The 65,394-nt window shown below is 42.7% G+C and overlaps 1 pseudogene; it reads right to left on the bottom strand.

The window, feature by feature from the left end:
* Positions 1–5,839: 5,839 nt before the first annotated feature.
* On the bottom strand, positions 5,840–23,601 carry LOC112630208 (annotated as a pseudogene).
* Positions 23,602–65,394: the final 41,793 nt, after the last annotated feature.

Here is a 65,394-nt window from a genome sequence, read left to right as displayed (position 1 = left end):
TCAGTTTTCTGCATATGACCAGCCAGTTTTCCCAGCACCATTTATTAAATAGGGAATTCTTTCCCTATTTCTTGTTTTTTTCAGGTTTGTCAAAGATCAGATGGTTGTAGATGTGTGGTGTTATTTCTGAGGCCTCTGTTCTGTTCCATTGGTCTATATCTCTGTTTTGGTACCAGTATCATACTGTTTTGGTTCCTGTAGCCTTGTACTATAGTTTGAAGTCAGGTAGCATGATGCCTCCAGCTTTGTTCTTTTTGCTTAGAATTGTCTTGGCAATGTGGGCTCTTTTTTGGTTCCATATGAACTTCAAAGTGGTTTTTTCCAATTCTGTGAAGAAAGTCATTGGTAGCTTGATGGAGATGGCATTGAATCTATAAATTACCTTGGGAAGTATGGCCATTTTCACGATATTGATTCTTCCTTTGCATGAGCATGGAATGTTCTTCCACTTGTTTGTGTCCTCTTTTATTTCGTTGAGCAGTGGTTTTTAGTTCTCCTTGAGAGGTCCTTCATATCCCTCATAAGTTGGATTCCTAGGTATTTTACTTTCTTTGTAGCAATTGTGAATGGGAGTTCACTCATGATTTGGCTCTCTGTTTGTTATTAGTGTATACGAATGCTTGTGATTTTTGCACATTGATTTTGTATCCTGAGACTTTGCTGAAGTTGCTTATCAGCTTAAGGAGATTTTGGGCTGAGATGATGGGGTTTTCTAAATATACAATCATGTCATCTGCAAACAGGGACAATTTGACTTCCTCTTTTCGTAACTGAATACCCTTGATTTCTTTCTCTTGCCTGATTGCCCTGGCCAGAACTTCCAACACTATGCTGAATAGGAGTGGTGAGAGAGGACATTCCTGTCTTGTGCCAGTTTTCAAAGGGAATGCTTCCAGTTTTTGCCCATTCAGTATGATATTGGCTGTGGGTTTGTCATAAACAGCTCTTACTATTTTGAGATATGTCCCATCAATACCTAGTTTATTGAGAGTTATTAGCATGAAGGGCTGTTGAATTTTGTCAAAGGCCTTTTCTGCATGTATTGAGATAATCATGTGGTTTTTGTCTTTGGTTCTATTTATGTGATGGATTATGTTTATTGATTTGCATGTGTTGAACCAGCCTTGCATCCCAGGGATGAAGCCAACTTGATTATGGTAGATAAGCTTTTTGATGTGCTGCTGGATTTGGTTTGCCAGTATTTTATTGAGGATTTTCGCATCGATGTTCGTCAGGGATATTGGTCTAAAATTCTCTTTTTTTGTTGTGACTCTGCCAGGCTTTGGTATCAGAATGATGCTGGCCTCATAAAATGAGTTAGGGAGGATTCCTTCTTTTCCTATTGATTGGAATAGTTTCAGAAGGAATGTACCAGCTCCTCTTTGTACCTCTGGTAGAATTTGGCTGTGAATCCACATGGTCCTGGACTTTTTTTGGTTGGTAGGCTATTAATTATTGCCTCAATTTCAGAGCCTGTTATTGGTATATTCAAAAATTCAGTTTCTTCCAGGTTTAGTCTTGGTAGGGTGTATGTGTCCAGGAATTTATCCATTTCTTCTAGATTTTCTAGTTTATTTGCGTAGAGGTGTTTATAGTATTCTCTGATGGTAGTTTGTATTTCTGTGGGATTGGTGGTGATAGCCCCTTTATCATTTTTTTATTGCGTCTGTTTGATTCTTCTCTCTTTTCTACTTTATTAGTCTTGCTAGCAGTCTACCAATTTTGTTGATCTTTTCAAAAAACCAGCTCCTGGATTCATTGATTTTTTTGAAGGGTTTTTTGTGTCTCTATCTCCTTCAGTTCCACTCTGGTTTTAGTTATTTCTTGCCTTCTGCTAGCCTTTGAATGTGTTTGCTCTTGCTTTCTCTAGTTCTTTTAATTGTGATGTTAGGGTGTCAATTTCAGATCTTGCCTTCTTTCCCTTGTGGGCATTTAGTGCTATAAATTTCCCTCTACACACTGCTTTAAATGTGTCCCAGAGATTCTGGTACGTTGTATTTTTGTTCTCATTGATATTAAAGAACATCTTTATTTCTGCCTTCATTTCGTTATTTACCCAGTAGTCATTCAGGAGCAGGTTGTTCAATTTCCATGTAGTTGTGCAGTTTTGAGTGTTTCTTAATCCTGAGTTCTAATTTGATTGCACTGTGGTCTGAGAGACAGTTTGTTGTGATTTCTGTTCTTTTACATTTGCTGAGGAGTGCTTTACTTCCAACTATGTGGTCAATTTTGGAATAAGTGCAATGTGGTGCTGAGAAGAATGTATATTCTGTTGATTTGGGGTGGAGAGTTCTGTAGATGTCTATTAGGTCCACTTGGTGCAGAGCTGAGTTCAAGTCCTGGATATTCTTGTTAACCTTCTGTCATTAATCTGTCTAATGTTGACAGTGGAGTGTTAAAGTCTCCCATTATTATTGTGTGGGAGTCTAAGTCTCTTTGTAGGTCTCTAAGGACTTGCTTTATGAATCTGGGTGCTCCTGTATTGGGTGTATATATATTTAGGATGGTTAGCTCTTCTTGTTGAATTGATCCCTTTACCATTATGTAATGGCCTTCTTTGTCTCTTTTGATCTTTGTTGGTTTAAAGTCTGTTTTATCAGAGACTAGGACTGCAACCCCTGCTTTTTTTTGCTTTCCATTTGCTTGGTAGATCTTCCTCCATCCCTCTATTTGAGCCTGTCTCTGCATGTGAGATGGGTCTCCTGAATACAGCAAACTGATGGGTCTTGACTCTTTATTCAATTTGCCAGTCTGTGTCTTTTAATTGGAGCATTTAGCCCATTTACATTTAAGTTACTATTGTTATGTGTGAATTAGATCGTGTCATATGATGTTAGCTGGTTATTTTTCCCGTTAGTTGATGTAGTTTCTTCCTAGCTTCAGTGGTCTTTACAATTTGGCATGTTTTTGCAGTGGCTGGTACCTGTTGTTCCTTTCCATATTTAGTGCTTCCTTCAGGAGCTCTTGTAAGGCAGGCCTGGTGGTGACAAATCTCTCAGCATTTGCTTGTCCATAAAGGATTTTATTTCTCCTTCACTTATGAAGCTTAGTTTGGCTGGATATGAAATTCTGGGTTGAAAATTCATCTCTTTAAGAATGTTGAATATTAGCCCCCACCCTCTTCTGGCTTGTAGAGTTGCTGCTGAGAGATCCACTGTAAGTCTGATGGGCTTCCCTTTGTGGGTAACCCGACCTTTCTCTCTGTCTGCCCTTAACATTTTTTCCTTCATTTCAATCTTGGTGAATCTGACGATTATGTGTCTTGGGGTTGCTGTTCTCGAGGAGTATCTTTGTAGTGTTCTCTGTATTTCCTGAATTTGAATGTTGGCCTGCCTTGCTAGGTTGGGGAAGTTCTCCTGGATATTATCCTGAAGAGTGTTTTCCAACTTGGTTCCATTCTCCTCGTCACTTTCAGGTACACCAATCAAACGTCTTTTCACTTAGTCCCATATTTCTTGGATGCTTTGTTTGTTCCTTTTTACTCTTTTTTCTCTAAACTCCTCTTCTCGCTTTATCTCATTAATTTGATCTTCAATCTCTGATACCGTTTCTTCCTCTTGATCAAATTGGGTATTGAAGCTTGTGCATGCATCATGTAGTTCTCGTGCCACAGTTTTCAGCTCCATCAGGTCATTTAAGGTCTTTCCTACACTCCTACACTGTTGATTCTAGTTAGCCATTCATCTAATCTTTTTTCAAGGTTTTTAGCTTCCTTACAATGGGTTCTAACATCCTCCTTTAGCTCAGAGGAGTTCGTTATTACTGACCTTCTGAAGTCTACTTCTGTCAGCTCATCGAAATCATTCTCCATCCAGCTTTGTTCTGTTGCTGGTGAGGAGCTGTGGTCCTTTGGAGGAGAGAAGACACTCTGGTTTTTAGAATTTTCCACTTTTCTGCTCTGGTTTCTCCCCATCTTTGTGGTTTTATCTACCTTTGGTCTTTGATGTTGGTGACCTACAGATGGGGTTTTGATGTGTATGTGCTTTTTGTTGATGTTGATGCTATTCCTTTCTGTTTGTTAGTTTTCCTTCTTGCAGTCATGTCCTTCAGCTGCAGGTCTGTTGGAGTTTGCTGGAGGTCCACTACAGACCCTGTTTGCCTGGTTATCACCACCAGAGGCTGCAGAACAGCAAATATTGCTGCCTGATCCTTCCTCTGGAAGCTTCATCCCAGGGGGGCATCCGTCTGTATGAGGTGTGTCAGTCGGCCCCTACTGTGAGGTATCTCCCAGTTAGGCTACACGGGGCTCAGGGACCCACTTGAGGAGGCAGTCTCTCCATTCTCAGAGCTCAAATACTGTGCTGGGAGAACCACTGCTCTGTTCAGAGCTGTCAGACAGGGACGTTTAAGTCTGCAGAAGTTTCTGCTGCCTTTTGTTCAGCTATGCCCTGCCCCCAGAGGTGGAATCTGCAAAGGCAACAGACTTTGCTGAGCTGTGGTGGGATCTGCCCAGTTCGAGCTTCCCCAGCCACTTTGTTTACCTACTCAAGCCTCAGCAATGGTGCACACCCCCCTCCCCTGCCAGGTTGCTGCCTCGCAGGTCAATCTCAGACTACTGTGCTAGCAGTGAGCAAGGCTTTGTTGGTGTGTCCTCCTTGATGTTAGTGGGCTTGATCCAGTCAGGTGAAGGCCTGAAGAGAAAAAAAGACTGTCCTCTTCCAAGAAAAAGACAATCCTCCAACAGATACCTTTGGACTGGACCTACACCATCAGCTTTCGTGGGTCTCAAGCCTCTTGGCTCACACTCCAGCTTTTGGACTTGTTAGACTTAATAATAATCACACAAGCCAATCCTTTTAAGGGAGTTTCTCTGGAGAACCTTGACAAACACAAACATCTACTGAGAGTTCCTGTCCAAGTTTTGCTCACACCCTAGCAGGAGGCTTCTGGCTTACCAGTCCCGAGGGTGTGAGGTTGTTTGCTTCCAAACCTGAGCCACCAGCTGCCCACCAGCTCTGGCCCAGGGCAAGGCAGGGAACTTCTCTATCACTGAGCAGTGAGTAGCCACACTCTTTCCATTAGGTCTGACTTCACCATGGGGAAGGGGAGCCCCTTCCAAGGATGTTCCTTCCTTGAGTACTCTCAGTCCTGTGACATTATAGCTCTCTTTTATCCCTCTTAATAGCTAATACCATGATCAGTTAAAAGTTTTTTATATTAAAATTATCCCTGTCCAAGTTAATGGTATGGTTTCTGTCTCCTGACTGGATATTAGGATATAATATTTACTGTCATATTTCTACTACTTTAGGTTTAAAGTTTTTCATAATAAAGATTTAAACTGAATTTTGGATCATTCATTAAATATTTACATAGAACAGGACAAAGGATGATTTTCCTTTGTCTACTTATTGTAAAGAAGCGTCCAAGACTTACCACTATATCATGATAACAGGCGGCCACCAGCTTATGATGGTTTTAGGTTTTTTTTGACTTTATGATGGGTTTATCAGGATGTAAACCCATTTCAAGCTGAGGAGCTCCTTAGGACTTACGAATCATACCTCTTTCACACCACGGTAAAGTTGGAAAATTGTTAAGTCAAGCTGTCATTAAGTAGGAGACTGCGGTGTTGCTAATGTTAAAGGTATTTTTTGACTTGTGATGGGTTTGTTGGGAATTAACCACAATGTAAATCAAGGACCATCTGTATATTGTATTGTTTTTACTAATGCATTGAAAGAGATCTGTGTAAATTATCTATGACTTCAGAATATGCATATTACCTCCAACTGTGTTAACTCATGTTTTTTAAGAGAATAATGGTATTTTTACACTACGTGGATGTGCTGCAGTAGAATTTTTCTAAGCTACAAAAGCGTATGAATAAAAAATCAACTTAAACTTTTTGGGAAATAATTTCTACTAAAGATTCATAATCAGCATATTCCTTTAATGACCAAACAAGTTCATCCAGTAGATAATCTCCTTGCATAAAAGTTTCAAGATCATGCAGTGACTTGCTTATTCTGTGATCTGAGACCTGGTTCTGTGGAAAATTATAGGTTCTTATTTTCTCTGATCTTCCTTTACTTCCAATCTGAATTTTTCTAGCACTGTGTTTTTTATTCATTTCTTCTTCTAGATACATGTTGTATAGTTTTACACGTAACTTTTTCATAGTCAGCTCTTCATTTTTCAGTTGAGATCTCTCTTGCTGACATTCAGAAACACCTGAATAGTGTTACAAGAATTAAAAAGTTTTAATAGAAAAATCTTCTTTACTTATTTTCAAGGAATACTCCTTTTCCTTCTCATCCCTTTTCTTCTTCCTGTTGGAAGATGAACTAGCCGGACAGCACTGTCCGTGGTATTTACATGCTGCCCCCCAAGCTCCACTGGCTTGCTTAGTGTCGATTCTCAAATCTTTCAGATTAATCACCCGATTAATCTCAGTAGGCGGGGGCAATACTGCTTACAGTCATGGTGCTAGTATGGATGAGGCCTTGCTTTTCTGTCTTTGGCACTCTTTGTACTCTGCGCACACGTCCTTCAAATTTCATGGCCTATAGGCTTCTGAACCCCCAATGCTGGCAGATGCATGTCTGATGCCACCTATTTCACTTGGAAAATATTCCAGGGTTTCAAATTGCCATCTTTTAAATGCAGCGTATGGCTGATACGTATCAAACATCTCTGAAGTAAACAACATTGCCTCCCGACCTTCAACTCCTGCAGTTACTTCCAGGATCAAATCATTTTCATCTGTTTCTTCTGAAGCTTCAACTGGTTATTTCTTTTTATAACACAGAGTTATTTCATTCTCTGCAAGTTTCCTTAAATATTCATCCTCATCATACAGCAAGTGCTCGGTCTCCTGCAGCTCCTGTTCCTTCTTGTTCAGCAGCTTGACCACCGCCAACAACTCATGCCTCCTGACCTTCAAATGGGCTTCAGACCCCACCTGGCGCTTGAGAAAGGTCTGCAAGGGCCCGCCCCAGGCGAACAGCCTCTCCAGCGGCAGGCTACCGCAGCTCAGGGGTCCAGGGGGCTGGGCCAACCAGGCAGCGCCCTCAGCAAGTTTTATATCACACTGTGCAGTTTGATCTACAAGCCAGTAGATGGTGCTTATAGGTAAGAGCTGGTGCAGCCAGTGTGGCTGGGTATATACTTGATCCTTGTTTACAGGCAGAAGCTCTGTTGCCCTAGAAAATGAACTGATTCGTGGAATGCATAGTGGTCTGAGCGCCCTGCTCAGCCCCTGGGGGGAGGTGGTGCTCATTGGGGGTACACCTACAGGTCCTGTGATGGCAGGCACAAGCACCTGTGCTGAGGGAGAATCCAGTGGGTGACCACCAAGCACCCAGAGATGTGCCTAGGTGTGGAGCTGGAAAACTTCCTCAGTCCCCTGTTCTCTGTATGGTGATGGGGGGCAGCCTGAACTCTAATCCGGGAGAGTGGATGTTCCAGATACCTGGAGATCCGCCTGGGTGTGTAGCGGAGAGGACTCCTCTGCACCAGGGTCTCTGCACAGAAACAGTAGGGCAGGTCAGGGTGCTTATCAAGTTGAGTGGGTGTTCCAAATGGCTGGAGATCTGCCTGAGTGTGGAGGAGAGAGGGCCCCCTGCACCAAGATCTCTGCACAAGAGGGGTGAGGAGACTCAGGCTGCTGATCTGGGCAAGCACGTGCTCTGAATGCCTGGAGATCTGCCTGGGCGTAGAGCAGTGAGGACCCTGTTGCACCATAGTCTATGTCTAGGAGGGATGGGGCAGCTTAGGCTGCTGGTCCAGGCTGAGTGTGCTCTGAATGCCTGGACTTCTGTCTGGGGTGGAGTGGAGAGGGCCCTGCTACACCACGATCTCAGAGGAGCAGTCTGGGCACCCAGCAATGGCACATGCAGGCGGGTCCAGGTTGCCAAGATGGCCCTGGCTGAAGCCTTGCTGCCCACATAAGACTGCAGCTGTAGCAGCTTTCCTCCTGCCCCAGACCTGTGATGGGGGAGAACACAATTCTAGTACCTACTGCTGAGGCACTTTCCACAGTTCTGACTGTGGAGGCTCCTACCCCACTCCAGAGCAGGTGCTCCAATCTCTTACCCAAGACTAAAATGCCTGTGCAGTCATGCTACTGGTCAGCAAAGGATGGGTGACTTTGCATGCACCTAGATTAAAAATGGCATCCTGATCTCAGTCCTGAGTCTGGGAATATGTCTGTGACTTTTCCCATTCACATTCCTTCACGGTGGCTTCAAACCTCTCCCCAAGTTAGTTCCACGGCTTGAGAGAAACAAAGTGCTCTCCCTCAGCCTGTCTTTCTCAGATCCCCACGGAAAGGTGACTTACAGAGCAGGGTTCTCTGCCTCTCTCACGTACTGAGGCTTCGCTCACTTTGATCAGCCGTACTCTGTCATGGGGGCTGTTGGCCGGTGTTCTCCTCCCCGGGATTTGGAATGTCCTTCGCAATTCTGGTGGATTCCCATTTTCCTTCTTGAATTGAGCTCACAGAGTTGATCCTTATGCACTGCCTTGCTGTTTCCAAGTGGCTGAGCACACACTAAAAGCCTTTAATCCACCATCTTGAGAAAAAGATTGTCTTTTCTTACAAGGACGTAAGTCATATGTCCTTATATGTCCATTGTAAGTCATGGATTTAGGGCTCACTCTAATCTAGTATGACCTCTTTTTAGCTAAATACATCTGCAAGGGCTGTATTTCCAAATAAGCTCACATTCTGAGGATCTGGATGAATGTAAACTTCCAAGTAAACTTTCTTGACTTCAGGGGCCACGTGAGTAAATAAGTATGGGAATAGGGGTGTGTGTGTGTGTGTGTGTGTGTGTATGTGTTTGTGTATTGGGTGTGGGTGGGAAGTTGTTGGAAGACTGATACATGGGGGTTTCCCACCACAGCCATTTAAAACACTATTCTGAATATATATATATAACAGCTGAGCTGCTGTAACTGGGCTTGCAGGCTACCAGTTTGGGATCCTTCCTGGGCCAGAGAAACACATTTGAATTTATTCCAAGTGAAATTAAGTCATGGAGACTCTGGCTGCTAGAGGTAGGGGGTAGATGGGGGGAGGGACTGGATTGGAAGGGAGCCTGCATGGAGGTAAGTACAACATCAAGGAAGTTTCTCTAATTGTCCAGGCATAGTATGGAATACTTTAAAAGACAGGAGCTTGGAAAGTAAGTGTATTTAATTCCAGTTTAAATAGATGCCAAGAACACCTTGGAGGTAATTTAAAAAAACTTTATTCGTATATCAGATCACATCTTTGTGGGTTATCTGTAAAATGACAGTGACTAGTAATATCTTCTAGTAAATTTCCAATATATGCCAGAAGGTGGCAGCATTGTCAAACAGCAGGATGCTTGGTGCTGCCTGCCACTCTCCTTTATATGCTTTGGGACCTACTGAATTCAAGGCCATCTCCTCTCTCTCAAACCTGCCCTTCTTCATCCCCTCTTCCATGTCTTTCTCCTTGCTGGGTTAACATGGCGTGGGCTGGGAGAAGTGGGGCATCAACAGGGGGCCTAACACTGGTCTCCTTTTATATTAATATCCTCAGAATAGAACCTCCTTAAAACACTACGTTGATTGTATTAAATGTCTCCCTTAAAAATCTCTGGGGGGTAAGACCAGAATGACGAGGAACTTAGAACAATTTCCCATATTTCAGAAAAACCATGCCTTGGTAAAATGTCAGCTGCTTATGCTAGGATCATTATGGATTCTGTGATAAATCTGATTGTCTCATGCTGAGCAAAGACCTGGGTTGGGAGTTTCAAATATTTTTCCAGAAGCAGAGAAATATTATCTCTAAATAAATTCAGCCAGGCAATTAAACTCTTTCAAAGCATTGGAATCTTGATTAACACATAAGAAAGCAGGGGTGGTGAGAATCTTGGGCTTCATTATCTTGGTGGATACAAAGGTCGCCTTCATTTAAAAGACTGTTTTGATTAGGGTGGCAGGGCTAACCAAAAAAACCTGGGTTTGGAGTTGGGCCGATCCCTAACTCTGCAACCTCCAGTAAATAATTCAAAATCTTTGAGCTTCATTTTTCTCATTGCATTGGATTGCTATTGACATAAATTAAATAGTGTATATGAAGAACCTAGTATAGCGCTAGCACATAGCTGATGCTCAACAAGCTTTTCTTTTTCTTTTTTTCTTTTTTTTGAGATGGAGTCTCGCTCTGTTGCCCAGGCTGGAGTGCAGTGGCCAGATCTCAGCTCACTGCAAGCTCCGCCTCCCGGGTTCACACCATTCTCCGGCCTCAGCCTCCCGAGTAGCTGGGACTACAGGCGCCCGCCACCTCGCCCGGCTAGTTTTTTGTATTTCTTAATAGAGACGGGGTTTCACCGTGTTAGCCAGGATAGTCTCGATCTCCTGACCTCGTGATCCGCCCGTCTCGGCCTCCCAAAGTGCTGGGATTACAGGCTTGAGCCACCGCGCCCGGCCAACAAGCTTTTCTTGAATGAATGGAACTAACAGCAAGAGCAATATTGAGTTTTAGAGGCCTGCTGTGTACCTGATATTGTGGTCGTGGCAAGACTCAAAAAGCAACAAATGGAAAGAAGAGAAGAAAATATGATTCTCTGATCTGGGACATTTAAATTACTATTTTTAATTTTTAGATCTTGGGCAATTGAACACATTTGAAACTGCCCCCTGGCTCTGGAGGGGGGTGATAAGTAACTGAGATGCCAGGCCACATGCCACTTTTCTTACATACCTCACAGCATGCAGCAGAGTACACAATATCAACTCTGGAAACTGAACCATTAGAAAGAAAGGAATGCATGAGTATGTCTTTGATTTGAATACAGGTAGTCATCTCATTACCTGAGGTTCGAGGGAGGGCAAATCTTCCCTTTAATCTCTACTGGCTTTATTATGAGGGAACAAGACAGGGACTTGCTGCCATTATTCACCATCTCTTATTTGAGGACACTTATTTAGCCTGTGCTCAAACAGATAGTCTAATAAGATGCTTGATGGAGAGAGGGTGTGTGTGAACGTGAACGTGGAAAATGGTGGCCCCAAGGTCTTCCTCTTGAGCTTTCTCAGGCTAGCCGAGGACAGGAGCAACCACAACAGCTCAAGTTAGAAAGGGGCTGAAGGGTTAACTTGTTCAACTGGCCTTGCATTCTCAAATTCCTTTTATGATATTGCTTCAGGAACACTTCAAGAAAAACTCCAAGTAGAGCTTGAGATCTTGGTACCCTGTGCCACCTTGCAATGCCTTTTTCTTCTCAGGAGAAGCTGGGCGTCTCAAACTATGCCCTTTGTTAATTGTTCTTTCTTTGAATACTTCGAGGCCCTGCATTCCTTCTACATGTGGCTCCCTCCCACCCCAGTAACGGAGGAGGATTATGTGAATTCTAATAACATTTTTTTCCATAATTTCCAATAGTTCCTTTTTGGATAATTATGCTGTCTGATGCTTTTTTGCTAAAAGTATCATTTTATTGAAGAATTCTACTTCTGTTTCTGTGTGTGAACATATATAGATTTCTATAAAAAATCAGGAACCGGCTGGGTGCAGTGGCTCACGCCTGTAATCCCAGCACTTTGGGAGGCTGAGGTGGGCGGATCACGAGGTCATGAGATCAAGACCATCCTGACTAACACGGTGAAATCCCGTCTCCACTAAAAATACAAAAAATTACCCGGGCCTGGTGGCGGGCGCCTGTAGTCCCAGCTACTTGGGAAGCTGAGGCAGGAGAATGGCGTGAACCCGGGGGGCGGAGCTTGCAGTGAGCCGAGATCACGCCACTGCACTCCAGCCTGGGCAACAGAGCGAGAGTCCGTCTCAATAAAAAAAAAAAAATCAGAAACCAGTTTGTCATTAAGTGAGTTGTTACTCATTGTTTGTTGGATGCATACAAGGTACCAGGAATACAGGAGTGAATAAGACAGAAAACTCGCCCTCCAGGAGTTTGTATTTTAAGAAGCTGTCATCTCACACAAGGTGAAAGAAGATTGTATTATCTATTGCATAACGAATTGTTATTGTATTATTTATTGTGTTATCAACACAATCTATTGATAAATAAATAGATTGTATTATCTATTGCATAACAAATCACCCCCAAAACATAATGGCTTAAAATAATACACATTTAACTTGTATTTTCCTCTTTCTGCTGGTTAAGAATTTGGGAATGGCCTACCTGGCTGGTTCTGACTTAGGGTCTTACTGCAGTTGGATGTTGGCAAAGGCTGGAGTCAGCTGAAAGCTTAAGTGAGGCTGGAGAACCTGTTTTGAAGATGGCTGTCTCACATGGCTGTAAGCAGGAGGCCTTAGTTCCTAACCATGTGGCCTCTCCATAGATGGCTTGAGTACCCTCATAACATGGAGGTTGGCTTTCTTCAGAGTGAGTGATTGCCTCAGGATACAGCAAGCCTACCTTTCCCCAGAGGCCATGATTGCCTCAGGATGCAAAAGCAAGCTTTTGTACCCACATATTCATTAATTAGTTAATTCAACAAGTAGTTATTGAACACCGACTATTTGCTAGAAGTTCCAACATTGAAACATCCCTCATTCTTTCCTCACTGAGAGTTTGGAAAAAGTAAAAATACTTTCAGCTTAGTTAAAAATTGGAAGGACTAGAGTAGTAGTATTTTCTAGAGTCATTCATAGAGAAATAAACCATCTAACCAAGGTAGGGGTGCAATCCAACCAGTTGCAGATAAACAGTGCAATTGTATTTGATTCAAGTGTGCTCTGGATCTCTTTTTATTTTGGAAATCATTGTGCTTTTGGAATGGCTGCCTAGCAACCAGGGCTTTGCTCAGTTCACACCAGGAGTGTTTGAGCAGAGTTGCTCAATAGCATTAAAATTCACTGGATTTCCCAAGCAGTAGAAAAACTGCTAGATGCAGCCGAGTGTGGTGGCTCATGCCTGTAATCCCAGCGTTTTGGGAGGCCCAGGCGGGTGGATCACGAGATCAGGAGTTCGAGACCAGCTTGACAGGATGGTGAAACCCTGTGTCTACTAAAAATACAGGGAAAAAAAAAAAAAATAGCCGGGCGTGGTGGTGCGTGCCTGTAATCCCAGCTACTCAGGACGCTGAGGCAGGACAATTACTTGAACCCAGGAAGCGGAGGTTGCAGTGAACCGAGATTGCGCCACTGCACTCCAGCTTGGGTGACAGAGAGAGACTCCATCTCAAAAAAAAAAAAAAGAAAAGAAAAGAAGAAAACTGCTAGATGCTGAGCCTGTATGGCCACCTAGCAGTGCATAGGATGAGTGTCAAGGTCGGAAGACCTTGGCGGGGGGGTGTAGAATTTTTCTAGGTTGAGAGGAAGGGTGTACATGCACGATGGTAGTTTTACGCATGGTTGGCTAACAGCAGCATGATTCACATCTAAGAATAGATAACATTTGTTTGAAAATGTTCTTGGTGTTTGCTTTCAGCGATGCTTACACTGAAATGGGAATGACACAGAAAAATAGAATGTGATGAGTATGTCCCTCTTGTTTGTGAACATTCTACAGTTTTGTGATTAGCAGCTTTCAATTTTAGAACTCTGGCACATAGATCATTCAAATCAACTTACTTCTCAAAATTTGCACTGGCCCCAAACAAAAACATATGACTAGAATCCTTTTTAAAAATGGGTTTTGAAAAAAGTTAAATCCATCTGTATGCAAGACTATGCTATATGTGGTCTTGGACCCTGGGTTAAGTGCTGTTGAAGTGAGAAAGATATTGTTTGGCATTTGCCATTCATTCATTCATTTATTCAACAAATATTAAAGGTACCATTTTCCAGGCGCTCTGTTAAGCATTGGAATATAGACATCAATAAAATAGACACATTCGCTGTCCTCATAGTGTTACATTCTAGTGGGGCTCATGACATATGAGAAAGAGAGAAAAACTCACATACCTCTCCTGGGGCAGTAGAAGGGCCAAAGGACTCCAGCAGGTGAAATAAGGATTTTGACAGCTACACAGGAAACTCGGAGCTGCCAAATTCTGCCTTTCTGGATGCTTTTCTGTGAATCCCATCCATGACAGGTGAATTCTTATGTAACAGACTTGTTTATAAGCTACACCAACCCAAGGTGTCCAACTGGGCTACCAGAAATAAAACTGTAACACCTTCACTCACCCACATTGATTATTCGTTAAAGCTTCACGTCTTTCAAAATCTCTCCCTCTCATTCAAGGAGAGCTCTGAAATTTTTTCACACATGCTTGCAAATTGCTATTCCCTAGAGCACTGTAGGGCTTCTAGTGAGGTGTCATTGAAGACTCATGAACAGTGGGAAGAAATAATCAAATGTATCTTTAAGATTAATTTGCAAACAGGGAATAGAGTGATGTAAAGTGGAATGAAATCGGAATTAATTTCGAATTAATCAAAATTAATTAAGAAGCATACTGGAAGGATATTTTATATGTTTTTATTTTTTTTTGGCCAACTAGCTCTCCTTTCTCAGTTTAGTTCTTCAATTGTGCTTTGGGGGACCATCTTTTCCACTCTTAGTCATTGTGATTTGGTTGGGGCTAACCTAACCCCCACTCTGGGGGTGGGGTTAGTGAACTAGCTCTGGCCGAGGAGAAAACATACAGCACATTGTTCCAAAACCACAACAATTGTTCCGAAACCACAACAATCATTCCTAGAATGTTTGCTGGAACCATGAGTGAGGCCTCCTTTTACCAATGGGGTTGCCAGTTGGTAGGATGCAAACCCAAAGCTCTGTTTGCTATTACATAAGAAAAACTGACTGAGATTGCTGTCAAGTCAGACAGAGCTAGAGCAGTGATATGGAGAGTGATATTTGGTAATAATGAGGACCTGGATCCAGTCCTGTCTGAAGTCTAATTTTCAGTTACATTTTCCCACAAATTATTATCTTTATTAGAGGTGATTTGAGTTGGAATTTCTACCATTTCCACAAGAAGATCCTTGGCTAATACACTAGAATATTGAGCAGTATCAAGGCTTTAACACTAACAGTTGTAAAGTAATTAAAATTGGGGATGCCTTTGGGAAGGATTACAAAAAGATGTGGTAGATGAAGGAGAGAAGAGTAAGGCAGTAGGATTTGCCAGCTTTAGCCAGATGATTAAGAAGATGGTACTGTCTGTTCTTAATAGAAACAAAGAAGTCAGGAAAATGATTTGGAGTAAGGCAAAGGGGTGGGAGTGAAATCTACTGTAGACATGTTCAGTTGCTACTGATAGCTGGCCATCTAACCTAGTAGTTGAAAATTTGGGACTGAGTCAATGCAGAGAGACCATTTCTACAGTGGGGGGCAATAATTAAAAATGATGTGCCAGTTAAATCATGAAGGGAGAACATGATGAATACGGAAGAAGAATGGGCCATTGGAAGACCCAGGTTTAGGATTCAAGAAGAAAATGTGAAACCAACAAAAATGGTTTCTTGTCCCATTGCCTCTGCCTGTGGGACCTTGATCCCCTGGGATCCACTACTCTTATGTCAGTCACTTCTTTAAGAGAGTTCAGATAGAACTTCTTCTAGCCTATCTTCTCTGCCTGTCCATCTTGTGCACCTGAGGTTGGGCTTCCCAGTGTCTATTTCAGTTTCCCACTGCACTTATCCCATTTTATTTTCACTGTATCTCTGAGTCTGCTTCTGCAACAGACTTGGCTAGAATTTGAAACCAAATCTTCCTGATTCTAGAAGGCATGCTTTTCCCACTATGCTTTGCTGTGATGATTTTTAGCTTACCTACAGTAGGACAATTGAAAACACCAATGAGATGATGTATATGAAATTGCTTTGGAAACTATAAATTAACATGTAAGCATAAGCTGACATTACTATTGCAAATCTGTTACTGACTATATATTTGTGTGCGTTTAAGGTGACATTATTGCAAATGTAGATAGTATATGTACACATGTGCATTAACATCTAATATGTAATAAAGCATGTGTATATATACAGATAGAATAACATTAATATTTTATGTCTGTGGAATTATTCTTACATGTTATATTTATGTGGGTGTGAATATGTGTATATTTATTACAGTACTTAGGAGACAATCAAGTCATTGGCTTTTAAAATGTACTTTATTAAATGAGAATTCAGACAAAAAAAGAATTTTTCTGATATGTCCTGATACCAGTATTGTAAATACTCAAATTCATAATCTTGAATGTTGATAATAATAGTAATTATTTGCTACACGTGAATTTGTGGTCTTTAGCCTACAAAGGATGATCACAAGCACTATTCTATCTGTTCTCACCAAAACACTATGAGGGTATCTGATTTGTATATTGGGAAGTATTGGCTTTGATATTTGGCAGACTAGGGCTTCCACTCTGGATCCTGTCTACTTTCTAGCTTGGTTCTTTTGAGCACATTATAATAGTTACATGACTGAGTGTCTTTTCTGTTCGTATTCTTTTACATATTATTTCTATTTTTTCATAGGGACTCCTAAAGGGTAGATATTGTTCCCATTTATGGATGAGAATACTTGTTATTGGAGTAGTTATGTGACTTGGATATTTATTTATTTATTTATATTTTTGAGATAGAGTCTCCCTCTGTCGCCCAGGCTGGACTGCAGTGGAGTGATCTCGGCTCACTGCAAGCTCCGCCTCCCGGGTTCACACCATTCTCCTGCCTCAGCCTCCCGAGTAGCTGGGACTACAGGCGCCAGTCACCACGCCCGGCTAATTTTTTGTATTTTTAGTAGAGATGGGGTTTCACTGTGTTAGCCAGGATGGTCTAGATCTCCTGACTTCATGATTTGCCCGCCTTGGCCTCCCAAAGTGCTGGGATTACAGGCGTGAGCCACCGCGCCTGGCTGGTATTTATTTATTTATTTATTTAGAGATGGAGTCTTGCTCTGTTGCCCAGGGTGGAGTGAAGTGAAGTGATATTGGCTCACTGCAACCTCTGCCTCCTGATTTCAAGCGATTCTTGTGCCTCAGCCTCCTGAGTAGATGGGATTACAGATGCACACCACCACATCCAGCTAATCTTTGTATTTTTAGTAGAGACAAGGTTTCACCATGTTGGCCAGGCTTGTCTCAAATTCCTGGCCTCAAGTGGTCTGCCTGCCTCAGCCTCCCAAAGTTTTGGGATTACAGGCGTGAGCCACCGTGCCTGGCCACTTGAATCTTTTAAAAATGTATTGAGTTATTTTATGGACCAAAATATAATCTACCTTAGTAAGTATTCCATGTACTCTTGGAAAAAAATGTGTATTATGCTTATACAGAGTGGTGGATTCTATAAATGTTAATTTCGTCAAGTTAGTTGACAGTATTGATCAAGTCTTCAGTTTCCTTACCAATCTTCTGTCAATTTGTTTGATTAATTACTGAGTTAGTGATATTGAAATCTTAGACCATAATTGTCAATTTTTCACATCTCTTTTTGGTTTTATCAGCTTTTACTTCATGTATTTTGAAAATCTATTATTAGGTGTATAAACATTCAAAATTGTTATGTTTTCTTGAATTTGTCTCTTGTTATGAAATGAACATTATTATCTGTGGTAATATTATGTCTTCTGAAGTCTATTTTGTTTGAATTTAATATAGCCAAATGCATCTTTCTTTTTTAAGTTTTTTTAAAAAAATTATACTTTAAGCTCTGGGATACACATGCAGAACATGCAGGTTTGTTACATAGGTATACATGTGCCACGGTGGTTTGCTGCACCCATCAACCTGTCATCTACATTAGGTATTTCTACTAATGCTATCCCTCCCCTCGCCCCCCACCTCCCGACAGGCCCTGGTGTGTGATGTTCCCGTCCCTGTGTCCATGAGTTCTCATTGTTCAACTCCCATTTATGAGTGAGAACAAGTGGTGTTTTGTTTTCTGTTCCTGTGTTAGTTTGCTGAGAGTGATGGTTTCTAGCTTCATTCATATCCCTGCAAAGGACATGAACTTATCCTTTTTTATGGCTGCATATTATTCCATGGTATATAAGTGCCATACTACCTTTATCCAGTCTATTGTTGATGGGCATTTGGGTTGGTTCCAAGTCTTTGCTATTGTGAATAGCACTGCAATAAACATAGGTGTGCATGTGTCTTTACAGTAGAATGATTTATAATCCTTTGGGCATATACCTAGTAATGGGATTGCTGGGTCAAATGGTATTTCTGGTTCTAGATCCTTGAGGAATCTCCACACTGTCTTCCACAATGGTTGAACTAATTTCACTCCCACCAACAGTGTAAAAGCATTACTATTTCTCCACATCCTGTCCGGCATCTGTTGTTTCCTCACTTTTTAATAATCACCATTCTACCTGGCCTGAGATGGTAGTATCTAATTGTGGTTTTGATTTGTATTTCTCTAATGACCAGTGATGAGATGATGAGCTTTTTTTCATATGTTTGTTGGCCACATAAATGTCTTATTTTGAGAAGTGTCTGTTCATATCCTTTGCCCACTTTTTGATGTGGTTATTTGATTTTTTTTTGGTAAATTTGTTTAAATTCCTTGTAGATTCTGTATATTAGCTCTTTGTCAGATGGATAGATTGCAAAATTTTTCTCCCATTTGGTAGGTTGCCTGTTTACTATACTGATAGTTTCTTTTGCTGTGCATAAACTCTTTAGTTTAATTAGATCCTATTTGTCAATTTTGGCTGCTTTTTGCCATTGCTTTTGGTGTTTTAGTCGTGAAGTCTTTGCCCACGCATATGTCCTGAATGGTATTGACTATGTTTTCTTCTAGGATTTTTATGGTTTTAGGTCTAACATTTAAGTCTTTAATCCATCTTGAGTGAATTTTTGTATAAGGTGTAAGGAAGGAGTCCAGTTTCAGTTTTCTGCATATGGTTAGCCAGTTTTCCCAACACCGTTTATTAAATAGGGAATTCTTTCCCTATTGCTTGTTTTTGTCAGGTGTGTCAATGATCAGATTGTTGCAGATGTGTGCTGTTATTTCTGAGGCTTCTCTTCTGTTCCACTGGTCTCTCTCTCTATATATTTTGGTACCAGTACTATACTGTTTGGGTTACTGTAGCCTTGTAGTATAGTTTGAAGTCAGGTAGCGTGATGCCTCCAGCTTTTTCTTTTTTTTTTTTCTTAGGATTGTCTTGTCTATATGGGCTCTTTTTTGGTTCCATAGGAAATTTAAAGTAGTTTTTTTCTAATTCTGTGAGGAAAGTCAATGGTAGCTTGATGGGGATAGCATTGAATCTCTAAATTACTTTGGGCAGTATGGCCATTTTCACAGTATTAATTCTTCCTATCATGAGCATGGAATGTTTTTCCATTTGTTTGTGTACTGTGTTATTTCCTTGAGCAGTGGTTTGTAGTTCTCCTGGAAGAGGTCCTTCATATCACCACTGATCCCACAGAAATACAAATGACCATTAGAAAATACTAGGAACACCTCTGCGCAAATAAACTAGAAAATCTAGAAGAAATGAATAAATTCCTGGACACATATACCCTCCCAAGACTAAACGAGGAAGAAGTCTGATCCCTGAATAGACCAATAACAAGTTCTGAAATTGAGGCAGTAATTAATAGCCTACCAACCAAAAAAAAAAAAAAAAAAAAAAAAAAAAAAAAAAAAAAAAAAAAAAAAGGCCCAGGACCAGAAGGATTCACAGCCAAATTCTACGAGATGTAAAAGATAAGCTGGTGCCATTCCTTCTGAAACTATTCCAAAGAATAGAAAAAGAGGGGTTCCTCCCTAACTCATTTTATGAGGCCTGCATTATTCTGATACCAAAACCTGTCAGAGACACAACAACAACAAAAGATTTCAGGCCAATATCCCTGATGAACATCAATGTAAAAATCCTTAATAAAATATTGGCAAACCACATCTAGCAGCACATCAAAGAGCTTATCCACCACGATCAAGTCGGCTTCATCCCTGGGATGCAAGGCTGGCTCAACATATGCAAATCAATAAATATAATCCATCGCATAAACAGAACCAATGACAAAAACCACATGATTATGTCAACAGATGCAGAAATGCCTTCAATAAAATTCAACACCTCTTTATGCTAAAAACTCAATAAATTTGGTATTGATGGAATGCATCTCAAAATAGTAAGAGCTGTTTATGACAAACCCACAGCCAATCTCAAACCGAATTGGCAAAAGCTGGAAGCATTCCCTTGAATACTGGCATAAGACAGGGATGCCCTCTCTCACCACTCCTATTCAGCATAGTGTTGGAAGTTCTGGCCAGGGCAATCAGGCAAGAGAAAGAAATAAAGGGTATTCGAATAGGAAGAGAGGAAGTCAAGTTGTCTCTGTTTGCAGATGACATGACTGTATATTTAGAAAACCCCATTATCTTGCCCAAAATCTCCTTAAGTTGATAAGCAACTTCAGCAAAGTGTCAGGATACAAAATCAATGTGCAAAAATCACAAGCATTCCTATACACCAATAACAAACAAACAGAGAGCCAAATCATGCGTGAACTCCCATTCACAATTGCTACAAAGAGAATGAAATACCAAATGCATCTGTCTTTTGATTGGTATTAATACATTATATCTTTTCTTACCTTTTTGTTTTTAATCTGTCTCTTCATATTTAAAGTACATTTCTTGTAGAAAGCATATACTTGTGTCTTGCTTTTTCCCACATTCTGAAAATCTCTGCCTTTTCATTGGGATATTTAGACCACTTACATTTAATGGGATTCTTGATATGGCATGTTTAAGTCTATCATCTTGCCACTTTTTAAAAAAGTTGCCCATATGTTGTTTCCCTTTTCTTGCCTACTTTTGGAATGCATATATATTTTTTTAAATTCCTTTTTATCTTTTTTGTTGGCTTATTTGCTGTAACTCTGTATTGTTATTTTATAAGTTGCTTTAGGTTCAAGTAATATTATACTACTTCATGTACAGTATAAAAAACTTACAATAGCATAATCTATTTTTCTCCTTACAACCTTATGATATTTTTGACATATATTCTACTTGTACCTGTGCTATAAAATCTGTACTACATTGTTATTATTTTTGCTTAAACAGATTAGTTTGCCTAAAGACATTTAAATAATAAAAAATCTTATATGTTTACTCATGCAGTTGCCACTTCCAGGGCTATTAATTCAATTGTGTAGAGCCACATTTCCATCTGATATCTTATTCCTTCTGCCTAAATGATGATGTCTTTTTGTATTTCTTGTAATGCAGCTTTGCTGGTGAATACATTTGTTTAGTTTTCATATATCTGTAAAAGTTTTTTGTTTTGACTTTATTTTAGTTTGATTTTGAAACTCATTTAAGCTGGGCGTAGAATTCTAGGTTGATAGTTTTTCTTTCAATACTTGTACTCAGGGTTTTGAGATTCTTATTCTGTGGGTTTACAGATTTCATCAAATTTGGACATTTTAGAGAAATATTTCCCCTAATTTTTTTTCTGTCTCCTATCACCTCCTTTAGGGACTCTAATTACCCTGTTTGATGCTGGATATTTTTGTGTTCCTATATTATAGAGTCTTGTTCTGGGACATAGTTAAGTTACTTGGAAACAGATTTTTTGAAGTATTGCTTTTATGTCTTTTTTATAGGCTGGGTCAGAACAGTGTTTAGTCTAGGACTGATTATTTTCCACTACTGAGTTAAGAAGACCCTCTGAGTATTCTATCTACTGCCCAGAAAATCATAAGGCTTTCACATCTAGTTTGGGGAAGAGACACTGTTTATGACCCTGTGTCATAATATTTATATTAATTTAGTGGTTTCTCTGTGAATTACAATATACATACCTAAATGTTCACATTCTATTTAGAGTTAGTATTTTAACACTTCAGGTAAAGCATAGATGCCTTACCATCATCCAGGTCATTTTATCCTTATCCTTGGTGTTATAATTGACATGTATATTATGTCTATTACATTGGAGACCTCCCAGACAATGTTAGAATTTTTGCTTTCAATAGTTGTACATATTTTTAAGAATTTAAGAGAAGAAAAATAATCTATTTATCGAGTTATTTACATTTATGCCACTCTTCTTTTAATTCTGAAGTTTTCTTCCTTTTGATATAATTCCTCTTCAGCCTGAAGAACTTCCTTTTTTTCAAGCAGATCTGCTGATGACAAATCCTCTCAGCCATCTTTCATCTGAGAATGTCTTTATTTCAGAAGATTTTGGTCATATAATTATAAAATCTGTGTGTTTATTTACTGAAGATTTTTAAATTTAAATTGACTTCTTATTTTGGAGGAAGAAATTTAGACAAAATGAAAATTGAAATCACTACCATAAATGGAAAATCAGTATCACTTGCTATAGATAGATGACAACAATAAGATACACCATGAAAATAAAACATTATTAAAGTCTCTTTTGCCTCCCAGGCACTGGTCATGAAGGAAGCTCTCTTTGTAACAAGTTCCCTTTAAGAAACACTGGTTGGATGAATGGATGGATGGAGGAATGAATGAATTAATAAATAAAAACAGACTATTTCTGTATTTTTATTCATTGAATAAAGATTTACTAAGCCCGCATTCTGTGGTGGGCACTGAACTATCTCTGGAGCTGCAATAATCATGGGATAGACGAGGTTTAGGCTCTCCCAGCCCTGGCAACTCAGTGTGAAGGAGTGGATGCAACCTTTACCTGAGAGTGGGCTTTGATGGGTGAAAGCTCGGGTAAGCGGCACACTTGAAAAGATGTAAAATGGAAAGGTTGTGAGAAATGAAGCTCTGTTGCCTATTGCTTCAGGCTGTCACTCCCTGTCTGCAGCATCCTGGGTTTTTCTCCCCTGCAGCTTGACCTCAGCTGAGATGGGTAGTGTTTGCTGCTTCCTGTGATGTTTGGAATCATCCCTTAGTATTATAACTGTCTGCTCCAAACATCTTTACTTAGCATTTAGTGAGAGCCCGACCTTTTTCCACCCAAGGCCATTAGTTATATCAGTGGGCTCTGTGTGTGCTCTTAGTCAGAATAAATCCCCCCTGAGTCAGGGGCAATAGATCATGGGCTCCATCATTTATGGCCTATAAATTAAAGGGTGGTTGGGAAATCTGGCTTCTGTGCCTGGCCGCTCACTCCTTAGATACACAGTGTCACTCTTTTATTGGTGGATGTTGGGGGGAGGCTGTTTGGTCTCCTTCTGAACCCCCTGAAAGACAGTATTTACTGGCTATGGAAATACCTTCACCGCATGTTTATTTCTTTGAGACACTCTACCTCAAGCTCATTGGATCCTTGTTCTTGTCTCTGTCCGGAGCTGTCTGGGCATTTAATGGCCTTGGGTGGTATGCTCTCCACATTTCCAAGGCTCCTCAGTGACAGCAGAATAGGCTTTTAAAAGTCTCACCACACCCAGAGTGTTTGGGGTTTCATAATGGCAAAGTGTGGCTGTCTTCTGCACTCTGGAGGTTGCATGCCTGAGACAGGGCGTTCCTCCCTTTCCACTGAGGCCACAAGGCTCCATTGATGACTGGGACTGTCCCCTCCTTGCTCCTTGAGAACCTCAGCAGCACTCTTGGGGCTCCTGCCTCCCCATGGCCTGTCGCATCACCTTTGGAAACAGACGCATGGCTGTGAAGTTGTAGGTTTCAGGATGGCTTTGCTGTTGTAGGGAGATTGTTCTCAGAGACATCTCTGTCAGGTTCAGCTCTTGGAGCATTGTGCTGTCTCCATATTTGGAACGAAATGCTGTCGTGTAAAGCAGTTCTAGCATGTTTCTGTTTAGTCCATAGTGAGCTCATGAGGATCCAGGGAGGAGTGAAGAGCAAAAGTGCGTGAGTCTGTTGCATTCAAGGGATTGCAGAGTTAAAGGAATAGCAAAGATCACTGGTCCCATCGTTTACCAGATGCCAGCATCCTCACCCCAACATCCCTGACAGGTGCACATGCAGCTTTAGTCTGAATGTGCTGTACCCTGCCTGGATCCCAGCCTTGGTGAGCTCTTCACTGCCAGCTGGAACCTCTCAGCCTCATCTTTGTCTCCCCTCATGCCAAGCTCTAAGCCTCCCTGCTGTCCCAAGGCAGGAAAGTTTTAAGAAACTCTAGATGGGTCAAATGAAACTTAATTTCAGGTCCCACTTGGGTTGCCTGTCTAATATTTATCATCTGTCCAGTTATCTGGTAATTGGGATAAACTTTATCTTGATCCCAGCCACCTATCTCTCCCTTAGTCTCTGTGCCCAAGCCCTTGTTTTCATAACATATCTACGTCTCAGCCCTGGATTGCCCTCATGGGATCTTCCTCCCCAGGATTTGTAGCTTTGTCCTGGAGTTGCAGCCCAATGATTCGGGTCTTGCTGGCTGATGATGGAACTCCTAGATACAGACTTGTATAGAGTACCACTTACCCCTGTTTTCTTGCTGCTTTGTATTCCTGTGACTGCTGGTAACCCTGAACTAGAACCCATCATTAGGAAATAGGCCTAGCACCAGAACTGGCCTGCTGAGTTAGATGCTTTTCTGGGAATTGTAGCTTGGCCCATGCACGAAATGTTTAATTTCAAGTCTTAGACCATCCTGGACCATCCATCAGTCTGTATCATCTAACTGCAGCTAATCATGATATTCCTGTATGCCTATTGAAAAATAAACCTCCTAAGGTAGAAATGGATTCAATGATAAAATATGCCATGTATTGAATAAGTACTACTACATGTTAGACACTTTACTATGCATTTTTGTGTGCATTACATCCCCAAAGCCTATGAACTAGGTGTTATTATTATTCTTTATTAATTAAGTTGTTTATTTTTTGAGATAGGATCTTGCTATGGTGCCCAGGCAGGCCTCAAACTCCTGGGCTCAAGTGATCCTTGTGCCTCAGCCTCCCAAGTAGCTGGTACTATGGATGTGTGCCATCATGCCAGGCCCTTTGCCCTTTTATTATTATTTCTAGTAGCATGCAGTGACTCTTCAGAGCACAGGCACTATAACTGGACTACCTGGATCAAAATTCCAATTGTGCCTGTTTTTAGTTGGGTACCTTGGATAAGCTGCTCGGTCTGTTTGTTTTTTAGTTATCTCATTCATAAAATGAGGTTAACTAATGATCACTTCAAATGGTAGTATGAGGACTGAATCAGTTGATGCATTTAAAATATTTAGAACAGTGCCTAGTGGCCCAGAGATGTCAAGTAACTTGCCCAGCACACACAGTAAGTGGCACAGCTGGGACTTGCAGGAAGGACCCTTTGGTCTCTCCCTTTATATCTCATTGTGCCCCCTCATCAGCCTTGAAACCCCTGGGTTTGGGCTGGGTCACCCCTTAGATGGTAATTCTTCGCAATGATCAGCTTTGCTTTCCTTGGTCTTCAACTTGTCACACTTCATGTGTAAAGACCATGTTATTAATCTGCTTGTCAAGAAAAAACAGTCTCTGTGTTGTCCTAGCTAAGAGAATGGACCTGACTTTTGGAATACCGGGATCTGGTAGGAGGATCTGCCACTTCCCAGATGAGTGATTTTTGATAAATCAACAAATCTCTTCCACCTTCAGTTTTCCCATCTGTAAAAGAAAGAGAATAAACTCTACCTTGCAAGCCTGCCGTGAATTCAATTAGATGACATGGATAAGAGAGTGGATGTGAAGTAATTTTGTTAATATCAGTTTTCTCATTTGTAAGGTGGCATGATTGTACATGCATGTAAAGATCAAGTGAAAAAGTTCATGTGAAGAGCTTAGCATACCACCTGTCACAGAGTAACTACTCAATAAATGCGACTGTCATCATCATCACCAACACCAGTAAGATGTCCTAATCAAATGTAAACAAATATTTGGTTGTTTTCCTTTGATGAAGGGTTTCAGCAAACGCATCCGTCCTACACCTTTCCCTCCTGGACAAGATGGTCCAGGAGGAATGCATGAATCTGCAAGACGGTTGCCCAGCATTAGGGCATGTAATATGGCTGTGAAGCAGATTTTCTCTCTGCCTGCAGATAACTAGTCTCTAGGGGACCTCAAACCTGTGACCCTGTCTTCATTAGCCATGTGAACTTGCTGGCCTCGTCTGCCCTTGGTAATAATTCCTGCCAGGTCACAAAGAATATCTTTCCCCCATGAGCCTTGGGTTAATAGCAACCTTTGACCCTATTCACTTAAAAGGTAATAAGCAACAGAAGCATTCATTCATCCAGCAAACATTTATCAAGGGACATTCTTGAGTTTCTTAGTTCATCATGACTCAGTGTGCCTGCTGCTGACTCTTTCAGGCTGTCACATTCTTCCCGAGATAAGAACAAAGTCAGGTATTTGAATTTTCCTTGTATTTGGGCCATTCATCACCTTTTCTCTTCTGTCCACACCCAATCGAATCAGGAACTCACATTAAAAGGGCTTTGAGCTGATGACTCTGAAAAAGCCCAGGACCCTGATTCCCCTTCCTTTATGATCCCATTAGCAGGCTGATGGTGACGACCATGTGAACACACCAAACACAAGAAAGCATCACTGACAAATGCAGAACACATGTTGGCCGGTGCAAGGATGTGGCACTTCCTTTATACCGGCAGGTCTACTTAATTCAGTTCAGTCCAGCAAGTTTTGGGTACGTGCCCATTTGCTCATTCATTCAATAATTCATTCATTCATCAAAATTTGAGTGTCGTATACAAGCCCTGTACTGTGCTGCATGCTAGATTGGAAACAAAAGAAATCTATAATGCTCACCCTGCTGGCATTCTAGTGGAAGATACTGTTTGCATTTGCAAAGCACCCAGAAAAAAATGCATGCATGAGGAGAAGAAAAAATAATATTTACTTCATTTATTATGTATGCTTGCCTTCATTCATTCATTCAATTTGTTAATTACCAACTGTGTGTCATGCACAATGCTAAATGCTGGTACCCAGAGATGAACAACAAAGACATAATTTCTGCCATCACAGAAACTTGGAAGACCACCTTAGATGAGATGATCAAAGAACACCACAATAAAGCTGAGACCTCTGTGGTGAGAAAGAACTAGCTTTGCCACCAGTGGCGAAAGGTCATTTCAGACAGAGGGAAGAACTTACATGAAGCCTTATTATAGGAAAGAGATTGACATTTTTGAGAAGACATTTTGAAAACAGGCTAGTGGGGTTGGAAAGTAATGATGAAGGGGAAGGATGACAAGAGATGAGGACAGAATGGGGAAGGGCTAGATAATGCAGAGGGCCTTGGCAGGCCATGATGGAAGTGTGGAGATACATAGCTATCTCCATATCTATCTATCATCTATCTATCTATCTATCTATCATCTATCTATCATCTACTATCTATCTATTATCTCTCTATCTATATCTATCTCTATCAACTATCTGTCTATCATCCATCTATATCTATCATCTGTCTATCATCTATTATCTATCTAGCATCTATCTATCTATATCTATCTATCTATCTATCTATCTATCTATCTATCTATCTATCTATCAATCATCTANTATCTATCTATCTATCTATCTATCTATCTATCTATCTATCTATCTATCAATCATCTACCTTTTGAGGCCAAAGGGAAACTTTTTAAAAGAGTTTGAAGCTGAACACTGTCATAATTCAATCTACTGTGTGCTTCTGGTGTGTCAGGAATTGTGCTAAGGACTCTGATGATAAACAAACAATACTGAGACTCACTGAGTTTAGAAATTCATCCAATGTCATTCATCGCTTTTTCACAGTAGCAGTCAGCCCGCTGAATGTAACCAATTAATGTGTGGGATAGATAAACATTAAAAAAAAGAAGGGAGTATTCAGTGACAGCTGGAAATAGAAGCACCATGGATGGGTTAAGATTTGTTCAGGACCTTCTTGGACACAGAGAGCAGGAATGCTTCTGAACAGGGAGGTAGAATATACAAAATGAAGGGGGATGTGTCAGGAAAAAAAAAGAGAATACTCCTTTCTTCATGTGTTACCTTGTTTAACCTATACAACATCTCTTTGAGGCAGGTATTATTTCCCCTATTTTCAGATGAGGAAACTGAGGCCCATAAAGGTACCTAGCCAAGGACACCTTGGCACGGTGGCATGGACCATTGTCCAGAGTTGGAAAGGTTTTCAACATCTGGCTGGTGAACCAGAGAGAAAACCGGAGAGTTCACCCACAGCTGAAGAAGACTTGGTGCTAGAAGAGGCATTTCAGCGGTTTCGTTTGCTGTTAGTTAAGGATGGCATTCCCAATTTCCATCTGGCAAGGCTTGAATAAAGGCCAGGAGTGGGTCCTGTCCTAGGTCCTGTCCTAGGAGAAAACTCACTTGGCTGCATGGCCAGTGCTGAATCCACTGCCCCTGACATCCGTTCCCATGACAACTCTCAGCAATGTGAAAGATGGCCCTTCTGTGGCTAGCAGTGAAATTGCTCAGGCCTCAGAGTCCTGGTGAATATGAGAGTGTTGTATTGGCTATTTTTCCCTTTCTGGGTTCTAGGAGGTTCCTTGAGGCTGAGTGTAAGAGGACTGTAACTTCTTTCTTTTGCTTCTCATCCCAAACTCCTCTCTGAGTCCTTCAGGGAGACAGACCCTCATTTGCCATTTTCTTTGCAGAGCCTGGGTGCTTTTCTCTTTGCTAAGGCAGCTCCCATAAGCAACCAGTCTCCCCTCTTTACCTGGCCTAACTAACCTGGGTCTTCAGGGCTCTGGACTCAGCATTTCAGTCAGCCTTCAGGAACTGTTCCCTTGGCTGTGAACTCTGGGGCCCCTCTAAGCAGAGATGGCTTTATGAGCTTGTCCATGACTCATTCTGAGCTTAATGCTCTGCTGCCACAGTCTTAAATTCTTAGTCTTTTTATCTTTGAACTTATGTTTTGTAAGTGGAGTCCAATGGGACAATGAAGCACACACTTGAACAGAGGAGAGATGCACAGTGTGAGTGTCCACAGTACTTCACCATGCCATTCACATTGGGGCATTCGTGATGCCCATGAGCGCAGGACTCTGGTGGACCCAGGATGTCTGGGAGATCAGCATGATTTAAAGTGTATACAAGACAGGCCATTTGAACTAGAGCTTACTTTGAGTGCAAAAGGAAGGCAATGGCATTCAAAAAAGCATGAGTTTTTATTTGTGCTACTTCCTTGTATTAGTCAACCACTTATGCCAAGAATGATAGTTGATGAAAAGCGAAGATAAGTTAAGCCATAGTTTTCTTTCCTTGAAGTCCTTCCTTACTCGTCAGTAAACCAAAGGTAGAAAGCATTGGTAGAATATATGTGTACCAAGAAATGTAATAAAAACATTTGTGCTGTTTCCATTGTTCTGGTAAGAATAGCTTTGTGCCGTTTCCATTGTTCTGGTAAGAATGAAATACAGACTACCAATTTTGAATTATATAATTTTGGTGATTCTGCATTTGAGTTAAGCGCTCTTATATTTGCATTTAAAATGTGGAATAATATAAAGATGAACAGTAAAATTAATGGTACTTAGATTTTTTCCTTAGAATGATACTGAGTAACAAATACAAAACCCTCACCATGCCTAACTGAAAAAGAAACCATGAAAGGAAGAAAAAAAAGCTTTATATTTTAGTTCCTGTAAAGGCATGTTTTCCCTGCATTTTGAACAAGAGGTTCTATATTTTCATTTCCTATTGGGCCCTGCAGATTGTGCAGCCATCCTTGCATTCAGGGCTTATCCAATCAAATATTTTTTAGCTGCCCGATCAGCACCAGCCACATTACTCATCTGGGCATTTTTTTTTTTTTCTATCCAGGCTGAGAATATGGCAGAGCTTGTCTTGGTTCTTTCTATCTGATCACTGCATCCTTCCAGGCACTGGGCATCCAGAGAGAAATAGATGCAACCCCTGCTCTGGAGGAGTTTATGGCACCTTGAGGGGACATGACAGGTAATGATGCCTGGGGAGCACAGAACGGGGGTACCACCATGTCTGGAGGAGAGAGAATACTTTATTATTAATATTCTCTATTTTCCAGAACCTAGCACAGTGCCTGGTACACAGTGAATGCTCCATAAACATTTAATAAATGAACAAATGATGTGATGAACACAAGTGCCCTATTAACAGCTGATTACTATGGAAATTGTAGGGTGTTCATTAATGGTGGGGGAAATACATGTGGTAGAGAGAAGATGGCTTTCCAAAGGTCAGCTGGAGCAGAGCAATGTAGCCTCTCTTCTGTCCTCACGATTTTTTTTTTCTTTTTTTTTTGGGACGGATTTTCACTCTGTGGCCGAGGCTGGAGTGCAGTGGCGGGATCTTGGCTCACTGCAAGCTCCGCCTCCCGGGCTCCCGCCATTCTCCTACCTAAGCCTCTTGAGTAGCTGGGATGACTACAGGCGCCCGCCACCACGCCCGGCTAATTTTTTGTGTTTTTAGTAGAGATGGGGTTTCACCATGTTAGCCAGGATGGTCTCGATCTCCTGACCTCGTGATCCTCCTGTCTTGACCTTCCAAAGTGCTGGGATTACAGGCATGAGCCACTGCGCCCAGCCTGTCCTCACGAGTTTTAACTGATCTTTTTCCTCCATGAACTTTTTGGGGAGTTGCTTCTGTACTTGTAGCATGGGGTTTGCATCTTGAGGATGAGGAATGTTGCCTGAAATCAAATGCCTGCAAGTGATTCCATCATTTCTTCCACAGATATGCACTGAGTGCATGCTACGTGCCTGGCTCCATTTTTGGACTGGGAAAGGCAAGTATCTGGGCCAGGGAAGGACTTTGAAGTCATTGAGTTCAGTAGTTCTCACATATGGCCCTCAAACTGGTGCTGCTCAGTCATGTTTTCACTGCTTTATAGAAGAGTGTGGAAAAGAGAGTGATGTTTAGAAAGCTAAGGTTATGACTTTAAAGCATTTCCTTTCTTCTGAGATCATGTTTTTCCTTTTCTTCCCTTCTGTTAAAACGTGCTTTTTTTTTGGTTTTTGTTTTTACAGAATGACTGCAATAGTGGATGATAATTGAATTAGTTGTAATATCCATTGTTGGCAAAAAGTTGGCAACCCTCTGTAATTCCTCTGATTTTTTTTTGGTGGAGAAAATTTGTATTGGTCTGAGAAACAGAAAATCTGGAAAGCATCCACATCATCCGGTTTCAATTCCTCTACACTGAGCCCCTCCTCCAGCAGCATCACCTTCCTGAACAGACGCTAGGAGTCATCCTTCCACGGGCAAGGGAATTCCCTTCCTATCTGTAAAAATTATTTTCAAAATTTATTCATGCTAATTACTATTATTTCCCTATAATTTCCAATATCAGGTCACTGTTCATCCATATGAATATATTGACTGATTGATTACCTGATTGACTTTTCAACCAAGTAGAACCAATAAAATTTATTAAGCATGACCTTAGTGCCGAGCATCCTACCAGGACCTGGGGACACAAAGATGAAGATGGAAAAATAGCCTTTCCTATATTTGAAGACACATTCTATGGCCCCTCTCTTCTATTCCTCCCCTTCTCTCCATATTTCTCTGCATCCAATTAACCATCTCTGATCTTCAGCCCTTGATATGGTTTAGCTGTGTCCCCACTCAAATCTCATCTTGAGTTGTAGTTCCCATAATCCTCAGGTGTCATGCGAGGGACCCAGTGGGAGGCAATTTAGTTATGGAGGTGGTTACCCTCATGCTGTTCTCGTGATAGTGAGTGAATTCTCTCGAGATCTGATGGTTTTATAAGGGGCTTTTCCCTCTTTTGCTTGGTACTTCTCCTTGCTCCTGCCATGTGAAGGACGTGTTTGCTTCCCCTTCAGCCATGATTGTAAGTTTCCCGAGGCCTCCCCAGCCATGCTGAACTGTGAGTCAATTAAACCTCTTTCCTTTATAAATTACCCAGTCTCAGGTATGTCTTTATTAGCAGCATGAGAACGAACTAATACAGCCCCCTTTCATATAAGAAGGTGTTACTCTTCTACACCATTTGGGTCCATCTACTTTGAATACCCTTCAGTTTATTTAAATTTCTCTTAAAATAGTTCCTCTGAAATTGAGATATACTGTGTGTGGTCTCATTAGTGGCGATTATACAAGGACTATCACCTCCACTATTATACTTATATATTTCCATTAATGCAGCCTAAAGAACGATTACTTTTTTTTGGCAGCTGCAACACATCATTAATTATAATAGTAATTGATTATATGGTGCTTTCTATATGGTAGCCAATGTTCTAAATAAATTACATGTACTAAGTTATTTAATCCTTTCAATAATCTTATGAGTGGGTATTTATTTTTATAGAAGAGGAAACTGAGGCACAGAGAGGCAAATGGTTTAGACCTGAGTCCTTAGAAGAAGCCATGTCTCACAAATGGACAAAATATCTATGGGAAGCAATGAAAGTGCTTGACTTAGACCCTAAAGCCAGGATGAGATTCCCCCAGGTTGGGGGAGTCAAGTAGAATCTGTAGGTTCCATAGCAGTGAAGATTCAGGGAGCTGAATACCAGGCAAGAGCCATAGGAAGGGGTGCTGGGTGGTCATCAATACAGATGGGATCTGAGGCAGCCTGGCAAAGGATTCCTGTGACCAAAACTTGGCCCCGAAGCAGCAGAAACTGTCTAACCTGGAGGGCCTGGGGACCAGGACATGGGCATCTTTGCAGTCCCCTGTGTGGCAGGAGATAACGGCCAAGCTTGCCTCCAAGTGCTTCCACACTGCATAAGACTCCAACCTCGAAGTGACCATGTTAGGGTGCTATTCCAAATGACCAAGGTTGTGGCATTGGGGTTTAGCATAGAAATTGCTTGTTTATAGTGTCATATTTGTGTGACACAGGAAAAAAGGAGGGAAGAAGGAAGGGACAGAAGGAAAAAGGGACAGAGGGAAGGGAGGAGGGAATAAGACAGGAAGGAGGAAAGGAAGGAAGGAAGGAACAGGAGGTGAGGGAGAGGGGAAAAGAATATAAATCTAGCTTCCTCCTTTCAATGCCCCCTTTCTCCTGGTTCCCTCAAGGTAAGCAGTGGCCTCAGCTGTCTTACTGCATGAGTGAGTGAGAACAGGCTGTCCACAGACAGTCACAAGGAGCAAGGAGATCATTAGCTGCAGTGATTTATTGCAGGTCAAAGTGCTGCACTTTTGTGCCAAACACAGAAGCCCTTGAAGCCTCGTGATGAATTAGAAGCCAGATACTGTTAAGGGAGATGCTCAGGGCTGGGGAGCAGCAGGGATCACTAGGCAGCTGTTCTCATCTTTGCTGTAGATGACTGGCCAGGCCAATGTTTTTGAGCAGGTTCCTTCTTTTTAGGCCTCAGTTTTCCAATCTGTAAAATGAGGGGCTAAGATGATTTTCTTTTGGGGGGTATCATTTTTTTCCTGCACTAATATTATTCTGTGCTAATTATCATTAGTGAATAACACAACACTTTGATGTGTTGTGTTATTAGCAGGACCAGCGATGGCAGATCGTGCTGTCCATATCACCCTGCTTCCTCTCATGTCCTTTTCTTTTGAAACCCACGTTCATCACCGAGCCTCTGAAACACTGGCTCGTTTCATGCACTGGGCTCTTGCCTCTCTATTCTTTACAACCAAATTCACCTTGCCTCCTTCTTCCTAGGCAGCTCTGAGAAATAGATTAGAGATCTTTTATTCCATCTCGGAGTATAAAAACCTAACCTCTAGAATTAAGCATATCATAGAGAAAGGCACAGGTTTTCTTCATTTTTCCCCTTTAACCATAACCTATTTAAGACATTCATTTCGCATTCAAGCTAACACAGCTCTAGCGTGGAGTAGTATGCATGATCCATAGAAAACTTTAAGCTAAGACTGGAAACTTAAAGGAGCATCCTTTTTCCAGAAGGCTAATTTCGGCTTCCATGTCGGATTTCCATCATCGTTGCCATTTGGCCTACTTCCTTTGTAAATTCTGAAAAGCACTTACTTGCTCAATTTCTCCTTCCTGCTAGACTGTATATGTGTGTGACACCTGAGAACTTCTGGAGACCTTAAGACTCTCTCCCCTGCCATGTAGTCTTAGGGGACAAGGAGTCAGCTCAGATGATGGAGTTCTTTGGGGCCAAGGGTGGAGTAGGAGGGTGTGGGGTGGGCTAGGGGAAAAGTACCGAGGGATGAGAGGAGAGCTGGGGTCCAGAAGGCCAAAAAGAAAAATTCACAGGGGCAAGACAAATTCATAAAGGGTCCTCCTGCAGGCAGATCTGTCAGTGTGTATGGCTCGGCTGATGGAATATAGTCAGGTGACCTGGGAGGTACAAAACCCAAATTTCTGTGCGTGGAGGCTGTACTGAGGGGCTATTGAAATGAAGATGCTGGAAGCTGGCCTGGATATCAGGGCAGAAGCAGGGAATTCTGAGAGCAGAGGGCAGTAGGGCCACATGCTAGCGTTGGTCCCAAAAAAGGGGCTTTAAGACAATCGCCTAGAAAAGAAGCAATGCTTTCAAAGTGTGCTCTGGGGACAACCTACCTAAACACATCACCTGGGGATACTTGTTAATCATGCCAATCATCAGCCCCCTGCCTAGACCTAGGAAGGCGGGATTCCTATGTGTACTAAAGATTCCTATGTGTACTAAAGATTTGTACTAAAGATTCCTATGTGTACTAAAGATCATCAGCCCCCTGCCTAGACCTAGGAAGGCGGGATTCCTATGTGTACAAAAGATCATAAAGATATGAACCTAGGAGGTTCAGGATAAAATAGGCCTCTTCTGGGTGGTGTAGTCCAGCTCGGTTTAAAGAAAAAATACAGGATAGAACTGAACTTTGGCTCAAGCACAGGCTGCTGTGGAGGGTGCTTCAGTCTTGGCGGTGGCTGGGAAAGAAGGGGCTTTTGACCCTGAAGAGCTCTGGGACTGTCTCAGACAGCATCTGTGAAAGCACATGGCTTAGCGCCTACAACACATCGTAGGTGCTCCAGGAACAGCCGTTCCTTTCTTTCCCTTCTGCCTCCATGTGTGTGCAGGGATGACCCTGGATGCTTGCAAATTGGCCTTGTTTCCAGCTGTCCACAGAGCTGCAGGGGCATTTCTGCAGTCCTTGCCGTTAAACATAGCTTCCCCTGAACAGCTGCCCAGCATCCTTGAGCCCCGCTTCCCCACACTTGTGCAGACCAGCGGCACCCTCTCTCAGCAGACACCCCTGGCCTACTTCCAAGACCCTGTGATGGATACGCCTCTTCCTGAAGCATGGTGCAGCGTGGAGAGGTGATTTTGAGCCTACTCCTCAGCTGGGCCCAGCTGTTTCCAGTTTGGGAAGGACCTTTTATTTCCAGCTCTTCATTTGTTCCAGGATAAAACTCAATGTTCACTTCAAGGTTTCTAGACCACCCAGGGTTTCTCAGGCCTTGTTGGAAGAGGCCCTGGAAATGCTTTTGACTCTGGAGGCCATGTTATTGGGTGGGGGAGGGATGGTGTGGGGAGGGCTGCAAGGTTCAGTGGCAGTGGTGGGGCCAGGCCTGAAAAGAGCATGAGCTTTGGAGCTGGGCTGACCTGGTGTGGATCCTGGCTCTGACTAGCTGGTTACCTTGGACGCACTGGTTCTTGGACATCAATCCTCATCTACATTATGAGAATGACATAACCCTCTCCACAGGTTCTTGTGAGGATTAAATGAAATGATGTGCATGCTGGCAGTGTCTTTGCTTTGTTGGTAACCTTTGCAAAGATGGAAAAGTGCACTTCATTACCAGGATGAAAACCATACTATTCATGACCATGCGTGGAGACAGAGTACAGAGGAAGGGTGAGAGGGAGCTCTCCTTCTCATGTGGGTATGGACATCCCTGGGGCCCTCTGCCATGAGCTCTTTCCTTTATTCTTTCTCCCCCAGCAGCCCCATGATGCACCTCTCTGCCTCTGCCCACTCTCCACTAAGAGTTCATCCTCTGAGTCCATTGGTTCCATCTTGTTCTTCCTTGACACTTAGGCTAGGATGAGAGCCTTAGATCATGTAAGGCCCTTTTGCAGCTAGATAAAGCTAATTAGGTATGTTAGAAAGATGATCAATCCAGGCCGGGCGCGGTGGCTCATGCCTGTAATCACAGCACTTTGGGAGGCCGAGACGGGTGGATCACGAGGTCAGGAGATCGAGACCATCCTGACTAACATGGTGAAACCCCGTCTCTACTAAAAATACAAAAATTAGCCAGGCGTGGTGGTGGGCGCCTGTAGTCCCAGCTACTCGGGAGGCTCAGGCAGGAGAATGGCGTGAACCTGGGAGGCGGAGCTTGCAGTGAGTGGAGATCGCGCCACTGCACTCCAGCCTGGGCGACAGAGCGAGACTCCGTCTCAAAAAAAAAAAAAAAAAAAAGAAAAAGAAAGATGATCAATCCCAAGAATTAAACTAACCGGCATTTTGCTTACCTCTCTAGTAAGCAGGACATTAACCTTTTTCTCTTTTACTGAAAATTTCTATGGAGTATTTTGGTGAATAGAGCATCTAGTGTGAAGTTCTCCCTTCATGTAGGTCTAAGATATAAGATAAAAATATTCATTTCAAGTGTTGGCAGCAAAAGTACACAGTAGGTACTCAACAGTTGTATACTCTATCCATTAAAAATACATGGCAACTTCCATTCCTTCCACCAAAGAGCAGATTATTTAAAGGATCCAGCTTTTCTGGGCTTTCATCAATGGTGGTTCAGGTGCTACTATCCATTTCTAAGGATAGTGTGAGATTATGATCATGACTCACGATAGGTGCTTAGGGTTTGGAACCTGGCCCTTTAAATCAGTGGATAGCAAGGGTCCCTTGTCTCTCTTCTGTCTCTCATCCTTGCCTTTGACAACTGCTTGTCCCTTCTCCCCTTGCCTCCTCCATTACTGGAGGCTGTTAGGCCCACATCTGTTTACTTAGCTGCAGTTTGGGCCCAAGAACCATATTAGTGTCGTGCTTACATGATACCAACCCCAGGAATTTGGAGCTCTAAGCTCATTTTTCTCTTCGAGAATCTCACAACCTCATCTGTTCCTGGGGCTGTCAGTGGGTAATTCATGTGATGAGAGAGAATGAAACAGGTCCTCTATCAGAGCCACAGTCAAAGGCCCAAAAGTGGAAATGCTATGGGGCTTCATCTTTGTGTAAGCAGGTTTGTGGTCACATATGTGGGGGTCACAGGACGGGTAAGGGAAAACGGGATCACTCCAAGCAGCTTCTTCCAGTGAGGTCTGAGAGGTCCCCTCCTCTTCCCTAATTAGCTTTGCCTGGCCACACCTCCTTTATTGAGCAGACACTCTCTGGGAAGATGCAAACTTTGAAGATGCTAATCAATCACACCTCTTTTATTACTCTGTTATTGACAAACTGGAAGATGAGACAGGCAGTTGGACATGAAAAACAGATCGACATAATTACTATGAAGGCTACATAGGCGAACACTGCCATGCTGTGAACCCCACATCCTCATCTAAATGGTGGCAAAGCCCATGATCTGGTTAGGAGGATCTCTGGGCCTCACCATGCTAGCGTCAGGGCTGGGCCTGGAACTTGGGAGTCCTTAATTTCCTATCAATGCTTATTACATACCAACTTGCCCTTTTGCCATAAGATGGCTTAAATCACATCCAGCCCCTCTTGCTTTCATGGGGTTCAGAACCCAATATTCCCTGGTAATAGGTTCAATATTTAATTCTTTGTAGCTACAGGGATAGTGGAGTATTTAATAGGGGAGGGGATGGGATGAAGGTACTGTTAAGTTAGGTTGCTACATGGGTCTGGACTGAGAGGCTCCTCATACCTCCATGTTTATTGGGTTTGTAGGTTTGCCAAGTTGAACAACCTCCTTAAGTTCTATGGTGATATCGTTCGTGTCCTGCAGATGGAGATGTTACTACACGTAAGAGAGTTTTAGACAGTGACAGACCTCCCTTTCCAAAAAAAAAAAAAAAAAAAAAAAAAAAAGGGAAGTTTTTTTTAGACCCCCCTTTCCAAAAAAAAAAAAAAAAAAAAAAAAAGGAAGTTTTTTTCTTGTTTCTTCTTTGAAAAATGGGGCAAGAGCTTTCTAAATGGATGTATACATCCAAGCTTTAGGTAAGATTTAAAATGAGTTTGAAAGAAACCATATCCTCTTCTCATCTTTCCCCTCTGATGGGTTCAGCAATGTCTATGATCCTTTTCTCCTTCCTTCCCTCCCCCCCTCCTTCCTTCCCACACTTTCTCCTTCCTTCCCTCCCTCCCTCCCTCCTTCCTTCCCTCCCTCCCTCCTTCCTTCCCTCCCTTTGTCCTTCCTTCCCTCCCTCCCTCCTTCCTTCTCTCCCTCCCTCTCTCCCATCTCCCTCCAATCCTTCCTTCCTTCCTTCTTTCCTTCCTTCCTTCCTTCCCTCCTTCTTTCCCTCCCTCCCTCCTTCTTTCCCTCCCTCCCTCTCTCCCACCTCCCTCCAATCCTTCCTCCCTTCCTTCCTTCCTTCCTTCCCTCCCTCCCTCCCTCCTTCCTTCCTTCTTTCCTTCCATCCTTCCCTCCTTCTTTCCTTCCTTCCTTCCTCCTTCCTCCCTCTATCCCTTCTTCCTTCTTTCCCTCCCTCCTTCTTTCTTTCCTTTCTTCCTCCCTCCCTCCCTCCCTCCCTCCCTCCTTCCTTCCTTCCTTCCTTCCTTCCTTCCTTCCTTCCTTCCTTCCTTCCTTCCTTCCTTCCTTCTTTCCTTCCTTCTTTCCCTGTATTGGTGCCACTTTATTTATGTAGCACATGGAATTTTAAAACAATTTAATATAAATTGGGAAAGGTAACATTTGTACTTGTTAATTGCACATATAATTTCATTTCAAAAAGTGTGTAATAGAAAAGACTAGAAGGAAATCTGCCAAAGTGTTAACAGTGGTTTCCTCCACTGGTAAATAGGTTTATAAAGAACTTCTTTTGGTATTTTATTAATTTTAAAAATATTATTGTACAAAAAATTGACTTATTTTGGTGTACAGTTCTATGAATTTCAACATATGAATTTGCATAACTGCCATATGGCTGCTTTCTTTCCTCCTTTTACCCTCACCCGGCCCTGTTAGTCCTTCCTACTTCTCCTGTCTCTCTGTCCATTCCTTCCTGCTTTCCTTGGCTGGCTTGTCTTTCTCTAAATGCCAGTGTTTCAGCTTTTTTACTTTTATTTTTTAAAATAGGGACTCTATCCTGATGGTGTTCTTATTCACTCACAAATTCTCTTATTACCTTCATGCCAAATGGCTCCCAAACTATATCTCCAATCCAGATGTCTCAGTTCCATTCCAGATCCACTTGCTGCACACTTTTTGGATATCACCTGGATGTCCCATAAATAACTCACACTACATGTCACCAACTAAATTCATTGTTTCTGCCTATCGTGCATGTCTCTCTTGCATTCCAAATCTCTCTTAAAGGGGACACTGGAAACCTCACTTCCCAAGCTGGAAACGCAGGAGCATTTTTATGCTCGTTCTATTGCCTCTTGCATAAATCAATTGCCAAGTCCCATGTGTGGTGTTGGCATTTTAGGCGTATCTCTTGATCCATTGCCTTATCTCTATCCTCATTATCTTTTGCCTTAGTCTGGGCCCTCTGCCTTGCCATGGTTGTGAGGGTTCACTTTAAACACCTCCTAATTGGTATCTTTGTCTCTAGCTTCTCTTGTCTCCTATCCATCCTTCCCGTGGCCAGCATGGGATTCACCTTCATCAATCACAGATGTGATATTTCACTCTTGTGCTTAAACTCCTTCCATAGCCATGGGAGAGCATTCCAGGTGCTATCTAGAGCTTCCACGATGGCCCTGTGAAACTTTGTGAGTCTCATCTTCCTCTGCCTAGCTCTCAAGATCCACTATGTGGATGGGACACTGCAAACACTGTGCTCAGAGAGCCCTTGCATGTTCCTCAAACCAGAAACCTTCCACTCTATTGTCAAGAATGAGTTAAAAATTCCCTGTTCTCAACTCTTCCAGGAAATTCTAATTGTGCTTTATTTTGGACTCTCCCGCGTGTTGACCACTGGGAGGTGGGAAGTCACTCTCCAGAGGACATGATGAGAACTTAAAGGACCTTCACAATATGAGAAATGTCCAGAAAATAACAGAATGAAATAAGGACCAAGAGAACGATGGAGTAAGAAATAGAGGAGGAAAATGAAGGTTAAAAAACCGGAGGATGATGGTGAGAGCTATCACATGATACAAGCATATGATTCATCGAATTCAGTCTTCACAAGTATCATAAGAATTTATTTTTCAGATTATGAAGGTAAGGTTCAAAGAATTTGAGTAACTTGCCCCAAATAACACAATTTTGCAAGTCCAAAGGTTTGTGCTTTGCAGTATAGAAAACTTGCTCACAGGTGCTCATCAAGTTGGCTCTTGCAAGAGCAGTTTCTAAGTCAGAACATATTTTGCGTGTGAGACAGGATCTTACTCTATCACCCAGGCTGGTGTGCAGTAGTGTGATCTCTGTTCACTGCAACCTCTGCCTCCCAGGCTCAAGTGATCCTCCCATCTCAGGCTCCCCAGTAGCTGGGACTACAGGCATGTACCACTGTGCCCAGCTAACTTTTTTTGTATGTGTTTTGTAGAGACAGGGTTTTGTCATGTTGCCCAGGCTGGTCTTGAACACCCATATCCACCTCAGCTTCTCAAAGTGCTGGAATTATAAGCATGAGCCACTGCGCCCATCCAGCACATATCTTCTCTTTGGAGTGTTGACATAACCCAGTACAGTAGACCTGGAGTCACTGGCTAATGGCCGACATTCTCCCCTCAGATGGTTCCTGACATTCAAAGGGAAACCTCTTCAGCACAAGCCCTCTGAAATCCCTTGAGCCAGGAAAGACATGAAAACCAGCTCAGTGGGGGTGAGAATGGGCATCACAGCTATTGCCCAAGCTTCTCAGAATGAGTTAGTACCTAGCTTGGAACAGGGAGCAGGGTGTCAGGCTCCTGAAGCAAGACCACCTCCTGGTCCTGCCAGAGTCACTTCTGGTGAATAGTGTGTTTTCCCAGAATTCTGGACCTATCTGCTTTCAAATGCAAGAATTGAAAAACAGGCCAAGTCCAGAAGGCAGGAGGACAGCTGGTGGAACACCTGTTGTCCCAGGATTCGGGAGACCTGGCTTCTAGGTCTGGCACTCACTAGCTCTGTGGTTTGAGAAAAGAACTTAATGATTCTGAGCATCTTAATGTTTCCTTGTCAAATGCAAATCATAATGCTTACCCCACAGGTGGGGATTTAATGAGAATGTAGCATCTGGAATTGACAAATTACATGTCCGGCCCCCCTCGTAGCCTGTGAAATCCTTGGGGACCAAGTGTCTTCCTCATCTTCATATATATATATTTTTTTACATAAAAATAAAGAAACAGTTAAGATACCGTGTATTAAGGGCTTTGTAACTCGTGATAAATGTAAAGCATCTCTTCTAGGATTCTGAAGATGATACTCTTCTATATTAAATCATTCATTCATTCATTCATTCATTCATTCATTCATTCATTCATATATCTATTCATTTTTTTAAAAAACAACTATTTGTTGATCACTTACAGTGTACCAGGCAGGTATGTGAGTTCTTGGTGATGAAAAAACAAACATAGCGTCTATCATCAGGAGATTGAAGTACTAGTTGCGGACATAATCATTGCACAGACACACACATGCACAAGTACAAGCTGTAGGGAGTTCTAGGAAGGAAAAAAAAAACAGGCAAAATGGATGAATGTGTTAAGAGGAGGGGCATAATTTGGTTTGTGAAAGGTGGGCAGGGGAGGCATTTCTGAGCAGGGACATCAAAACTGAGACCTGAATGATGAGCAGGGGCTTGCCAGACAAAGACTAGGGCTGGGGGAATATGGGTGGGTGGGGAGCTGTGGAGAGGAGGGAGCAGGCATTCCACACAAAATCAGTTCTAAGGTAGATGTTGTTTTTGTTCCACTCAAGGGAGATCAGTTCTGGAACTACCTTTTAATAAAAGAGTTTCACAGCCTGTGGTCCAAAAGGAATTGCAGAGCGAGGCTCCAGGCCCTAGGCAAGCTGCAAGCAGCAGTTTACCGTCATTACATGAGGAGAGCTGCATCAATACCACCGATGTCAAGGTCCCCAAGGTTTGGGGGAGAGGGAGGTCTCCATCACGGGTCTAGGGGCCATGTGCAGGAGCTGCCAATAACAAAGGGACTTCTGTTCTCACTGGCCTGTCTTCCACCCTGGCCCAGAGGCACAGTCATTCATTTGACCCTCCTTCTGCTGTGTCTGTGTGAAGACCCCTCACTCCAAACTACTTCAATGGCAAGAGGCGACTGGGAACAGCTGGGAACTGTTGTTAGCTTCTGGCAACATCCTGGAATTTCTTCCTTGTGGATCCTGTGCCCCTGAGCTGCTGGGGGCCCCTGACTTGACCTGGAGTTGAACTTAGCTGAAGGGTCCAGGGCTAGGGGTTGCCTCCTTGTCAGCTCTGATAGTAGCATGAAATTACACAGTCTTTTCAAGAAAGCCGAGGCTGCCTTTCTAGCCATTGCTGGGGTGGAAAGACTATCAGAGGCTATGTTTTCTGCAAATCCATTCACATTTTCCAAGGGCAGGATAGTGCAGGAGAGAGTGACCAGATAAGACACTTGCTTTTGTTCACAAACACCCTGAGGAGGTCCCTTAAGAGATAGCAAAGCTCCTGGTGGGGATGAGGCAGAGAAGGTTTGCTTCAGATAAGATGCTGGTAGAGGCATAATTCAAATTGTTTTCAAGGGAGGAGATACAAAACATCCGTTAATGGGGTTTGTCCAAGGATGAGCTTTTCATTCACAGAATTAGAGAATGGGGAGTTGCAGCAATTCTAGTCTAACTCTTTCTTTTAAAACATAAGCAAAAAGAGGCCAAGAGAGGGGAGGCGACTTTACCTAGATCCCACAGCAAGTCAGGAGTAAAGCCCTGTGTAGGGTTGCATGCTCTGACATAAAGTCCACTGCTTTTAACTACTGAGTCCCAATATTTCACCTCTCCACCCTGTTATTTCTCTATGTCTTTATTTATTAATGAGTCCATCCATCCATTCATGCATTCCTTTATGCGTTTGCTCATCAACGTTTGTTCAGAGTGCAGAGATGACTGACAGTTCCTCAAGGAATGGATGATGTCATGGAGGAGTTGCCCATGAGTGCATAGCAGAGGGACTAGCCAAGTAGTGTGGGAGAGGCAGAGACAGGGCATTATCTGGTGAGATTGAAGAAGGCTTCATGGGGAGGATGGCATTGGAGCTGAGTCTTAAGGTGGAAAAGGATTACATTTGTTGAAGAAGAGGAGAAATGCTTTAGCTCCGTACTTCTAGAAGTAGCATGAAGAATGAATTATAAGAAGTGAGACGTTGGCACCAAAGAAATGATTATAGCAGTTGATTCATTCCACAAATCAGTGATACATGTTTCATGTCTTCAGAGGCCATCCATGGTGTTGGCCACTGCAGGGATGTCAAGATGTAAAGACCTGGACCCTTTCCTTAAGGAGCTGAACTTGCCAAAACACAAATGTGCTCAAATAACATAACGAAATGCAAAACGAACACAGGACTGGAAATTGTGAGCTCTGGATTTTAGTCTCGCTCTGGCATTGATCTGCATGGTCTTTTGGGGCCTTGATTATTTCCTTACCCGTGAGATGGTGAGGTTAGGTCTGCCTTCCTGTCCCAGGGAAAAGGCAAAGGCAGTGTCCATCTCGAGCCTATTCCTTCTCAGTTGTATGATCGTGAGAAGTCATTTCATCCTCATTTTTAATGTGGGGGAAGTAAAAGCATGTCCCACAGAGTGTGAGGATGGTCTAAAACAGCTGTGGGAGAGTACAGAGCATGCTACCTGGAACAGAGTCAGCCTCTAACAAATGTTCATTCTTTGCCCCACACTCCATGGCTCTGTTTTTTCTTGGAAGGGGTGAATGGAATCAAGGATGGTAATATATATGAAATCTCCTTATAATAGGAAACGCCCTCCATAAATGCCAGGGCAATCCCATGTAGATTTCTACATGGGAGTGTCTGGGGGCTCTTAAGGCTGATCTCTGGGAGGATCTGCGCCTCTCCCAGTGTCCTGTCTTTCTCCTGGTTCGAAGTCTCTGGACGGGCCTTCCCCTGGAGGGCTCCTTGGGAAAAGGAACTCCTTTGCCAGAAGTATGCAGAAGGTGACAGGCACAAACACAAAGACAGACTGTTCTTGGCTTTCTGGAGCAGAGATAGCTTCAGACATTCTGCTTCATTCTTTTGGGGACCTGTCAGCCCGGTTCTTGGGTCAGAAAATGGGTTCATGGTAGGTTAACATAAGCCACAACCAGTAACAATTACTTTTCTCTAATGGTTCATCAAAGCCTTTTGATCCTTCCTTCTCCATTGCTCTCCCATCCACCTCCACTGTTCCAGCCTTCCTGTAGCTCCGACATACTGCATGCCTTCATCGCTTCCTGCTTTGCCTCTGGCGCTAGCATCTGACTGTTCTTTCCTCCTCCCAGTCCACCTTTCTCACCACAGCTAAAAGAACCTTTCTGCTTTGATCACATGATTGCTGTGGAAGTGAAACATGCAGAGAACCCCAAGGGGTGAGGAGGCTGCAGCCTTTTATTTGGCTGGACTTTGTCTTGAGAGCTTCTCTGCTCTTGCTTTGCTTTGTTTATATAGAAACACTTATTTCGTTATAATTCCTTTTTTTTTTTTTTTTTTCCTGCAGAAAGGTTAAGTACAAACACTTGGCATTCAGGGCAACCCCCTAGGGAATCCAGCTTTTCCAGCATTCTATGAAAAACTCCTTCAAGTACACTGTAGTGATTAAGGGCATGGACTTTCAATCCTGACTATGTTCAAGTCTTACCTCTGCTGCTGTCTTACCTCAAGCTGTGTGATCTTGGGCAAGTTACTTAACCTCTCTATGCCTTGACTTCCTTATCCATACTTTGGGAACAATAATGCTCCGTACCTCACAGGGTTATTGTGAGGGTTAAATAAGATTATCTATGTAAAGTTCTTAGAACTTTGCTGAGCACAGTAGGTACTCAATAAGTTCTATCCATTCCGGAAACCTCCATCCTAGCTAAATTCATCTCTGTTAACAGCCGCACGTGTGCTTTTGACTTTCGTGCCTCTGTGATTTCAGCTGCTCCTTTCACCTGCCTGCAATGATCCCTCTCCTTCCATTTGGCTTTATCGCAGCTCTCCTTGTCCTCTATTGCTAAGGAAACTCACGCAGTTGCTCAGGAGAACGAACCAAACTCACCCTGGTTCCTACAGCGGAGTTACTGTGGGAGGTCATTTGGCTTCTCCACATTTCAGCCTTCCCCTTGGTGAAGTGGAGATACTTACACAGACCTTGTGAAGTCATTGAAAGAAAAATTCTCAAATTCTGGCAGACCGTAGGTATTTAATGAATGATAGATATTATTAAGCTAAGTCTTGCTACTCCTTTCTACCTGAACTTTTCCCTCTGAACTCTTCTAGTAATTATTGATTCCCTCATTTATCTGGTCATTCACTGACCATGTAGTACTTTGCATCACCTCATATTTTCTTTCTTTTTGTCCTGCTTGGAGTGATTACCGTAATCGCATGGCTGCTTAGCTTTTTAAACATGCATAGTATCCTCCCCACCGCATTGGGGTTTCCTGGCAGGAAGACCCTGCACAGATATTTGTAACATGACCGGAGTTTTAATGTGCAATCCTACCATGCTAGCAGCTTGGTGAGGTGCTTACATTTTGTAGGACTTCACTGACTTTTTGCTGTGGTACGTCGGCCTGGTGCAGCCCAGGGCTTTGAGGCTGCAGCTCTCTCTTAAGTGTTTATTTTTTTGCACCTTTGCCTTTGGGTGATGGACTCCCCCACCTAAAGCTTTGGACTTTTCCTGGCTGCCTCATTGACCAGTTGTGAGGCTGACACCAGCCTGTGAGTCCAGAGCTGGGTCAGAGCAGATAAGGGCTTATTCTCAGAACCAGCATGGTGATCACTGTGTGTCTTCTCTTTATTTTCTTCTCTGTGAAAACATGTGCCTCGTAATTTGTGTTCTGAGAAATATCTCAACGGTCCTGTGCCCTAAACATTTCCTCATCTGAGATAAGGCCTGGATGTTGGCTCTAAGGAGGGGAAAAGGTACAGTGGAGAGGAAGTTCTGATCAGCAGGAAGATTTCCCAAGCAATGACACCGCCTCTGGCAGCAATGGCCTAGAAACTGGGCTGCCTTGGTGCAGACCAAGACCAAGGCCATTCCCAAAGGAGAGGCTGACAGCATTGCCCAGGCATCCTCTTCCCTGCCAGGCATGGGCCTTCTGAGGGAGTGGGGGCTACTGCACCTAGAGAGAGGCACTGCAGCCTGAGAGGTCAGTGCTTCGGGGCCTCAGTGGTGGGGCTGGTGGCCAAGGCTGCTGGGGGTGGAGCTGATGGGCCCTGGACAAGACCCAGAGTTCAAGATTCTGATCTTGGCCATCAGTTCCTCACTGTGTGATCCTGGGCATGTCGCTTAATCTCTTTGGAACTCAGTTTCTTGCCTAGAAAATAAGTATGTCCTATCAGTGGTTTTTAATTTTTAATTTTTTAAAAAAATCATCAGTATGCTTTAAAACTTTTTTTCCAAAAAGGATTATATGCATATTCCCAGTTGATACAACAGACAAACAGAACAGTCCTGTATGGAGGAGTTTGGGCCACCAGGGGCCTGTGCCTAGGTCCTTCCTGTCATTCCCTGCTGCCATGCCTGTTCTGTTCCCCAGGACATGTCCATGCAAACCTGGCTTCCCCCAGCACATTTTTTTTCTCACATGGAATCTCACTCTGTTGCCCAGGCTGGAGTGCAGTGGCGCGATCTCAGCTCACTATAAGCTCCACCTCCTGGGTTCACGCCATTCTCCTGCCTCAGCCTCCCTAGTAGCTGGGACTACAGGCACCTGCCACCACACCCAGCTAATTTTTTTGTGTTTATAGTAGAGGAGGGGTTTTACCGTGTTAGCCAGGATGTTCTCGATCTCCTGACCTTGTGATTCGCCCGCTTTGGCCTCCCAAAGTGCTGGGATTACAGGTGTGAGCCACCGCGCCCAGCCCTTCTCCAACACATTTTACGCCCTCTGGACTAGCTTTGTCCACAGCTTCGTGTTCTGGGCCTACCAGTCAGCTTGGCTGATTTTCCCCATGTCAGTGGTGATGGGAGAGCAGTGCTGGTGTGCGGAGAGAGGCCAAATATTTCACCAGAGGACCCAATCCCAGACAAATCACAGAGGATGCTGGTCAACATGCATTGGTTGAATATCAGTACCAGTTTCATATCAGAATGAGCTGTGAAATTTTTAACAAATACATCCTTCAGGGTCTATCCAGCTTCACTTGAATCAAAATTTAGGGCTATTATTTTGAAAAATAGGAAATAGGTATGTGCATCCCCTCCTCCTAACAAATAGGCAACCCCAAATCAAAATACTGAAACCTCGATTCTGGAGCTTTGGATGGGTGGGTGGTCTCCAGGAGGTATCGGCAGAATGAAAAGGGTCTTAAGTTAACTTGGAGCATGGCAAGGGCAAGAATAACACCAATGATATGATGAAGCACTTACTCTGGAATAGGTTCCATGCTTAACATGCCATGAAATAGGTGGATACTAGTTTCCTAGGACTGTTTTAACAAATGACCACAAGATTCATGGCTTAAAAAATCCTGAGGCAGGTGGATCACAAGGTCAGGAGATCGAGACCATCCTGGCTAACATGGTGAAACCCCGTCTCTACTAAAAGTACAAAAAATTAGCCGGGTGTGGTGGCGGGCGCCTACAGTCCCAGCTACTCAGGAGGCTGAGGCAGGAGAATGGTGCGAACCCAGGAGGTGGAGCTTGCAGTGGGCTGAGATCACACCACTGTACTCCAGCCTGGGCAACAGAGCGAGACTCTGTCTCAAAAAAAAAAAAAAAAAAAAAAAATCCCCCAGAAATTTATTTGCTTAGAGTCCTGGAGGCCAGAGTACAAACTCAAGGTGCTGGCAGGGCCACACTCACTCTGATGGCTCTAGAGGGGACTTTGTCTTAGCCTCTTTCAGCTCAGGGAGGTTCCAGGCATTCTGTGGCTTGTGGCTGGATAACTCCTACCTCTACCTTCATCTTTCTTTGCGTGGACTTTTCTTCTCCCGGTGACTCTCTTTCTGGTGTCATAAGGACATTTGTCACTGGAGTTAGAGACCGCTTGGATAATACAGGATGATCTCATCTCAAGAACCTTTACATAATTACATCTGCCAAGACTCTTTTTTATCAAATATGGTCACATTCAGAGGTCCTAAGGATTAAGATGTGAACCTATATATTGGTGTGGGGGACAGCATTTAACCCAACTTGTTATTAACACCAACTTAAAGATAAGAAAGCCCAGGTCCAGTCCATAGAGGTAACTTGCCCATGGCCACACCGCTGGTGAGTGGCAGAGCTGGGCTGGGACTCACCCTCAGGCCTGCTTTATGCTTGTCTTCTACAGGGCCTGTCATACAGATGTCCAGGGTCCAGGGAGTATGTGGACCAGGCAGATGCCGGACAGTCATTGGGGCCAGCTTGCAAGACTCTGCCTTGCCTATAGAGGGTGCTCAATGTCTATCTGTTATAGAGGTGGTTCTTGATTCTGAGACCTTGACCAGGACTTCTAGGGCGTAGTGAATTAATCTACCTGCCTCTATATCTTTAGGACAGTGCAGGAAATGTCAGATAAGTGAAACTGAATGCCTAGAAGAAGATAATGTTCTCATATGTCCGTGGACCTTTATAGGGTCAGTAGCTTATAGTTAGTGCATAGATGCTATGGAAAAAGGCTGTATGGGAAGACAGGGATTCCTCTGAGAGATTCAGGTCCATGTTTCCCTTCTTGCTGTAGTCACAATCTGCTTGAGGGACTTCAGATCCATCACCCTGCCTCAATTTCCTAGTATATAAAGTGCGGCTACAAATGGATTTCACAGGGTGTTTTCATGCTTTGTTGACATACAGGGGTCCTGTCTGAAGGCAAGGGGAAGTAAAAGATAGAATTTCTAAGCTCCTCCTAGTCCTAGGGTTTTAGAAAAAAAGTTAATCATATTTTGCACCAGCAGATGTAAGCACATATTGTAACTGTGAGAAAAACATGAAATAGAGGACAATCATTCTCTTTTACTTGGATTAGGGCAAGAAACATTTTGCTTAAACTTCAATTAGAGAGATGGAAGTTAGACAAGAATCCCTTTGTGATGTCAGCAGATGTATTTCATGGGAATGGGGGCTGAGACAGACTTCTCAGAGGAGAGTTTGGGAAGGAAGAGGACTGTGGGGTGCAGAGGACGGGAATGAAGCCTGATGAAACATTTTGACATAAGGAAGACTTTTCAAACCATTGAAGCTGTGAAATCTGGCAATAAGTGACTTGGAAATATGACAGGGCCTTGCAATCAACAAAACAGAGGCCAGACTCTTAAACCCTTGTGTATTATTTGAAGGTCATTCTGCCTCATATATACATATTTTTTTACTGAGGTGGAGTTTCAGTCTTGTCGCCTAGGCTAGATAGAGTGCCATGGCACGATCCTGGCTCACTGCAACCTCCGCCTCCCGGGTTCAAGTGATTCTCCTGTCTCAGTCTCCCAAGTAGCTGGGATTACAGGCATGCACCACCACATTTGGCTAATTTTTGTATTTTTAGTAAAGATGAGGTTTCACCACGTTGGCCAAGCTAGTCTTGAACTCCTGACCTCAGGTTAGCCACCCACCTCGGCCTTCCAAGGTGCTGGGACTGATTACAGGCATGAGCTACTATGTGTGGCCTCTGCCTCATATTTATCCAGCCAGTGTAGACCTGGGATTTGGAGTCAGACAGATCTGTGTCAAGTTCGCGCATTGTCGTTTGCCAGTTTTTGATCTTGTACAAGTTACTTAACCATCCTGAGCCCCAGGTTCCTTGGCTGTGATAGTGATACAGAGCACCTCTCTCCCGAGGTTGTCTGTAAGGATCAGATGAGTCAAGGCATGGGATATAATGGTACTTGGCATATAAGAAGCATTTAGAAGTTCTGATATATGTGTAGGAAACCCTGTCATCCTTGTTTATGCCATGTGAACACTTTGACAAAGCTCCGAGTTGAGGCAGGAGAGTCATCACACTATTTAATAACAAATGCTTTCAGGGTTTCAAAATGGAGGTAAATTGAAACTTGATGTTTTTGCTCAAATACCATTAAGTTGAGGCAAGGCTTGGAGGAGCCTCAGGAAGTTCTCCTTTCCTGCGACTGTGGGTCTCGGGCACAGTGTTGGAATGCCCCTGCCCCCTGGCTTCCTTCTGCTGCTTTGGGAACTGTCCGCAGACAGGCCAGATCCCAGTCATCTGAAACACCACTCAGAAGGCAGGAATGTGCAATCCGTTCCAAGCTGGAAGTGACTTTCATGTGACAGGCCGCACCGCTCTGTGACTCTGTAACTAATTTTCCCTGCCCTGGAAGCTCTCCAAATTCCTGGGATGTGATCAGTTGGCGAAACCACTTCAGGTCACATTCAGGAGAGTGCTGTATCTGGAATTGGGTGTGAGAGCTCCCGGCATGTGGAAAATTCAGACCCCAAGTTTCTTTGTTTTTTTTTTTTTTTTTCTACTCTTTTCAGGCTGGTCTTGTTAGGTAAGGAACATGCAAAGAAATCCTCAAAGTTGAAAGAAGCTAAGACAAAAACAAGAGCTGGAATTCCTTGACTGAAGAGGTCATTGTACGTGGCAAACAAACGCTCAGCTTATCTTTACTTAACTGAAATAAACGGAACTCAACTGAATTACTGTCAACGTGTTTATGTGAACGCGTCTGGGACATTTATCACCGTAAAGGTGGTCTTATAAAAGGAATATTCCTGTGTGAATCCAGACACTGGCTTCTAGTGTTAGCTGGGTTCCTAACTCACTCTGATCTGTAGGCAAGCTACCTTCCTTCCCAGGAAGTCAGTCTCTCTGTCTCTAAAATTAGTTGGGCTCAGAGTTTCCTTCTCTGTTTACAATTCTTTGACGTGTTTTAGAGGGCCGGAAAATTCACCACTGATGGATCCATAGTAGGATTCATAAAGGTCTCTTATGCTTGTATATTGCTTCATTATTTCCTTTGCTATTTAGAACCTATTCAGTTTGACAGGGAAGGTTGTGTTATCCCGATGTATAGATTAGAAAACTGAGGCTCAGATAAATTGAATGATGTGGCCATTCAATGATGTGGCTGGTGACTGGAGGAGGTGAGAATACAACCCAGATCTCCTGACATCTAGTCTAGAGTTCTTTCCTCTTGACATGTAAGGTTGTGAGAAACTATATCTGACCATGTCTGGTCTCCATCAGAGGCACAATCTTGTTAACTTGTTCCTTCTGAATCATGATCTGACCTCAGGTAACTCTTCGTAGGTTCTCAATTGGAATTCAGTTTTTAATAAAATGTATTACATGTTGATAATGCAGATTTCCAAGGTGAGTGTTATGACAAGGCATTCAGAGGAAACATGAGTATGGGAGAAGGAGTTTAGGCCTGAAACCACGTAGACCTGGTGGGCATCTCTGTTCTACGGTTAACTGGCTGCTCACTTACCTTCATTTTCACATCTTTAAAAGGGGCATTATAATATCTAACGTTTAGGGTCCTCGATACATTAATTCACTCTCTTCATATTAGTCATTTGTAAACAATATTCTACATTCTTCATAAATGATGTCATATAGGAACATTGAATGATAGAAAGATAGTAATATATTGCTATGTTAGACAAATGATACAAGTAGTATGTTTTGTATGAACTCAATTTGTAAAAAAATGCACAAAGTACACAATAGAGAAGAACGATCACATATGGTTAATAGTGGTCTTCTGTAGGTGGTGGGACTACGAGTCCTTTCAAGTTTTTTCTTGTTGCTTTTCTTCTTTTACTTAAATATCTCAATTGACCATATATTAATGTGGTAATCAGTTTTAAAAAGTTCTTTCTCTTAAAGGAGTAAAGGTGATGATTCTAAGTGATTGGGGAAAAAATGGAATAACCAGCTTTCTTTCAAATGGTTGTTCAAAAGACGCATTCCCATATAATTTAAAAACAGGCACCAATGATGTTTTCTAACACTTTTTTTATTCTTGTCAGTGGAGACAACCCTAGTCAGCCACCAGTGGGTCTGTGGCACGGAAAAGGACATTGCCCAGTGCAGTTGGGGCCCGGACTCCACATCTACTGCTTGCCCTTGCCAAACAGCTGTGTTCTGAGCAAACAGCGTGATGACACTCACCTGCAGGAAGCGGAAATGGGGTCATGGAGTTGGGCTGCAGTCACAGGTGGGGTCACAAAGAGCTGGTGGCGCCACGGTTCCACCCCAACACGCGGGCCAGCCTATCAGGAGAGGGCCAGGACAATGCCGAAAGAACGTCTGTTGCTCTTAGTAATGAGCGACAGTTCTCCAGCTGTCGGGTAAGCCCTGGGCAGGATGCTGTCACAATTACAATTTGGCCAGAACCCGCAGTCCCGGCTCAGGTCTTACAACACAGGGGATGCTGATGGGAGTTCCTCCCGAGCTTAGTAGCGAGGCTGGAGAGAGAATGACGGAGAAAATGGTGCGTACACATGGAGAAGCGTGGAGTGAATGAACACAGAAACTCTCTGCCCTAAAGTGCGTTTTTGCCGCATTTCTTTCAGTCTAATGAGGAGCAGAGAGGGTACCTTTCTTTGCAATGGCTCCCCCAAATTAGAAAGTGAGATAACTTTATTTCATACATGGATGTACATTTTCACTTTAACTTTTGGGTTTTAGTGTATGTCTTTAAAGGCGGATTTTTGTTTTGTGACAGGAGACTGTTTTTCCATTCCTGAGAATAACGGTGTTCTTTTAAAAATACATTGCTTGAAGTAAAAAAAAAAAACGGGGTCACTTAATATGTTAATATAGTTAGTGTGTGGAAGTGGCAAAAATCTTCAAAGGGTGATGCCAACAACTAAAATATGGACATCACTTTTCTTCACTGGCCTGGAAGTTGAAAGACTTCGGTCCCTGCCATTTTACCTACTAATTAGGAGAATGTCAGTCAGTGGTTCCCAAACCTACCTACACGGTGGAATCACCTGGGTGTGGGGGAACTTCAAAAACTAGTGATGCCTGTTTTCTACCCCAGAGGTTCTAATTCAATAGGTCTGCGTGTGGCTTGAGCTTTGGAGGTTTTAAAAGATACCCAGGTGATCCTCATGTCAGGCACATTAGGAGCCAGTTCTTTGAGGTATCTGAGCCTTAGTTTCCTTTCTGTAGTATGGAGGTGTTGAGTGTCTACCAAACAGGATTTGTTCTACTCTTCATGTTCTTAAAAAAAAAAAAAAAAGAAAAAGAAAGCAAATGCTTTCAAGTGAATGGCTCAATGTTTTCTCCCTGAAAGGGACTGCTGGACAGTATGAGACACTGGGTTCTAGATGGATAAAACAGGTCCAGTCTGGGGCTTCTGGTGCAAAGCAGAGAAGGTGGAACCAAAAATGGAGAGGAAAAGGGTACCTGGCAGAAGCTCTTTCCTCTGGCTGGGCGTGGTGTCTTGTGCCTGTCATTCCAACATTTTGGGAGGCTGATGCTGGAGGATCACTTGAGGCCAGGAGTTCAAGACCAGCCTGGTCAACATAGTGAGACTATGTCTCAATAACAACCACCACACCAACCTCTTTGCTCTAGGCTAGCTTTACTGATAGTTTATATATTCAGACAGAAACAGTGTGGGGTGGGACAGAGCTAATATATGTATCCAAGAGATGATGGGCTGCCATGGGCTAGAAGAGTGACTTCAGATAAGCCCCTTTACCTCTTTGGGTCTCATTTTCCCCAGCTGGAGAATGAGGAGTGGGCTAATTGATGCAGACAATTCAATCTATTGCTAAAGCTTCTCTCTACCCCGCCTCCGGTGGTCTTTTCTTGGCTTTTTGCCAACGAGTTCTCCAGCGAGCCAGTAGATGGCAGTAGAGGCTTTTGAATGAGGACTTTCAGGTCGCTTGGCTCATCTAATTTCATCCTCCCACCCTGACACTGCTGGGAATGCTGCCCTGGAAAGCTTCTCTGCTGCCTGCAGAGCTGACAGCTGCTGCCTGAATCTACTCATCTGTGAGCCACAAAGGGGCAAAGTTTAAAGGAACAGCACTTCTTAGCTGTTCACAGTGCTACGAGGGCAGGGCAGAACAGGACCAGCTGGTGCTTACAGTCCAGTTACTTCTTCGCTCTATCCCTGGGGTCAGATCTCACCTGTTTTTGATCTTTGGCACATTTTCCTGCAATGATGAATGAGTGAGGCGGGCTGGGAGTGAATAAGAGGACTTTTAGGGTAAGAGAGCAACCCGGGCCATCTTTAGGACAACACCAATTTCTCGGAGGAACTTATATTGGCGCATGATGGTTTTAAAAGAGCTTTCATACACATTGATTCATTTCATCTTTGAAATTACCCTTTGAGTTTGGTAGAAACAAAATTGTCAATTTCGGTAGATGAGGATGCAGAGTCTCAGGGTAAATGGGAAAGTGATTTTTTAAAGTCAGCCTGCTCTAAGGTGGTGATCAGAACTCAAACCCAAGTCATTTATTTATTTATTTATTTACAAAGTCTTGCTCTGCCACCCAGATTGGAGTGCAGTGGTATGATCTTGCAGCCTCTGTCTTCTGGGTTCAAGTAATTCTCCTGCCTCAGCCTCCTGAGTAGCTGGGATTACAGGCACTATGCCTGGATAATTTTTGTATTTTTAGTAGAAACGGAGTTTTACTATGTTGACCGGGCTGATCTCGAACTCCTGACCTCAAGTGATCTGCCTGCCTTGGCCTGCCAAAGTGCTGGGATTACAGGTGGGAGCCACTGTGCCCAGCCTCAAACCCAAGTCATTTGGCAACTCAGTTCTGTCCTCTTTCTATTGAGTAAGGCATAGCAACTAACATGCCCCATATTTGAGTTCCTGTAGGTGCTTATTGGGTTGTACATTTCAAAAATCTTTATCATTTACTCACTATGTGTCAGGCACTAAACCATGTTCTGAGAATACAGAGGTGAAAAATAAATAACTATCCTTGCATACTGCTCTATATGTTCCAGAAACTGTTGTATGAGTTTAAAAATAATTGCCGATTTAATTCCTCTTAATAGCCCTTTGAGGTAGGTATTGCTTTAACCCAGTTTACAGATGAAGAAACTGAGGCACAGAGAAATTATGTAACTTGCTACAGTAAGTGGTGAAGCCAGAATTTAAAGGGAGGCAGTAGCATCCTTTTTCTTTTTCAAAACAGCTTTACTGAGTTATAAGTCATGTACTCCATAATTTGCCTATTTATAGTGTATAATTCAATGGTTTTTAGTATATTTGACAGAGATGAGCAAACATCACAGTCAGTTTTAGAACATGTCTCATAACATGCCTTATCCCCCCAAAATAAACCTGCACTCATGAACAGTTGGGACATGGTATTCTTAACAGCTATACTATATTGTTTCCATGGATAACACATGGTTTTTGTCTTTCAAGAGTTCTGTTGAGTTCAGGACGCATAGACAGATTATGACACTACGGTGCAGTAAGTACAATGACAGTTGATACTCAAAGATCAAATAGCTTACAGTATAATGTAGAGTCTCAAAGTAAGGACTTTTACAGAGAGAGAGAGAGAGAGAGAGCATGAGCCTGAATTTTCTGCTTATAATAGAGCTGTGATTAATGCATCAAGTACTCCTGGAAATTAAAATGATGTTCATAGAGGGGATACTGAGATTTTGTATGCTGGGGTCAGTTATTGTGATGTTACCAGATTAGCCAATGACTCCTTTCAGCCCCCTTGGGGAATGTGATGGGGAGGGCTGGGTGGGCAATGGGCGTGGGCATAGCCTGGGATAAACAGGGAAGGTTAAGTGCACCTAGTGCCTGGTGTCTGGAAGGTCATGAGGAAAGGCTTCACTGTTACTCTCCGGGTCAACTTGGTGTGATGCACGCACCAACTCAGCAGCCAAGTTTATCTGGGGTATGTCAATCTCACAAATTACAGAAACTTCCCAGAAGTAGCAACAGGACCCAGGAGCTCACAGCTGGGTTTTCACTTAATCCTTGTACAGTGTTGCCTCGACTTCTCCAAGTTTCTGGTGTTTATGAAGATCCATAACAGCTGGCAGCAAACTCAACTCCTGAGAATCATTTCTGGGAGAATGCCGAAGACTGCATTTCAACTCCAAGAATGGTGAGAAAAGTACAGTTGAAAGTCTCATTTTAATAACTTTGTAGTAATAATAATGTCTGCCATGTACTGATTGCCTTGCAAGTGCAGGATGGTATGTTAGAGTTTTTTTTCACTTATTTCACTTAAATCTCATGATCAACCTGCCAGGGTCACATTGTTACCCCTACTTTAGCGGTGGTTAGGATCAGAGAGGGGAGGTAGTTTGCCCAAGGTTTACATAGCTAGGAAGTGACAGGGCTGGAATTCTAACTAGGGTGATCAACTCATCCTGGCTTGGCTGGGGCTTTGCTAGTTTTAAGATGGAAAGTTCCTTATCCCAGCAACCACTTCAGTCCTGGGTAAGCCGAGAAGTTTGGCCAGCCTAGTATCCAGGTCTGTTGGGTTCTTTCTGCTGTGCCCTGCAAACAGAGAAGCTCCCTCGACGCCTCTCTTGGCAGCAGTACATGGTTTGGGCTCCCCGCCGAACTCCCTTAGGGACTTGCTATGCTCCTCCCTATCTGTCTCCAAGTGCCTGCTCTCTGGAACTGCTCTGAGCCTTGTCTCCTTCCAGCTGTTTCCTGGCCCCCTCAATTGCCTGCTTTCTCCTGTGATAGTTGCTCTTATTTTCGTGTCAGGCCTTTTACCGTTTATCCGTTTGGAGCTTCCCCTAAGCACACAACCCACTGCTGGCTGTAAAGATTTGGAGACCTGGGCTTGAGTTCCAGCTGAGCCGCCTTCTGGCTATTCCCTGGGGAAGTCACCTCACCTCCCTAGAGCCTCTGCTTCCTCATCCAAGACTGGCTATGCTCACCCACCAACACCGCTGTATTGTTTAATGTAAAGGCAAGATGAGAACATGGAGTTCAACCTGAAAGGCATTGCACACGTTGGTTGTCATTACTGTTGGGTGACTTCCTACTTTCCCTGCCTACTTCTGAAAGGAGAAGCGAGTTAGTGGCAGTGTGGACCCTGATTTAGCATGGGAGGTTTTGGAGTCTGCTAGCCTGGCTACCTATCCGTTGTGTGTCTGCTTTTTTCAGATTTGAAAATAGGGTTCATGAGTACCTGATAAATTAGTTGTGAAATACTTAGTCTTGTATCCTGGGTTGGCTTCAAGCTTGAAAAGCGGGTTGGAGCCATGTGTCTTCAAGTTGGCCCAGGACACCTGGCCAGGAACACTGGCTTACTGTGCTGTGAATAAGTATTGGTGGCACAAATGAATGAATGAATAAATGAATGTGGCACAGAAAGTGCCGAATGGGTGATAGGGAGTACATTATAATGGAAGGTAAAATTGCCTTGGAAAGTTGAAAATACTTGATGCAAGCAAGCCAATTTCTCACAAACCACTTCAACTATTTCCTAGAACAAGGCAGCTTGTAAAGAAACACATTACATAAAGAAATAAATAGTATAATCATTTATATGATTCCTTTATCTTTAATTTTTTTTTTTTTTTTTTTTTTATTTGCAACAGGGTCTTACTCTGTCGTCCAGGCTGGATAGAGTGCAGTGGCAATCATAGCTCACTGAAGCCTCTAACTCCTGGGCTCAAGTGATACTCCAGCATCAGCTACCCAAGTATCTGGGACTACAGGCACACACCAGCAGACCTGGCTAATATTTTATATGTTTTTTGTAGAGATGGGATCTTGCTATGTTGCCCAAGCTGGCCTCAAACTCCTGACCTCAGGCAATCCTTCTACCTCAGCCTCTTAAAGCTCTGGAATTACAGGCATGAGCCACTGCACCCTGTCCCCCTTATCTTTTTATCTTAAATTCTTTCCGCTCTTTACCATCTCTTTGTTATGGTCATTTCCACATTAACCCCATTCTGGCTGCTCAGTCATTTACTGAGCATAGATATGAGCCATTTTTATGATATTTATTTCACAAGCTTGTAAGTAGGTTGTTTTTTACTTCTCTCCAAACCAGTCCAGAACTCTTGGCCATTTTCAATTATTTGTGTTATTTTATCTTATCTCACTTGTTCCTTCTGCTCTGTCTCCTTTGCTGGTTTCTTTTTTCTCCTCAGACCTCTTACATGGGAAGACACAGGGCTCCACACTGCGTTCTCTTTTCTTTATCTAAATTCCTTGCCTTGGTGACCTCATTCAGTCTTTGAGCTTCAATTATTATTTGCATTTTATGACTCTCAAATTTATATCTCTGTCCCAAACTTCTCTCTTGAAATCCCATATTCAAGTACCTGTAGGGCTTGTTCACTCATATCTATTTATATATATATACACACACACACACATATATATATATATATATATATTTTTTTTTTTTTTTTGAATTGGAGTCTTGTTCTGTCACCCAGGCTGGAGTACAGTGGTGTGATCTCGGCCCACTGCAAGCTCCGCCTCCCAGGTTCACACCATTCTCCTGCCTCAGCCTCCTGAGTAGCTGGGACTACAGGTGCTCTCCACCACACCCAGCTAATTTTTTGTGTTTTTAGTAGAGATGGGTTTCACCATGTTAGCTAGGATGGTCTCGATCTCCTGACCTCGTGATCCTCCCGCCTTGGCCTTCCAAAGTGTTGGGATTACAGGTGTGAGCCACTGTGCCCAGCCTGTTTACTTATATTTTTAATAGACATGGAAACTTGTCTTAAACTGTACTCTGGCCTAAGCTTCGCCCACCCTTTCTGATCGGTTCCTCTCAGCACTTCCCCATCCCAACTGAGGGCAGCTCCATCCTCGGTTGCTCAGATTTCAAACTCTGGAGGCGTCCGTGAGTCGTCCTATCTCTCACCCTCACTTCTGTTCTGCCAGCAAACCCTTTAGTTCAACTTTGAAATACCGTAGTTCCTCAATACCAAGATAGAGATTATGTCACCTTTTATAACAATATCTCCAAATTAGGGATGTGGCCCACAAACAGAGGCATGTTGGCTTCAGTGAGATATGACACATCCAGTATTTGGCCATTTCTCAGCCCTCCAAATTAACACCTGGTCAAAGTCACCCCGATTGCTCACCTGGAAGACTGCCATGGTCTCCCTGCCTCTCCCTTACAATCTGTCATCTATTCTCAAATGACAGCCAGGGTGGATCTTTTAAAGCACAAACGAGATTAAAACCTTCCAATGACTTCCCATGTTATAAAGAAAAAAAGCTGATGACATGATAATGATGTACAAGGTCCTTTGTGATCCAGCTTCTCTTTTCCTCTATGACCTCATCCACCCTTTTACATCCCTCAGGCTTGCTTCTCCTGCCACACTTGCTTTGTTGCTATTCTTCAAGCAATTTGGACTTGTTTCCACCTTCAGGCTTTTGCAATGGTCGTTTCCAGTCTTTTGAGTTCTCTTCTTCCCTCAGATAGCTGCTCGGCTAATCCTTTTACCTCTTTCAAGCTTTGCTCAAAATCACCTGACCAATGAGGCTTCCTTTGACTGCTCTAATTAAAATTGCAACAAATCCCTTACCCTGGTACTTCCCCCATTCTCTGCTCTGTGTTCTCCATCACACTTGACACCCTGTTGCACACTTTACAATTTACTTAGACACACCTGTCTTCTATTACAAGAATGTAAGGTTCACCAGGGCATGGATTTTTGTCTGTTTTACTTATTGCTGTATCCCCGAGCACCGAGAGTAGGAACTCCTAAATATTTGTTGAATGAGTGAATGAATTTCAAAGTCAACAAAAGGCGCGGAAATCAGAGAATAGAAAGTCACACATGCAGGCTTCTCAGACACACTGGCATGATTTGGGTGACGACTTTTTCCCTCCCTTCCATCAAAATAAGACTCCAAAAGCTGATGTTATTATTGAAAGCAGCAGTGGGGAACGGGATGGGAAAGATGGCTCATGAAGAATAACGAAGTCAGCACTTCCAGTGAGCTTGGGTAAGTCAGAAGCTGGGCGGTCATGTGTGACTTCCATTAATCATCCTCTTCACACCATATCAATACAAGTGACAACTTTTGTCTGTGCCTCCTGTCTTCAGTGCCATGATATATGACCTGTGGACAGTCCTAGGCACTAATAGTTGAAGAAACCAAAAAGATGAATGTTCACATCTTGACTCTTGAGAGAAGAGTTCGTCTTAAGGAAGGGTGAATGGACCATGCAAATATGCATTGGCTTTGGTTTCTCCGTCCTGGCCTGGTGGCCATTATCCCGGAAGAAGAGATGGTACTTGTGCATGGTAACTTTGTGTCCATTTGGTTGCATGGCATGATTCTTTGAGAAGTTAACTGGAGATTGGGGCAGATGGGGGCAAAGTTATGAGACAAGGCAAAACAGATTCAGAACCTCTCTGCTGTGTATCATCTTTTCAATCCCTTCCGCCCCAACAGGGGCTGTAGGTGAGAGAGCAGTATTATAGACAGAGATAAAGACTTGGTTCAAGAATCTCATTTTGCCATTTTCAACACCCTTGGGCAAATTATTGATTTCTGTAGCTTTACCTATGATTTATAAAGTGATAATCCCTTGTAGCTATATAAAATTTTAGTTATCGCAAATGGCTTTAGCACTTGTTAGCTAATATGATCCTCTCAATTCTGTAACGTTAGGGAAGATAGAATTATCTCTTTACAGTGAAACAAACCCTAGGATTCTGAGAATTCAAGCTATTTGTCTGAGGTCAAAAGTCTTGTAAACAGAAGAGATGAAATAAAAGTTAGGTTCTTCTGTTTTCTATCCCCCATAAAATTTCAAGAGTCTTTCAGGCATTCAAACCTAATTCATTGACATTGAAATATAGTAGCTCATGATAATCATTCCAGCAAAGATTTTCTTAAAAATCAGAAGATAGAAGAAGGGCTTGAAGACAATAGTAACCAGAAGATCTGAGCCCCAAGTTACTAACTCATCCAGGCTGCTTAGACCAAGTAAACAAAACAAGGAGGCAGCTTAAGTTTTATGAAAGCATGCTTCATTCCAGAATTTAAACATAAATTAAACATCTATGTATGTTGGCACTATGCTGGTTCTGGGAATGCAATGATGACCAAGATCCAATTCTTATCCTTCAAAGGCATTCAGAAACTAGTGGGAGAGTCAGAGTGTTGAATACATAAATTTAAGAAGGCATCCCAGTGGTTTGGGTTTACAGATGACAAGGAGGGCAAATGAGAGAAAGAGTTAATTGAAAATGGAAGAATTGCAGATTGCATTCAGGAAAGATTCAGAGTGAAGCTGAAGCTGAGATTGGAGAGTCTAACACACAGTGAATGCTGAAAAAATTTGATTTCCTCCCTCCCTTCATCGTTACTAGTCCCAAACATATTCCCCTTATAATTTTTACTGAAGGGTCAATTATGCTTTTTCCAGGGAGGACACCTTTATGTTCTTCAGCATATACACACCCTGGTCTGTGGGGAGATGCAGACCAATGGATGTCCCCCTTTCGAGTTGCCCATGAGAGTAAACCCTGGAAACTTGCAGAAGCTGGGATGACCCGGATTAAGAATGGCTCCTTTGTGCAGAATGACAAGATTGTGCCTACCTCAACATATTTCTGTCCTGAAATAATTCAGTTTTGCTAAGAAGGCAGAAAAGGAGAGAGTAACCTTCTGGAAAGTGCCCCTGAGGTATGAGACCAGATGTGAACATTAGTCTGAACAGTTTAATGAGCCAGCACTGGAGATCACTCCCAGCAATGTACTGGGATGTTGATAAGATATTCCTTATTCAAAGGCCACTTATCAGCTTTGTGACAAATATGGAGAACCAGGAAATGGGCAAAAAAAAGACTTAGAGATGACAGTGTCAGTATCAAAAAGTCAGTGGAGGGCCAGGTGTGTGGTGGCTTAGGCCTGTAATTCCAGCTACTCAGGATGCTGAGATGGGAGGATCGCTTGAACCCAGGAGTTCAAGACCAGCCTGAACAACACAGGGAGATTCTTTCTCTGAGGAAAGAAAATCCCATGGAATAAAGCAACATGCTTCTGGCTTTGAAACAGAACTTATTTATTCTTAGAAACAGTCCTCACTTGGCAATCTGGTTTCCTAAGACATAGCAGATTAGATACAGAAAATTTAAAAAGTGTGAAGACGAAGGGGCCGCAAGGTTCTGCTCAGGCAAGCTGCATAAAATCCAGAGAGCCTGGCAGAGAACAACTAGCAAGAAGTAGAGAAGACTCAGTAGGTGCCAACCTTCTGGCATTCTGTGCAAGGACAATAGTGTATGATAGCTCAGTAATTCCCATGGCTTTTGCAGTGTAAGTAATAATGACCCTTGGTCACTGAATAGGACTAAAATTATGTCTTAATATCTCAATTTACAAAGATAAGAGAGGTAAGACACGTTTCCTTCCAAAATAGCCAAGATATTTAATTATACTTAAAAGTTTTTATTTTAGTTTGAAAGAAATCATTCATCAGAAATATCTCTTTCTTGATAAAATTAGACTAATGAAGTATTACTTGTACTCCTGTCTGAAAAGGTAGCTGCTGTCAAGAGGCAAAGCAGAAGTGTTCTGTGGGTCTGGAGTCTTTGGAGCCTGAGAAAGCGGAGAGAACAACAAGGGATTGAAGACAAGAAAGGGGCTGTGAGATATAAGCAATCTGAAGAGTGAGTTACGGCTTCAGCTAGGCTTCCAGGGAGCATGGGAGATAAATCTGGACATGATAGCAGAGGTCACGTCATGGAAGGCCTGAAATGGTAAGAGAACATTGAAGGATGTTAGGGGAGTGAAGGAGTCAGACCTACATTTTAGAATAAGCATTTTGGCCATCACAGTGCAGAGGGTGGAATTAGTATATTTAGATATTTGACTATTCTGTCCATTTTCCAGAATATCTCCTTAGTTCTCAAGCAGACGGACCAGCAAAGTGACTAGAGGGACACTCAGTTCTTCACTTGTGTTCTGCTCAGTCAGTAGATAAGATTGGATAGCATTGCGGGCATCAGGACATGTAGCTCCATCAGTTGTTGGCACTGTTACCTTGGGCAAAACATTTCTCCCCAGGAGAGTTCCTTTCTTGATCTGTAATAATCCCTGCTCTTCCTTTCTCATGAGGCTTTTGTGAGAATCCAATAAATGTGGGATCAAAAAGCATTTTGATATAACAAAGTATTATCCTTTTATTCCATTAAAAATATCTTCTGCAGAGCCAAGTACCAAGATAGGCCATAAAACAAGAATATGATAAACATGTGCTTGATTCACTGAATTCTGAAGCACAACTTGGATCTTGTGTTGGATAATCATGGTTTGCCCTCCAGATCCATTTTCTACCCTTCTCCACCTCCTCTGCCCCATGAAACTGACCTCTAGCACCTGTATTGCCTGGGCTTTTTTGTTGTCTGGTTTCTAGTTGGGTTTGGCCAATGGAAGGAACATGTGGATCAGAGGATGAGAGGAGAGAGAAGTCAGGGTACCTGGTCCACTTGCCTACTCCTTGCTGGGCCAGGTTGGCCAGAGCTCTTTTCATCACCTAAGTCTGTAGCTGCTGTTGGAGGTTCTCCCCCAGACTTTTACTTTCACTAGGTTTGGTAACTGTCCCTGTTCAGGCCTCATTGTGGCAACGGCTCTCCACTGCTGCTTGTCCTTGGGTTCTACACCATCCTTTTCTGGTTCTCCTAACTTTGGTTACACCTTTATAAACACTTCTTCCATGAAACTCTCTTCCATTTATCTTTTGAGTATGCCATCCAATAGACTGGATTGCACAGACATCATATGACTTGGTATTACATCTCAGTTTATATTCATGGAACTGTTTATAGGACCTCTTTTGTAGCTGAACTTTCAACCAGTTTTGGTCTTCAATGCTGATATTACAATTCTCCCTAACTCTAAGGGATTGGAAATTTGTAGCCCCTGTGCTCAGTGCTTAACCAAACCTAGCTTTCTTTCCTTTCTCTTTATTTTAAATTGACTTTATTGAGGGAAAGTTTTAAGGCAAGAAAACGCATCTATTTTAAAAGGTACAGTTCAATGAGTTTTGAAAAATATATATGCCCATGAAACCATTGTGACAACTGAGATATAGAACATTTCCATTACTGTAAAATATTTCCTTATTCCCCTTCCTACTCAATTCCAGCCCTAGGCAATGGCTGATCTGTTTTATGTCACCGCAGATTAGATCTATCTTTGTTGGCAATTCATATTAATAAAATCATACAGTACAAATTCTTTCATGTTTGGCTTTTCTTGCTTAGAATATTGTTTTGGAGATTATTCCATTTTGTTGCAATAGTTTATTCCTTGTTATTGCTATGTGTTGATTCATTCATGTATTGATGGACATTTGGGTTCTTTTCAGTTTTTGCCTATTATAAATAGAGGTGATATTAACACTCAGGCAAAAGTTGTCGTGTGGACATGTTTTCATTTTTCTTAGGTAAATATCTAAGAATGAAACTGCTAGATTATATGATAAGTGTGTGTTTAGCTTTACAAGAATGTGCCAAGGAGTTCTCCAAACTGTTTGTATCATTTTACATTCTCACCAACAATGTGCAAGAATATCAGTTACTTCCTTGCCAGCACTCATATTGTCAGTCTTGTTAATTTTAGACAAATTTTTTTTTTAAAGAGACGAATTCTTGCTCTGTCACCCAGGCTGGAGTGTAATGAAGTAATCATAGCTCACCGCAGCCTTGAACTCCTACTGCAGCCTCCCAAGAAGCTGGGACTACAGGCTTGCAGCACCATGCTTAGCTCAATTTTAGACATTCTAATGGATGTTGTATTAGTCCGTTTTCATGCTGCTGATAAAGACATACCCGAGACTGGGTAATCTATAAAGAAAAAGGGGTTTAATGGACTCATAGTTCCATGTGGCTGGGGAGACTTCATAATCTTGGTGGAAGGCAAAAGGCATGTCTTACATGGCAGCAGGCAAGAAAGAATGACAGCCAAGTGAAAAGGAAAATCTCTTATAAAACCATCAGATCTCATGAGACTTATTCCCTCCCACAAGAACAGTAGGGAGGAACTGTCCCCATGATTCAGTTATCTCCCAACTGGTCCCTCCCACAACATGTGGGAAATATCGGAGTTACAATTCAAGATGAGATTTGGGTGGGGACACAGAGCCAAACCATGTCATTCTGCCCTGGCCCCACCTAAATCTCATGTCTTCACATTTCAAAACCAATCATGCCTTCCCATCAGTCCCCCAAAGTCTTAACTCATTTCAGCATTAACTCAGAAGTCCACAGTCCAAAGTCTCATCTAAGACAAGACAAGTCCTTTCCACCTATAAGCCTGTAAAATGAAGAGCAAGTTAGTTACTTCCCAAGTACAATGGAGGGTACAGGCATTGGATAAATACATCCATTCCAAATGGGAGAAATGGGCCAAAATGAAAGGGCTAAAGCCCTCATGCAAGTCTGAAATCCTGCAGGGCAGTCAAATCTTAAAGTTCCAAAATGATCTCCTTTGACTCCAAGTCTTACGTCTAGGGCACACTGATGCAAGAAGTGGGTGTTCACATCATTGGGCAGCTCCATGCCTGTGGTTTTGCAGGATACAGCCTCTTTCCCAGCTTCCTTCATGGGCTGGTGT

Source organism: Theropithecus gelada, chromosome 8, assembly GCF_003255815.1.
Source record: "Theropithecus gelada isolate Dixy chromosome 8, Tgel_1.0, whole genome shotgun sequence".
NCBI lineage: Eukaryota > Metazoa > Chordata > Mammalia > Primates > Cercopithecidae > Theropithecus > Theropithecus gelada.
Note: the sequence above shows the minus strand (reverse complement) of the source record. Positions and strands in the feature narration are given on the sequence as shown.